The sequence below is a fragment of the Schistosoma haematobium genome, chromosome 4 (genome assembly GCF_000699445.3).
Source record: "Schistosoma haematobium chromosome 4, whole genome shotgun sequence".
Lineage (NCBI taxonomy): Eukaryota > Metazoa > Platyhelminthes > Trematoda > Strigeidida > Schistosomatidae > Schistosoma > Schistosoma haematobium.
Genome location: NC_067199.1, coordinates 5,716,023 through 5,776,970, shown reverse-complemented (window position 1 = coordinate 5,776,970; position 60,948 = coordinate 5,716,023). Strand labels below are relative to the sequence as shown.

The 60,948-nt window shown below is 33.7% G+C and overlaps 2 protein-coding genes across 2 annotated transcripts; one reads left to right on the top strand and one right to left on the bottom strand.

Moving 5' to 3' along the window:
• Positions 1-220: 220 nt before the first annotated feature.
• On the bottom strand, positions 221-7,851 carry MS3_00000378 (uncharacterized protein). Its single transcript, XM_051208164.1, has 2 exons — positions 6,740-7,851; positions 221-485 (listed from the first exon to the last, which is right to left on the bottom strand). The coding sequence occupies exon 1, from the start codon at positions 7,692-7,694 to the stop codon at positions 7,269-7,271; it is 426 nt and encodes a 141-aa protein (XP_051066041.1). The 5' UTR covers positions 7,695-7,851; the 3' UTR covers positions 221-485; positions 6,740-7,268.
• Positions 7,852-29,513: 21,662 nt separating this feature from the next.
• CDH2_6 (Chromodomain-helicase DNA-binding protein) lies at positions 29,514-51,194 on the top strand. The gene is made up of 2 exons (XM_051215519.1): positions 29,514-33,409; positions 50,592-51,194. Exons 1-2 carry the CDS (start codon positions 29,647-29,649, stop codon positions 51,089-51,091), a joined length of 4,263 nt encoding a protein of 1,420 aa, XP_051066040.1. The 5' UTR covers positions 29,514-29,646; the 3' UTR covers positions 51,092-51,194.
• Positions 51,195-60,948: the final 9,754 nt, after the last annotated feature.

The following is a 60,948-nucleotide window of genomic DNA, read 5'->3' as shown; positions in this document are numbered from 1 at the left end:
AGTGTAGTTTATTTGTTCAGCCCATAGATTAAGGTTATAGATTCGAATCTTTTCAGCTTCTATAAGAGAAGAGATTAAAACTTTTTTAGAAAACTAGGTGTAAAAGAAGCTCCGAATTATGAACTATAAGTAGACCACAAAGTCATAATATTTTTGATTCAGTTGATTTCAGTGAATCATAATAATAATAATAATAATAATAATAATAATAATTTATATTCTGAAAACAAAAATTACAGAATTCACGCCAGTTTACAGGCATGACCAGCTTGATATAATTAGTAGCATTAGATGTAGAGAACAAACATATGATAGAAGAAAGTTTTACGTATACTAGTTCAGTATTTGTTTAAATAGTACATGTATTACAGCGATCCAACGTATCAGGCGAGAATTTTTAATAATCCTTAAATGGACAGCCAGTTGATTTATGAACGGAGTAATTAAAGTCATTTCGTATGCCAGATCGAGTTAATGATAATTATCTACAACCAGAGAAAGTAAAACAAAAACAGAGAGCACGGAACAACAAAGCAGTAAGTACCAAAATATATGAATCAGGTCTACCAAAATGCGTGTTTCATGTGACACAGTGATATACTGTTGATGTTATTCAAACTAATTAAATTTTCTGGGGACGGTGTTAACATCAAGTGACAGCAAGTAAGTGTTTTTACTTAAGGAATGCACTAATAAAAAGGCTAAGCATTTAAAGTTCCTATAATATCACTTGTGAAATGAGATACACTTACAGGTGCTAGACCATTCAATGCATTTTCAGAGGAGCAGTATGCATCGATGCAGCGAACAAATAATGAAAGTGATTTTATCGTGCGGATAGATTGTGGTAGGTTATTCCAGAGTCTAGAAAATTTGCAGGTGAAGTAATTCATATAAAGAGATGATTTAGAATGAGTGTTTCACTAGTGCCAAGGAATTACGGATGTCATAATGAGAAGTTTCTGCATATTGAATCGCGTGATTGGATGGAAACGATAGTTTATGAAGTAGTTTGAAGAAAAAGATAAGATTTAGTTTGAGTCTCCTCCTCCATAAAGGGTCTAGCCCAAGTTTATTACATCTAGAACTATAAGCTCCTTTATGCGTGCACTGCTAAGAATAAACGTGCAATATTCTAGAAGAGGTCGAGCACAAACTTTGTACATTAGAATACATGACTCATTGCTGTAAAGGTTTCGATTTATGTAACCTATTAGATGTTGAAACTTAGAGGTCTGTTTTAATATTTATTCTGTAAACGATAAGTCTTGGGAGTATCTAAGTCATCTAGTTCATCTCAAATGATCTTTTTTCCGATTGAAGATATGCAAACATAGATACAAACTGATTGGTTTGAATTAAAGAACCTAATGTATATACTAGTCAGTGTTACTAATAATTATTACAAATATTATTATTACTATTATTACCATTTTTTTCTATAACATTTGTTCATTTGCTTTTCTTTAACACCAAATTATTCAAATACTTCTCTCTATATAGTTTCAATTGATTCCTAACGATGACGTAGATGGGGATGGAATTACAAATTGATAATAAAAAGAAAACAAACATTTATTCCTTGAATATAATACGATCTATTGAATATAATCCCTTTTTTTAGTATTATAATATTGTAAAGCTCTATGACATAAAATCCTTATAAACATCACTAATATAGTTTATTTCTAAAAAGTATTGATTCATTAAATGCGTGTTTTATAATATCGCGTTGGCAACTAAAGTTTTGAATATTTTTGAAAATAAAAAAAAAGAAAAATATTTTCACTTAGAAACAAAAATTATGATCAGAATAAAATAATTCACATTCGAAGGTTAAAAAGAAAATGTTTTTTTTTTGTTTTTGAAAAAAATTGGTCGGCAAATATGATTAGTTTACTATTTGAAATACAAATAATACTGAGGTTTATACAAAATTAATAGAATGGTGATGTTGATTAGGAAAGATTAAAAACTGAATAGATTTTATTAGATTAAAATACGATTACATTACTGATATCATCCCTTGGGTATGACATTATGATAATTAAGTTTAGAGGTTGCAGATGTGAAGGCGCGGATCGGCAAAGCAAGAGCAGCATATTTACAACTGAGGAACATCTGGAACTCAAAGCAACTGTCAACCAACACCAAGGTCAGGATTTTCAATACAAATGTCAACACAGTTCTACTGTATGGGGCAGAAACCTGGAGAACTACGAAAGCCATCATCCAGAAAATACAGGTGTTTATTAACGATTGTCTACGCAAAATACTTCAGATCCATTGGCCGGACACTATTAGCAACAACGTACTGTGGGATAGAACAAACCAGATCCCAGTGGAGGAAGAAATCAGGAAGGAGTGCTGGAAGTGGATTGGACACACATTGAGGAAAGCACCCAACTGCGTCACAAGACAAGCTCTCACATGGAATCCTGAAGGCCAAAGGAGAAGAGGAAGACCAAAGAACACATTACGCCGGGAAATGGAGATAGATATGAGAAAAATGAACAAGAATTGGATGGAACTAGAAAAGAAGGCCCAGTACAGAGTGGGTTGGAGAACGCTAGTCAGCGGCCTATGCTCCATTGGGAATAACAGGCGTAGGTAAGTAAGTAAGTTTAGAGGTATTGAAAATATACTGGACCGGTTTATCAAGGCTACAGTCCTATTCTTGACTTGTTTGTAGTATGTTAAACTGTGTCAGTGATTAAAAGTAATATAATAAAACATAGCGGTTGTACAAACTTGAGAACGTTTCTGATTGTTTTTGTTTACATTTTGAAATCAAGTAAAGAAAAAGTTTCCCAACTTTATGTTTGAAATAAGTTCAAATTTTATCAGTTTCGATGATAAAACAGTAGTAGCCACATTGCAAAATGGTCGATAGCATTCGATCTGCACTAAGAAGGACTTGATCAATCAATTGTGATTACATCTCAGTCCTACAGGAGGTCGGTCGCGGTCAGGATAGCTCAGTAGTAACATCTCTGACTGTGAAGATGTGTGACACGTGATGGAATCCGTCAGGGAGCACCAGTTCCCTCAAGATTACATGTACACCTTGCTGAAGAGTTCCAAGTAGTACGAAACCCGGGTTCAGGGTTTCCTGTTGACTACCTCCAACCACCATCTTAGATACATACTTTAAATAAAATTTAAAATATCTGAATTATTACTCAAATGTTACTGATTTTCACCGGTCTGTCAACTTAATTGTGGTTAAACTTGTAGAATGATTGGGGTATGCTAAATAATCAAATCCACTAGCATGTTTCGTCCAATTTGAACTGGTCAACTGAATATAACTACATCCTAGCACCGTTATTCAAATATATTATAAAAAATACGTTCGGTATTTCGTTGCCAGGTATAATCCATTTATCGTATTTAAATCTTATGAGAAAATGGAAGTATCGAATCATTCTACTTGTTAATCAGTTAACATCATTAAGACAAATGTTTACTACTTGAAAACATCACCTCTTTTTTTGTAATAAATAACCGAATATATTCAGAAACACTATAAAAAATAATCATATTATCGTCTAAAATTATTGTTTCACTGTATAGGTATAGGTATACAGTAAAACAACACTACCCTTCTTTTTAAAAAAAAACCGATTATAAACTGTTTTCTCTACATTTAAAATGGATACTTTTTTTCTCAGTTTTGTAGTAGGGCATAATCTAAATACAGTTTGTAGCCAAGATAATTCTACGAACACATTGTTTGTTTCGTTTTTTTTATTCTTATTCTGTATTACATATAAACAATTGGCTTGTTTGTTTTGGTTCCAATATAATTCATTATTGAAGTATAATTTGTATGAATATTCAGGCAAACATTTAAATTGGTTTCTTGTTTTTGTCAGATATCATCCTATAAATCATCATATAACAAGCTTTTAATATTAACCTAACGTACTGAGTAATTCTTTAAAAAAATAAATAAACAGATAAACGTGTTTAACAACTGCTGACTAATGTTCTCTGTTATGACTTCTTTCTTTTTTTAGATTTTGTATTCAGTGAATTAGCTACGAAATTTAGGTGGGACCCAAATTGGTAAACTGAATAAGCAAACCAAATTTTTATTTCAACAGTTGAGATCATGAGTCAATTGAAGCTAGACCACTATGGAAAACCTGGAACCACTGAACGGCCGTTTCGTCCTATTGCGGGACTCCTAAACAGTGCGCATCCACGACCCCGTCTCGTGGGATCCGAACCCAGGACCTATCAGTCTCGCGTGAGCGCTTAACCACTAAACCACTGAGCCGACCGGAATCCAGTGGTATTATTGTCTAACTTCAACTAATCCACGAAATTGAGTGACACATCCACCATTATCATCAGTGAGTTACTTTCTCACAACTGACCCGATTGAACTCTACTAGTCATTGCTTCTCACTAGGACTCCAGGATATACATCTTGAAGCCAGTCACTAGTGAACATATGTTGATTAGTATCAGAATTTTTATTGCTTGAGCTAAACCCTTGTAAAGATAAATCGAAAGAAACTAATAGATAGATTGGAACAGTTTCGTTGGCAATAGATCACCTAGATTGTTTCATTCCTATTAAATATTTATTTCATCTGAGTAATTAAAAACACTATATAACAGAATGTATAAACCTATTACAATAATGAAAATATGGACAAAAGTTATACAAAACAGCTGCTTGGATCAGTTGAAAACAAGTGATGTAACAATCGTTGAACAGAATTAAATATAGTTTGCTAAGTAAACAATTTGATATTTATAATCAGAGAAGGTTTTTTATGAACATTATGGTAATTTAATTATTGAATTCATGGGAAACCCTGACCAGTGGAGTACAACCGGATCTGCTGTGAGATAGTAACTCAATGATGACAATGATGGGCAGTGGTGCAACTTCGTGGATTAGTTGAAGTTAGACACCAACACCGTCGGATGCCGGCTTAGTGACTTAGAGCTTAATCGCTCGCGTGCGAAACTCATAGGTCTTGAGTTCGAATCTCGTAAGGTAGGACCGTAGATGCGCACTGCTAGGGAGTCCCATACTAGGAAGAAACGGCCGTCCAGTGGTTCCAGGTTTTCCATGTTGGTCTAGCTTCAATTGACTCACGAATTGAACTATTAAATTTGATATTTCTTTCTGTAAACCATAGATTGATCGTTTGTTCAAATATGGCTGAATGGTTTTGTTGAGAAACTACTGGAATATAAGTTTGGAAACTATTAACACCTTACATTTATCATATATAAGATTCTCACTAGGAAAATGACAACTTTATTCACGGTTTCGAAGAAAATATAGTTCAGTGTCGTTGTTAGATTGAAACCATTCCACTTAGTTGAAAAGTAGCATCTGTTAGTTTGGACAGTCAATATGAAAAATTACTATGAAATTCATGTATTATTTTCAAATAGTGCGACTAATACAAACAACATTAAGGTGATATCATAAATGAGTTTATAAAGAAACTTGATGGTGATTGACGAAAGGCTGACTAATAAAAAGTGTTAATTAAAATATAACCGCGTCGACTGTTATTACATCGAATTGTACCGATTTCCTAGTTAGGATTTAAGTGATTACTAAGGATCATTTGGTTTTTACCAACTTGAGTTATCTTTAAATGTTTGAGATGCCTGGTTACTTGTCAAAGGACAGATGTATTGCTCAGTATTACTCTGTGTTCTATTTTATGGTTGTGAAAAGTGGCCACTAAACAAGGGAGTGTATTCGTATATTACAAGTATTTCGCCTCGGATGCCTTAGAATCATTGTTTGCAAATGTTGTTACCATCAGTTGAACAGTACAAAAGTTAGACTTATGATAGTCGATAAATATAGTGTATTGGTTGACGATGTAGTGAATCTTTATCGACTGACGTATATCTCAATGGATATAGTTTGTTACGTGAATAGGTCGTAGAAAAGTTAGGGATGACCAAAGTATAACGTGGTATCTTTCCACAAAGTTATTGATAGTTAAACTAAGCCATGAACCATTAGGCTTGTGTCCGTGTTACTATTGTAACTAGTGGTTAGAGACGTTGGCTAAAGCCGCTCGGAATTAACCACAATACCTCATATGCATTAAATTTTTGTTCAGGTCTTGAATTTCAAGATCACCTTTTTTTTCTATTGCGCGAGTAAATTCTTCTGGAATCCTATTGTTTAAATATGTTATTTCCCACCATCACTGATACTAGTAGTGATTCCATTACTTTAAATTTTGTTTGAATAATTTCATATCACTGTTGTGTATCAACTTGTATCAAAGGATGTATACGCCATCTAAACTGAAGTCTTCTTGTTCAAAGTACATAGTTCAATTCATCAAATCTAATTAACCCATAACAATAAGTCTATCCCATTTTGGTACGAATTTAAATTCAAATTTAATTTGCTCTTCAATGCTAAACATTACTTGTTATGAACTCCGACTGGAGCCCCTATGAGTTAACTGCCGATCACAAACTTGGATAAAGCAAAAGGATTGAGCATAGGATTAACGGCCCCATCCCGTAGAAAACTAACTCGCCAAAAAATAAAAACGCTAACCAGGAAAAAATATCATACACTTTCAGAAAATAGAAAAAAATAAATCGTATAATTTACATATTTCTTTATCGCATGGATTGATACATAAAACTTAACTAAATTATGTTTATCTCTAATGCAATAGATGATGTTTATTCTAAAAAGATGATTGACATATAAGTATGAATAACTTACAAATGTATAAATGTATAGTTGATCATTTATTCACAGCAAGGTTTCTAAAGTAGCTCATTGGAAAATACTATTCCAGAGTAAATTACATGTTATGATATAATAATGATTGAATATTGTACATGTAAATATATCTGATAAATTTATTTTTGTAATGATATACGTAAGCGGATATGTATTAGTTGTAGTAGAACAAAAAATAAGGAAACAAGTTTCATACTTGTAAATTAAATCTTGTAAGAACGTGTTACCTGTTTTGAATGTTATGAAAGATTGTTTTGTTCGAAAATATAAAGTCTATTTTACTATTTATTCTATCAAATACAAACGATCTTACTAAACGCAAATTACAATCATTACCTACATACTGATGCCTGTTACTCCTAATGGAGCATTGGAAGTCGAACAGCATTCTCCAACACACTCTGTACTGGGTCTCCTTTTCTATTTCTATCCAATGGTTGGTCAAACTTTTCATGTCTGTCTCCATTTTTCAGCGTAATTTGTTCATTGGTTTCCTCTTCTCTTATGGTCATGATGATTCCAAGGAAGGGCTTGTCTTGTGACGCAATTCGGGGCTTTCCTCAATGTGTGTCCTATCCACTTCCATCGCTTCTTCCTCGTTTCTTCCTCCGCTGACATCTGATTTGTTCTCTTGCATAGTACGTTGTTGTTGATAGTGTCTGGCCAATGGATCCGAAGTATTTTTCGTAGACAACTGTTGATAAACACTTGTATCATCTGGATGATGGTTTTCGCAGTTGTCCAAGTTTTCGCCCCATACACTGGAACTGTATTGAAAATTGTGACTTTGTTGTTGATTATCAGTTGTTTTAAGTCGCAGATGTTCTTCAATTGTAGATATGCTGCTCTTGCTTTGCCAATCATCCTCATCACCTGGGGCCCCTTTGATGCTACTGCCGGTCCCATGCCCGGATAAAGTAAGAGGGTTGGACATGAGGTTAGCGACCCCATCCCATAGAAAACTAACTCGCTAAAAAACGCCAACCAGAAGAAATAATTGATCAGATTCAAATTAGTATAAATATTTTAGTTATTAATTTAGGCAATTCACTTGATCACTTTCTGAATCATACAGTAACGTATTATCGGAATCAGACAAAAAGTGTTGTACATCATAAATCAATTAAATCTGATCAAACAAACTATTAGATATTAAACACAAATGTACTTACTTCGATAATACTAAAAGGTATGAAACTATTTTAAGTTGATTTTCAATTAATTTCTGTCCTAACATTTATCGAGTCACGGTTCGGTATGTTCTACTGATGTCGACAGATATAAGTAGTATGTATCATCAGTCGAAAGTAAAATGCCTGGAGGCAGAAGTTTAAGAAGATCAAAGAAAACAGAATGAGAACAAAGAATGACTGGTGCGAAAACAAAGGAACTATCAAGTTCGAGATGATTGATTGACATTTTATAAAATGAAATATCTACTATATGGATCTCAGATTTTACTAATGGATTCTGTAATTTTATATTCAAATATATTTAGTTGTCCCCGCTTGTGTTCTTGTTCACTACAACGGTATTACAATAAATTGTGTTTTTATCATCATACATGGTTCAAATGTTTGTGTTGCTAAGATAATACGTATGCTTTTTGAATAAATAAATCATTTTATTGAATAATTAGTTAATGAGTTTTTTGGCGAGACTAAATTATTTATGGACGACCTTTGAGAGACGCTAAAATGACCTTGAGAGTGTCTACCTACTTACTAGGGCTAAATTAGGGTTATAAAGCAGTTTGAAGGATAAGAATTATGATTTACAGTTAATGGTTAAAGTTCGGAATTAGATTTAGGGTTTCCATCACGAATTGACATCAGCTATAATGTCAAAACTCTATTTAACCAAATGGATGAATGAATTTCGCGCCAAAATTCAAGACCTGTTATCGTAAACCTGATTGGTTCATCCACAAATTATAGCCTTGCCAGTTTTTCTAATTTATATAATTTATTAGTTATTTATTCAATTAACTTTCAGTGAAATAATATATTGTCAAGGTAACCAATATATTACGTTTCTATGCAAGGATAATTGAACAATAATATAATAAAGAATATAATGTGAAACATTTACTGCTATTGAAATTCCCCGAAGTACAACAATTCACTAAAGTGTGATACATGTGGAATTGGTGGTAAGACTATAATTTATGGATGAACCAATCATATTTAAGATAGCAGGTCTTGAATTAGGCGCGAAATTCATTCACTTATTTGGTTAAATATTCTTTTTGACACTATAGTTGACGTCGGTTCCTAACCCCAAACGTTCAACTTTAAATCCTAATCCTAATCCCTCACACTAATCTATAACCTTCATTTAACTCTAACAAGTAGGTGGATATTCCAACGTCATTTTAGCGTTGTTCAATGGTAGCCCGTAAAAATTATAGACTCACCTAACTGGTTTATTCTAAATATGGTTAATTCATCTTGATTAGATTTTTGTAGCTCTTTAATTTGAATCCAATTATATCGGACGATGATTTTATCGAAATATACACGTCACCAACTCTCGTATATTTCCATCAACTTAAATTGTGTTAGTGAATAATGAAGTTAAGTAAGTCAAATACGAGAATGAAGTTTGAATACGTAAATTTCATACAATCGTTGATCTGAATGGACGATCAGACAGGCAAAGTGAAGGAAGCAAAATGAAACGAAACGGAATGACGCCCAGTGGAGGAGGATAGTCAGTCAACTCATTTTCATCAAGCATTACTTAATATTTATAGTCGAAGAAAAATGAATTACAGACACGTAGTGAATGGAGTAAGCAATACACGCACATACGATCATATAAAAACAGTCATGGTTAATAAGCTAATAAGTGACAAGGTCAAAGTGTGACATTGAGAAAATGAATAGGTCGGTCTATCCGGAAGCTAGTATAACCCATGCAAGCTTGGCATTGTACTAGACAATACAACATTATGTAATTGTTATGCTAATAAACTATTAAAATCTTTTGATTCAGTTTCACTGATAAATTCAACTGGTGAGACTATAATTTATAGACGACATTTGAGTGATGCTAGTGTTCTTGAGAGTGTTCACCTAATAACTAGGACTAAATGAGGGTTGTAAATTAGTGATTAACAGTTGATGATTAAGGTTAGGAATCAGATATAGAGTTTTCATCACGAACCAACATCAGCTATAATGTCAAAACTCTATTTATCCAATTGGATAAATGAATTTCGCGCCAAAATCCGATACCTGTTATTTTATACCTGATTGGTTCATCCATAATTTATAATCTGACCATTCAATGAATATATGATATTCATATGATTCTAATTACCACAACTCCATCCAATAACCATAGTTATTATATAATGAAACTTTGTACAATCAACAACAAACTTCTTTAGTATAAATTCAACTTAAATCATTGTCTGTTCTATTTATAAAGAAGAGATGAATGTTATGAATACATAAGTATTAACTGATTATAAAATTTCAGCCATTTATGGTTATATTATAAAGTGTATTCTTTCTTTAACAAACGGTTTTCTTAGATAAATCAATTAATACTGATTAGAGATAAATAGATGATCAAACAAATTGATTTCAACTATATGAATTGTTAACATGATACTTATCTCTAATTGGTATAGTACATTATCATTTACTAAATACGCATGGAGATTAAACTTGATAAAATCTTCAAGAATTGAAATACCTGTTCATATTATCTAAATATCAATGAAATACAAAAGGGTGTGATTTCCGCTGACATTTTATGATTGGATACATGTTTATATATATTTTTTCCGTTTATTTATTTATTCATTAATTATTCTTTATGAGCAATCAAAATAAATCGTGTCGTATGTGAGACAGTTATTCATCTCAGACAATGAATAAAGGGTTATGCAAGATTATAGATCATCGACTGATGTTAGACATTAACACTGTTGCAAACCGGCCGGTTCAGTGGTTTAGAGGTTAAGCGTTTGTGTGCAAGAACAAAGATCCTGGATTCAAGGGCCTGCATGTGAGATTGTAGATACGCAATGCTGACGAATCTCATACTAGGACGAAACGGCCATTCAGTGATTCTGAGTTTTCATTGGTGGTCTAGCTTAAATTGACTCATCAAATCAACTATTGAAATTACCACAATCTCCACAAAACCCCCGTTCTGATAATGTTTATTTATTTACTAATTAACTTGACCTGTTAGATACGTACACAATATAAATTAAAAATACAGTCGCAATTTGATTTTTGATTTGGGAAGAGAAGGAACACAGAGCATGAAAATAAAAGAGTGTATAAAACGAAATTAAGAAAAGCAATTTTATTGAGACAAATATTGATAAATGTAATCAATAATAAGGTGCTTAATTTTAAGATCAGGGTTGAAGTTAGTCAAAAAGAAACCTTGGACCCAGGTTTCGTGGTTTTTGGCACTCGTCAGCAAGGTATAAACGTAATCTCGAGAGGACTGATGTTCCCTAATGGATTACATCACGTGTCATCCAGCTTCACAGTCAAATATGTTACCACTGAGCTACCCTGACCATCACTGACCTCTTGTAGGACTGAGATGTATACATAATTGACTGATCATCGGGTGATGACCAATATCATGTGTGTCAGGTCCGTCATGACCGTCTATATACTGATATGCTCTGTCAAACTTTATTTACGAATATACTATCGTTTACTTACATACCTTTGAGATTTTCACTGGAAAGTTGATATTTGCCTTTAAGAATACTACAATACTAAGTAATTAAATCACTTGAATAGTGAATAATGAACATTATCCATAGAAACTTGGTGACACATCAAAATTACCTTGCTGATATGTAAAATCCTTAGATTTAATTGAAAACAAGTATAATAAAATTATTTTGATATTTAATGAACCACACCTACTCGTAGCCATGATGATTAACACGTTAAATCCAACATAAATGGAATTACATATATAGAAGGGAAAACGTAATTTGGTCAAATGTATACATAATGGAAACGGAAATACCTTTTTTTTTCTTGGTATCCAACAAACAATGCCTCAAGCACAAAAGTCAACCATAGTTTTTTTTTACAAGACCATTGTGTTTACTAACTTCAAGTTACATTTAGGGAATAGATATCCTTCATTTAACCGGATGAATGACGTACAATAATAATAATGTCTGGTAACAGATCTACAAACTGTTGACACAGCAAGTGTATAAAGTTATATTTGTTCAAGAATTTAATGACCCCCCCCAGAAAATAGTATACACTTAACATTAATGAAAGGGTTTTGGATATAGTTTAATATTTTCTATGTTGTAATTTGGAACTAATCTATGTCCATAGTGAAAGTTTCCAAATTTGGCTTTTCTTGAATCCATAATATTATGCTTTCAATTATTTCTACTGACAAAACTGAAAAAAAACAATAAATTACAGAATTCGAAGTGAAAGTATTCCGTGGTAACCGGATTGGAGTACCAACATACAAAGAATAAAATTTTAAAGTGGACAAGATTGTCAAAACAATATTTCCAGAGAGATTTATCAATTGGTGCTTCATGGTGAATCATCAATTGATTTTGTTGGTTCGACAAAAGGCTTGGTAGAAGTAATGGGAGCTAATGTACATCGAAATTCATTCATGGGATAAAAGACAAAGGAAATTTCTCATTTAGATTATTTTTCATAGAGAAAACACTAATATATTATTTATCTAAGCTTGTAGTAACCCCATTCAACTACTGTATTATTTATCTGCTCACTGTAATTTAGACACTTAATCCACTATGTAAATTTCTGTGTAAGTATGACTGAGCACATTTCTGCACATCAGTTTTAAATCTATTCTCCTATAGTAAAAAAATAATTTATACGAATATTCGTCAAGATTAGAACGAATAGTTTGACAGTAATTGAGCGCCGAGTATAGAGAAGTCATTATATGTGAAAATTATATTTGAAATATTCTCAGCGATTGAAATTTAACTAATTCCAACGTTTCGTCCAGCTAACTTGTCTGGACTTCTTCAGGTAATAATCAAAATCAAAATTATCAAAGAAATATATATATTTCTTTGATAATTTTGATTTTGATTATTACCCTGAAGAAGTCCAGACAAGTTAGCTGGACGAAACGTTGGAATTAGTTAAATTTCAATCGCTGAGAATATTTCAAATATAATTTTCACATATAATGTATTCTCCTATCGGTTGTAATACACAGATAATCAATAATTTATCCATACTTGATTAACACTCAAAAATATATATCGATTTCTGACACACACAGACACTTGGTTTCCCCGTGTGCTTGTTTCCTGTTCGCTTACGGATTTTACCAATCTTTAACAATAAACTATCTCGATAACTGGTGTTCAGGCTTTTGAATAATCTCGAGTAAATCTATAATTCTACTAGGAGATTTAGCCTGCATTAAATACCCAGTTAATGGGTTACTATTTCTTGGAGTCAGATATAGAGGAAATTAGCCTCTACAAGCTACAAACCATTTCCATTATTTCAAGGATAAATATACATATATCACTTTATCCCTAAACTTTGTATGACTGTTTCCATGTTAATAATTTTAATCCCTTGATTAATAAGTTATATATTAGTTTTAATAGTATCAGTGTATATATTACATAAACATGAACTGACATGTGTATCTGATAGCTTTTCTACCTCACAAGACAAATGTTTCATGATGTATACATGGTTAACTGAAGCGTGTTATATTTCTGTGTCCAATAACTAGCTACTTTCAGGAAATAGATTAGTTGAATGTATTACAAGTCTTAATCAGTAGATATTGTTATTTACCTTATTAGTACATTTTTGTTTGTAGAGTGATTGGCTGTATTGAGATTACTAACTAGAATTTAATGTTTTAGGAAAATGTGAAAAAAACAACATTTTCAATGCAGGGATTCGATTCGACAATAAGCTGAAACATGAAGTGAATAATTTAGTGGTACATGAATTCGGAGACTTATTTCGGCTTAGATCAGTATGAAAACAAGGCTAACCAGAATGCTTCTAGATATAAACCTTTTTATAGTTTCGTTCATTTAAATCTATAACAGGTCTGTCCCCTGAGATAAACGATAAGAATACATGATATAGAATAATAATAATTATTATTACTGACAGTAGTGGTAGTAACAGTAATAGTAATGGTGGTATTTCTGCAGCAATTCGGAAGACTCTCCCGGTCTCCCACATTGTACCTAAATTAATGGTTATTCTGGTCTTCAGAAAGGGCATCAGCCTCGTGAATTCCGAAGGAACTTGGCTTTCACTATGAGGTTTCATAACTCTTCTAGATGAAGATCTTCTAACTCCCAGGACAGAGTTTAAATAGTTTAAATTATTTTTTCTGGTTGGAGTTTTTTAGCGAGTTATTTTCTTATGAGATGGGGTCGCTAATCTCATGCTTAACCCTCCTATTTTATCCGGGCTTGGGACCGGCAGCAGCACAACAGAGGCCCCTGGCGAAGTTAGTGGTGTTATTACCAGTAGTATTTTTAGTTCTGATAACCAACTGAATCCTGAATATATTGAAATATATTTATAAGTGATATGACTCATATTACATTAGAAACGACCACTGGAAAATAATGAAACAACAACCTGATGAGAAGTTTCAAACTATCACTTAACATTTATGATACAATAAATTTGTTTAACTATATTTCTGTTAAAAATTGTCTCATTGAGCCTCTATCAATATATATAACGTAATGATATCACCAATAAAAGTGATTTGTCGACCACAAAAACGACAGATAAAACACGTACGAGCAGTCTAAAGTCATTATCGGTCCTTCGTCCTGCCTAGCCCTGATTCTTAGTGTCCAGAACACCAATATCAGCCTCCTCGATATTAATCATTTATTTCAAACATACTGGGTTTATATACAAACCAGAAAGATCACATCGTACCATAAAATAGAAAATAACATTTGTAGAAGATCTAGCCAAGAAAGGCTGTGAATGTGGAAGATAGTAATTGATAGACAGGGCCTAATTCAAGAATGGTAAATCGTATAATAATAGTTCATACGTCAAAATAAGGCTCATAATAAGAGGAACATGAATATGCAGATAGTTTAGTCTACTTAATAATTATACAATAAAAACCTATGTATCGTATTGGTCCGTAAATACTTCCGAAAAGTTACCATTCATAATTCTCGTTGGTATTTCTTTAAAATCTTCATTGTAAAGGTTTTGAAATGAATCTTAATTGGGTTTTTTCACTTAGATTTAGTATTGTCAAGACTATGAAATGTGCATTTCAATTAAAATAATAAAAACTGACATATCTGAATTACATCTGTATACATATCTTTCCTATGAAATCATAATTATATTGTTTAGTGTCAGTGATGACAGATTAATCAGATAATAAATAGACACTTAGAATAAATATCAGGTGGTTTATTCAATGAATCTGTAGATTTGAATATCCAAAAGCCAGTTTAGTTAAATATGCTTCTTCATAAGTATAATAATGACCTATGAGTGTATTAAACACTACAGAAAGATTATGAAGATTACTCAGATCACTTAGGTACTTACTTACGCCTGCGACTCCTCGTGGAGGAGCATAGGCCACTCAGTAGCATTCCTCATCCAACCCTGAGATCATGAAACTATCTAAATTAGACAATTATTGAAACCAAGAATCATTGAATGAATGTTTTGCCCTAGTGTAAGACTCTTTAGAAAAACATATTGATTAAACCGAGGAACAAATATAAAAAGCACCGTTATCAATCTTGGTTTTTTCTTGCTGACTTTATTTTTATGAGATTATTAATTAGGGTTTCCCATTACTATAGTTGTAATACCTATCTTAATTCGTACATCTAAATGTTATGCATGTAGTCTATATTTTGAAGTCAACATGACATAATCTGAAACTTAGAGAACTAATACAACCATCAAATACAAGTATTTATAAACAATTGTCTACACAAAATATTCAATGTCCGTTGGTCGGATACCATCAACAACAGCCTACTGTAAGAGAGAACAAACCAACTTCCAATTGAAGAGGAAATTAGGACAAGATGATGGAGGTGAGAAAATCACTAAACCGCAACAAGAATCAAGCACTAACATGGAATCCTAAAGGAAAAATGAAAAGAGGAAAACCAAAGAATACACTGCGTTGAGAATTGGAAGCAGACATGAAAAGTATGAATAACAACTGGGAAAGACTGAAAAGGATTACTGAGGATAGAGTTGGATAGAGGATCCTGGTGGCTGGTCTATGCTCCTCCATGAGCGATAGGAGATGTAAGTAAGTAAGTACAAAATTTTGTTTACCTGTTTTTTTTATTCCGTAAATATGCAGACGTTTGAACAATTTCGATTCTTCTGTATTATGATCTCGTATTATTATTTCATATCCACATTTTAATTCAGTTTATTGTAGATGTTAAATAAAAAGGATTAGTTCAGCATAAAGTTCTCTTTTCGGTGAATTCATTTTCAAAGCTGTGCAATCGCACACGTATATATACTTATTTTTACAGGATGATAATAATATTGATAATAAACTTCTGTTAGACATGGTGACAGTGAGGTTAAATAAACAAAGGTACTAAAAACGTTTTTTTATAAAACAAGGAAAGTTTAATAATAGTTTGACTCTGCGTTCAAAGTCATCTACAAGGTTAGTAGAAGTCTTCCACAGACAATTAAACTTCATCTTTGCATTGTCGAAGCATTAGTCATACGTCTGGAAAAACCGGAATTGTGTGTGCAAAAGAGACTGGTACAACCTCTACTTTTACCATGGTCTTAATGTCTTATAATTTTTTTTTCACTTCATACTCTTCTTCCTTTAAAACCATTTGCTTTCCCTTCCATCTTCCCCTTAAATCTGCTACCCCCAAATGGTTTATTTCTGTTTCTACGATCATCCTGATTACATTTAATCTCGATTTCAACATTTTATCTTATCATGATGAGCCATCCATTCCCAATGATAATTTCTCTATCTGTCTTTTGATGAATACTCAAGCCATTAACAATCAAACGATTATTAAACTTTCCTTGTTTTATAAAAAAACGTTTTTAGTACCTTTGTTTATTTAACCTCACTGTCACCATGTCTAACAGAAGTTTATTATCAGTATTCTTATCATTCTGTAAAAATAAGTATATGTATTTGCAATTGTACAGCTCTGAAGATGAATTCACCGAAAAGAGACCTCTTCGCTGAACTAATCTTTCTTATTTAATGTCCTAATTGGTGTATTCCGTTTATTCTGGATGTTTCTAATAAAAATTATGTGGACTTTCTTCCTTTTTAATGATTCAACATGAAACAAGCTATTTTGCTACGATATTTGTTTATTCTTTATTAATGTTCATCAATAGGAAAGGTTGTATGAGATCATTGTTGTTTCATTAATGAAGTAAACTTCAGTAAAAAAATCAATATTAGACGACTATAATGAATTTCTATAACATAAAGTTTATATAAAGCCGTCTACGTTATTTATTATGATGTTTTGTTAAGAAAAAACAGAAAACATTAACTATCATTCAAAGACCTTACAGTCATATTCAGATCAAGATTAACATAAGTGTTATTAAGCTAGAATGAATAGAAATTACTATTCTCACAGATTGAAATCATGAGTCAATTGAAGCTAGACCACCATGGAAAACCTGAAAGCATTGGACGGCCGTTTCGTCCTAGTGAGAAGCCGTTACCAGTGGAGTTCAACCAGGTCTGTTTTGAGATATCAACTCATTGAAGACAATGGTATAAGGTGGCGCAACTTCGTGGATTGGTTGAAGTTAGACGTTAACAGCGTTGGATGCCGGGTTAGTGGTCTAGTTGGTTAAGCGCCTGACGCGAGACTGATAGTCCCTGGGTTCGAATCTCGCGTGATGCGAGATCGTGGATGTGCACCGCTGAGAAGTCCCATACTAGGACGAGACGGCCGTCCAGTGACTTCACTTTTTCCATGGTGGTCTAGCTTCAATTGACTCATGATTTCAATCTGTGAAATTTCTAAAATCTCCACAAACCCCTTCTGATAATTATTATTCTACTAGTATTTACGATGAAGTAATCATTATCAAAAAGCGCTTAGTCATTATTTGTAACGGATAAAATGAATTGTGTATGTTTAAGTCTTGAATAAATGTTTAGTCAAATAGGGGTTAGTTTTTTATTGAAGCTTAATGTATTAAGTTACTTTTGTATAACTCAAAGATATTTCACACCTTTAGTGACTAAAAACGTCAATACAACAATTACTTCTAATGACAACTAACTTTATTTCTCAGCCTCTTTTATCATCTAACTCAGTAATTTATTTATTTATACATGATATCAATAATCGTGTGCTTAAATTGAGAATATACTTTTTAGTAGCTCTATCACTGACTCCGATTAGATCGTATGAATGATAGCTGTTGAAATAATGTATGTCACCTATCCTCGTATATAACTCACTTTAGTTTATAATGGAATTAAATAACCCAAATACAATCGTTGATCGGAATAGAGAGACGTAGCGAAGTGGGCGAAGAGAAGAGAGCGGAACAAGACGGTGTACAGTGGACAAGTCGTGCGAGTCAACTCTATTTAATCAAGCATAAATCGATATTCATAATCACACAAAAATCAGCTACAGATATGTGATGAATGAGATAAGAAGTGTACACATACCTATACTTACATAAAAACAGTCAAGATTGATAAACGAATAAATAACAAGGTCAGAGTGTGACTCAATTAGAATGAATAGATTGGCCTGACCGAAAGCTACAATAAGATATATGGGTTTAACATAACAATCGACACTACAATTTCTTTCAATTAACTATCCCACTTAACATATCTTAAGTTGGTTCATCATGACATCAGATCAACTCATTGAAATAATTTCTTTTATTAGATACCTTTTGATTAATATCCTATTCTAATGAAGCTTTACTTCTAATCTCGGTTAAGAATGTAATTAGTTTTCTGCAAAAAAATAAAAAGAAACAATCCTTGACCATGATTTTCAATTCGATGTTATATAACATTATAAGGTACTTGTATAATGTATATTTATTTTACATATAAAATATTTCACAGGTTGAAATCATGAGTCAGTTGAAGCTAGACCACCATTGAAAACCTGGAAGCACTGGACGGCCGTTTCGTCCTAGTATGGGACTCCTCAACTGACTCATGATTTCATCCTGTGAAATTTCCTAAAAATCTCCACAAAACTCATTCTGATAATAATCAACTGCTCACTAGTGACTGACTTCAGGAGAACCTCCTGGAGTTCTAGTGAGAAGCCGTCACCAGTGGAGTTCACCCACGTCTGTTGTGAGATATCAGCTCACTGAAGACAATGGTGTTCGGTGGCGCAACTTCGTGGATAGGTTGAAGTTAGACATTAACACCGTTGGATGCCGGCTGGGTGGTCTAATTGTTAAGTGCTCGCGCACGAAGCCAGTAGGTCCTGGGTTCGAATCCCGCGGAGTGGGTTCGTGGATGCGCACTGCTGAGGAGTCCCATGCTAGGACGAAACGGCCGTCCAGTGCTTGCAGGTTTTCCATGGTGGTCTAGCTTCAAATGACTCATGATTTCAACCTGTGAAATTTCCTAAAATTTTCCACAAAACTCATTCTGATATAAAATATTGATTTATTATATACATTTTTAGTGGCCCAGTATCTGACTCTAGTGTGATTGTTTCTGATTGCTAAGGAGATACACATATTTTCATTCATCTTATATATTTATCAACTTAAATCGAGTTAGTCAATAACGGAATTAAATAAGTGAAATAAGAGAATGAATTTCGAATACGTATATTACATATAATAGTTGATCCAGACAAAATATCCGAGAAGCGAAGAAAACGTAGTGAAATGATGCACAGTGAAAAAAGGCATGTGATGAATAGGATATGAAGTGTACACACACATACCCTCATATAACAACAGTCAAGATTGATAAGTGAATAATTAACAAGGTCAAAATATGACTCAATTAGAATGAATAAATTGACCTGTCCGAAAGTTAGAATAAGGTTAGAATAAGGCTTAACATAATAACCAACACTACACATTACATAGATTTAATTAATTTTGTCACTATATAAAGTTCAATATAAAAAAAACTATTTACAGGAAATAAAATACAATTTTATATAAAGTTGTAAACAATCCTCTCAGTTACAATGATGTTAATTTTTTTCTTTTTATTGTTATGGTTGTTATTGCTGGCTGTTGTTGTTGCTGGCTGTGTATCCCATTTTTTTTTATTTGTTTGAATTTGAATAATGAACAATTCAAAGTACGATTAATTTCCGTTAGTTAGTTCATTCAAAGTTAAAAAATTTTTTTGTATTTCAGAAAAAAAACTTCATGAGTTTTACATTGATCTTTTTAATAAAAAAAATTTTTTTTTAATTTTTAAAAGAAAATAATCTTAATCATAATAGACTATTGTTTTTGTTTCAGCGGCAACAAGGAAATATGAAGCCGCCATTTGTGTAATTCTTTGTTGTTGTTGTTGCTTTTTGCTTTTATGAGACAATTAATTTATGTACTTTTGTTAGGTTGTTGTTATTGATGATGTTAATTAAATTTATAATAATCATCATAATAATAATAGAGATACTCAATTTGTAAAACCGAAACTATACGGAATGTATATATCCTGAAAGTGATTAATAGTTGTGTATACAAATGTTCGAATAATTTTCTCTGGTTAGCGTTTTTTTAGCGGGTTAGTTTCCTACGGGATGGGGTCGCTAACCTCATGCCCAATCCTCCTCTTTTATCCGGGCTTGGGATCGGCGGTAGCCTCCGGACGGACTGTAGGCGGAGGCATTGATGAACATGGTGGGTCTGATGCAGATGTGAATGCGTGGATCGGTAAAGCAAGAGCAGCATATTTACAACTGAGGAACATCTGGAACTCAAAGCAACTGTCAACCAACACCAAGGTCAGGATTTTCAATACAAATGTCAACACAGTTCTACTGTATGGGGCAGAAACCTGGAGAACTACGAAAGCCATCATTCAAATAATACAAGACTTTATTAACAGCTGTCTACGCAAAATACTTCGGATCCGTTGGCCAGACACTATCAGCAACAACGTACTGTGGGATAGAACAAACCAGATCCCAGCGGAGGAAGATATCAGGAAGAAGTGCTGGAAGTGGATAGGACACACATTGAGGAAAGAACCCAACTGTGTCACAAGGCGTGCCCTCACATGGAATCCTCAATGCCAAAGGAGAAGAGGAAGACCAAAGAACACATTACGCCGGGAAATGGAGATAGATATGAGAAAAATGAACAAGAATTGGATGGAACTAGAAAAGAAGGCCCAGTACAGAGTGGGTTGGAAAATGCTGGTCTGCGACCTATGTTCCATTAGGAGTAACCGGCGTAAGTAAAAGTAAATAACAAATGTTTACTCTAAAATGCCCTGGTACAGCTAAGGGTGGGGGAGAGTCAATTCTCCATCTTCATACGCTCTCACATGATCACGCGTATACAGCCACTGCCAGGGGACTCCTACTCACTAACTTCTCTCTACAGGGGTGTTGTTTACGAAATTGAGAAGACGGAAACCGAATATGGAGGATCCATCAAGAGGAGTTTGAAAACCCTGATTCCAAACTAATGGTAAACATGGGCTCCAGGATCCTGAGGGAACAAATGGTGTATCAACCACTTATTGGTCACTGGCTAACACGGGACTGCATCTCCTGATGTTGCTTCACTGCCTTGTGGACCAGACCTATAGGTCGAAGGCTCAGGAGGCGGTCGCCTAAGAAAACCAACTGCTTCAATTTGGGCACCCGGATAGTATCACAGCCCACACACAAATCAAGTGACTTGTGTGGCGCATATCTATTTGGTGCCTCTTTCTACCAATATTTATGTGTCCGACCAAGTGTACATACCATGAATGTTCAATTGCAGTTATTATAACTGTTGTCGTTCCGTAAACTCTGTTTATGTTCTCTTCTGTCAAATTGTAGATGATTATAAGTACCTTGTTACAACATTGAAAACTGTATTTGCTACACGATTCATTCTGAAATATGATGTTCCTATTACTTTAAAAACAGAATACCAGATCTTAATTGTTAAGTTCGTAAACAAACTTAACGTGATAACTATGTCACTTTCTTAAAGTATTTACGTTTCTTTTACACTACTCACTGAAAATTATTCTGTTTTTGTAAAATTGATAACTGTATTGTACATTTAAATTCAGTCTCTAACAAGTACAAAAGCCATGACACTGAAACATTTTACAAAACTTCTCTTTTCAGTCATGAGTTTTCATAATTTGATGTAATGTCACTTATAAAACACTTCATGTTAAAGGCTTAGTTATGTAGTTTGTTTTCATCTTTGAACAAGAGGTTAGATTACTTGTTAGATAGTCAGAAACTATTATTTTGATTTTGAACATTATAATAGTCAATAAAACCCTATGCAGATTTTTTGATATGATTGAGATTATAAACCAGTTTAGTAGACAGTCATTGAAAACCTGGAAGCAGTGGACGACCGTTTTGTTTATTATCTAATGAATATCGGCTCAACAGTGTAGAGTTTAAGAGTTCTCACATGAGACCAAATGTCCTGGGTTCGACTCCAGCTTACGGGGTTGATGATACTTACTGCTAAGGAGTATTACACTACAACGGAACAGAGTTCCAATGCTTTCAGATTTTTACTGATGATCTAACTTAGATCGGTTTATTATTTCAAAGAAACTTTATAATAGTTCTCTGTTTACGAAATACTACGAAATAATATAGCACGTTAAAGATTGCTATTGTGAAAATTAGGACAACACATCTAAGCGAACAATACTGTTTTTAATTAGATCTTCATCAGGATTTACTCTAAGATACATGAATGTTGATGTGAAAATATCAAGTCAATTAAGGAAATTTATGGGTTAATGATCACAATGAGACAGACTGTGTAACCCATAATAAGTAAAATGTATGAATCGATAGTAAGAAGACCAGTGTATTAGTAATGGTCATAAGGACAATAAAATAAGAAAAGTTCTGGTCAATAGTTGAACATTAGAAGTAGGTTAAACTTGGATAAAGGAGCATTAAAATAATAATAACAAATAGTTACAAAAATTACGTGATGGATTATGTGAATAATTAGATAGTGAAAAATATAAGCGGGAAGAAGTGGAAAATTTCAAACGAATTCGGGATGGGGAGAATTAGCGAGACTGTATGTTAGGACATATCCGATTAAGGAAAGAACAGGAGTACCACGATTTTTTTTCGAACATATAAAGTAGAGTTATACGTTCAGATCCCTATAACTTCTGTCATATAACGTAGACAGGATCAAGCCATATTTGTGAAATGATGAACATTTACAAGTGAACATTTGAAATAATTCAGCCTTTTTCTACTATATGACTACTATTAACCAGGAGTGCCATGGCAGAGCTGTGTATTGTCATTATCCAGCTATCATTGACTCATAAATTTCATTGATTGGTTTAATATTTTCATATAAATACATATGTATATTCGAGTGAATTCCGATAAAGATCTATTCGAGACATGCTGAGACATGTGTTATTCTAAGAATAGATCAGTCTACACATTTGACACACAAAAAAACAAGTTTGGGATAATCGAGGTTGATTAGCTTGATAATTAGAAAGTTTACGTTACATGACTTATGTTGAGAAGTTGAACTTGACAATAAAGTGTAAACAGTTTGAAAGCCTTTTAAAATTATCTAGAAAATAAATCACAGCGCATCATGATGTAAAAATCTAATATTAAAACCATTACCCTGCAACGATCGATAACAACCAACATTTATACTGCTTTTGGGTTACCGTATTTTAATTCTTCATTGCTTTTTAACGATTCAGCTTGTTACACGCAATGATTTTCAGCATTATTGTTTTCTAAGCAAATATGGATTGTGGCTAGCAGTGGAATCCAGGACGCGCGTTTTGTCCTATGTAGTATTCATCAACTGGGTGTACCTGCATCCCAGAGTTGATGTTCACTCTGGCACTCAAACCCAGTACCATTCGCTTCAAACGCCACTGCGTTATCCACTTAGCTGCTGAGTCCTGTTAGTCACCTCCTTGTGGAACGGGATGAAGTTTAAATTCATTGATCAATTATAGTCCTAAATAACAATAGGAAGATACAAGTAAAACAACACCAAGTGAATTATTGTTTTCTTTTTACAATAAAATAACTACAAAGTATGATAAATAATTATAACGTTTTTTTCATTTGTGTGATATAAATGAATGTTTTATATATCAGTTTGTGGTTCAAAAACAGTAATTTAGAAACTGACATCATGTTTCTGACTCTGTTAAAAAATCCTCATAATAGGAACACTTTGAACGATTTGTTATCATATCAGTTATCTAGCAATCGATCAGTCAATCAGTCAGCTACAACTTAGGTCCAGACATATATATCCATTGGTTCAAGTTACCATACTTTAATAACACCGAATTCATAGAAGTAGTTACTTTAATGGTAGTGTAGTGAACGAGAACACAAGTGGGGACAATCTAATGTATTTGAAAACAAACTTACAGAATCCCTTAATAAAATTGAAGAACAATGTATTAAATACTTCATTTGTAAGAATGTTAATCAATCATCTCAGACTTCATTGTTCTTTCCACTCTACACCAATCATTCTTTGTATTCATTCTCTTTTCTTTGATTTTCTTAATTATCTGCCTCGAGGCATTTCACTTTCGATTGATGATACATATTACTTATATCTATCGACATTAGTAGCACGCACCACAGTAGTAATATATAAAAGAAAGATTGTGTATAATTATATAGTACAGGAAGAAAGAATTAATTCGCAGAAAGAAAAATATAAAGCTAATTTAATCTTACCATTTAAGGGAAGACAAAGAATGTATACACCGACGCCACTATGATCGATTCTGAGCCATGTCACCAAGAGTCTCTAACCATTGGTTACGATAACTACTTTTCTATGTGTAACATTAACTGCAAAATGAAATGTATTCGGCTTAATATCATCGCGTTAAAAAAAGACTTTAACAGGATTCAACATGTGATTGGAGTAAATATTTTAAACAAACTCCTAAATATTCCCTAAATGACTAGGAAGCTTTAAAAAAACAGATCTGTGATAGCATCACTCTTAGAAGAAACATCACAAAAAAGTAATATTTTTAAAAGAATATTAAAGATTGCCAGAAAGATTTTTGCATCGAACGAAGATTGACAGCCAAAGTTTACATAAACAAATTTAAATAAATTAATATATAAAAGACAATATAGGTAGTTTCATTGTTGCTTGTTAGTAGAAAGAGAAATTTTTATCATCTATTCATTTAGATAAAGCAATGGGAAGAAGGAATTGATCTGAAAAATGTAATTTATTTGTGGTTTGGTTGAGATTAGACATTAACACCATTGGATGCTGGCTCAGTGGTCTAGAGGTTAAACGTACCCATGCGAGACTGAAGATTTTGAGTTCGAGTCCTTAGTGTGAGATCGTGGGTGCACACTGTTCAGGAGTATCGTACTAGGACGAAGTGGCCGTCCAGTATTTTCAGGTTTTCGCTGGTGCTCCAACATTAATACATTTATCGTATCAATCCAGGCTTACAGATTATCATAGCGAATTCAAGGTCACATCAAATCGTCTTAATACGTATAAGGAAGAGTTCAAATTCATGAATGGCCAAGGCTTCAACAAACCTGAGAATTCGTCCTTGACAATTTCAACACAACGTTTTAAAAGCTGTATTGTTGTCACTTCTGCCCCCCCCTACTTTAAGCACGTTTTTTGCTTCCGATGAACATGGTTTTCTACTTCCCGGATTCATCGAAACATTCAACGTTACCTAGTTTTGAAGCCGTCCAGGCACATGTTCCATTACCCTTGATTGCATTGTTCAATTACTCCTCCATATGTATGTGTGTTGTGCATTGTCTATGATTAATCAAAAGGACCTCGGTCAGTTTGAATACAAGATTAGAATTCTGATAGAAACATAGTATTGATAAGTTATGGTAAGAAGCTTCGTTGAATAAGCCAGTAATATAGTTTTAAAAAGAACATCGGGATACTTTTAAGTTTGACAGCCGCTCGAGTATTTTTGAGTAATAACATTGAAATTATCGTAAAACGTTTACGTTTTAAATATAGTCGCATATGATTCGGTGAAAGCACACTATTAAGGTGGTATAAACTTGAAAGGGAGATTCAGAATCACTGGTCTACAGTTCGTTAAAAATTGTTTTCAAAGAATAAGCTAACTGTATAAGGAAAATATAAAACGTAAATCATATGGTATTTGATGTTGAAGCACTAATAATTCATCTTTGCTTTTTCATCTTTTAGTAGTTGTAGAAACATGGTCTTGTATGTATTAAATTCTTCCATTTGTTTCTACGGCATAAATGTTTGAAGGTTAATTAACTGATCAGACTCAATGATCGTTTAACTGTAGTTCTACTATATGTTACAAATACTATAGCTTTCTGTAGAGGTTTCTAAATCAAGTAAAAGAGTTTGACCTCATCAAGATTTATGTAAGTTCTGGTTTACCATTTTTTCTTAATGTCTTATTGTAAGACAAAACTTTTTTGCTCATCCTAGTGAAATCACTATTCACACTTGAAAAAATATACCTTTAAATCTTCCAAAAAAAACTACAAGATTTTGTGTTAGTTTCATTTCGAAACACACAACTATTAATTACGGATTTATGTATGGAAGCACGTACATAGGGAGGAGTAATCGTGATCTCCAATTAAAGGTGGGTGAGCACATACCAAAATGGCTGCAGAGACAAATGAATTCCAATGGTCAAATAAGATCACGATAGACAAACATCATCCTCCATTGCGAAACATTTGATTGAGACTGGTCATAATGTTAATATCAAATCAGCATTTGTAGTGTCATACAAAAGCCTTCAAGGATGTACACTAAGCTTTATTGGAGTTGCAGTATGGCGTTGAGTGGCGGTTGACTATGATCACCATTACAGGAAGACTACGTGCTAGTTAACCGATAAGATCCTCCATAGGCCAAATATCAAAAGGTAGTTGATGGCTGTAGTCGAGATGTATTTGTTGGTGATTCCGTGGTATCGAAAGAATACCGAAGTCATGTTAAAGGAGTACACGTGAATTAACTGAGCGAACGTAAGTTCGTGCAAGGTCACAATCAACGGAAGAATGTATGTATTTTTGTACAGTTAAACAAACAAGTACAGTAAAACAATCCCTGGTATAATTGGTTATAATAATAATTGTTTCCATTACACCAATCGCGTTCTCTTGATAAAAGTAGTTCACTACAAAGTCATGACTAAACAGAAACTGATATCCCCTTTATGCGTTCGAAAACGATTTGTCCTTACCCTTAATCTACCCTGGTAATACTGATTTACTATCCACGGTGATTATCACATTCTCGACATACTTACGCCTATTACCCTACAATGGAGCATAGGCCGCCAACCAGCATTCTCCACCACACTCTGTCCTGGGCCTTCCTTTCTAGTTCAATTCCATTGTTGTTCATTCTTCTCATGTGTGACTACGTTTCTCGGTGTAATGCGTTCTTTGGTCTTCCTCTCCTCCTTTGGCCTTCAGGATTCCATGTGATTCTCAACATACACAAAGGGAAAAGCAAGATTTTCCGACACAATACAACATGCAGCAATCGAATCACACTTGACGGAGAAGCTTTGGACGATATGAAAACCTTTATATATCTGGTCAGCATCACTGATGAACACAATGGATCTGATGCACATGTGAATGCGCGGATCGGCAAAGCAAGAGCAGCATATCTGCAATTGAAAAACGTCTGCAACTCGAAACAACAGTCAGCCAACACGAAAGTCACAATTTTTAGTACAAATGTCAATACAGTTCTACTGTATGGGTCGGAAATCTGGAGAACAACGAAAGCCGTCATTCAGAAGATACAAGTGTTTATTAACAGTTGCATAAGCAAAGTACTTCGGATCCATTGGAGAGACACTATCAACAACAACCTACTATGGTAAAGAACAAACCAAATTCCAGTGGAGGAAGAAGCTTTGGAAGTGGATAGGACACACACATTGAGGAAAGTACCCAACTGTGTCACAAGACAAGCTCTCACATGGAATCCTCAAGGCCATAGGAGAAGTGAAAGACTAAAGAACACATTACGCTGAGAAATGGAGACAGACATGAGAAGAATGAACAAAAGTTGGATAGAACTGGAAAGGAAGGCCCAGTACAGAGTGAGTTGAAGAATACTGGTCGGCGGCCTATATTCGATTGGGTGTAACAAGCGTAAGTTAGTTAGTTTGTGGTATCGGTTATTATGTTATACCGATATACCTTATTCCAGCTTTCGGACATCCCATTCTATTCATTCTACTTGAGTTGCATTCTGACCTTGTTATTTATTTGCTTATCAATCTTGACTGTTTTTATATGAGCGCGTAGGTGTGTGTATATTTCTTATCCCATTACCCATCACATGTCTGTAACTTACTTTTGTGTAACTATAAATATTGATTAACGCTAGGTTAAATGGGAGTTGGCCCGCCAGCCATCTCCACTCTGAGTCGTTTCTCTTCTCTCTATTCCATTCGCTTTATGTACAAAATATATTTATTCACAAGTCCATTCTCGTTAGTTGACTTATTTAATTCCGTTATTGACTAACGCGATTTGAGTCGATGATTATATACGAGGATAGGCGATAACAAACATCTATACAATCTAATTGGAGTCAGATCCAGGCGGCACTAAAGTGGAGAGCCCTTCCGACAACATAGTTCGATCTAAACAACGACAAAATAACGGGCTCCACTAAAAGTTTATCACATTGTTTTTGTGCACTTTATTTTTCTTTGTTACGACATACCTTTAACGTGTCTAGTTGTCCTTTTAATTTTTATATAAAGCATATCTTATCAACTACATTATGTGTGATCAAATTATTCGGAATGTATTACGCAAATCTATCATTACATAATTTAAATAAACTTCATCTTGAGATTAGATTGTGGTTGGAGGTAATCAACAGGAAACCCTGGACCTGGGATTCGTGCTACCTGGCACTCGTCAGCAAGGTGTACCTGTAATCCCGAGGGAACTGGTGCTCCCTGACGGATTCCATCACGTGTCATCCAGCTTCACAGTCAGAGATGTTACCATTGAGCTATCTGGGCCGCGACTGACCTCCTGTAGGACTGAGATGTAATCACAATTGATTGATCACTGGGTGGTGATCAAGGACTTGACACACATGACATTGATCACTACTCAGTGATCAATCAATTGTGAAATTTCATCTTCTCATTGTATTATCAGAGTATATCAATGTAACTAATTATTTTAAATTACAAAAAAAGTATAATTTAATTAAATAATGAATATTAATTATTTAATTATTCAATAATAATATTCAATGACAAATGTTTTATTTTACAAATATTCATATCCAAATTTATAGGAAATCTACTCTACCAATCAACAAATCAAATGTTCACAAAATTATTTAACTTTCCATTGAACCAATCAATGATAAGATATAACTGATGAATATTCCCCCCCCAAAAAAAAAAATAGTTTATCCAATCAAATTATTATTATTATTATCCTCATTATTATCATGATAACAACTGCTGACTATATTAAGAGAATATATATTAGTATAATAATGACTGTAATTAGTCCTGTTCTTGACAATATGACTTATTATTCCATAATACAGGATGGAAATAATAATTCACTATTACATAATATACAATAATAATAATGATAATTTAATTCAAATAATCGATATGTGACAAATATGGAATTATGGAGGCAAAATGCCAAAAATTACATGATCTTTCTTATATTGATTATTATATTCATTAATCAATTGATTAAAATTAAAGGAATATGTATGAAATCATCAACTGAATCTATAGCAATTACATATGAAATTATTGAAGAATCTATAACACCAATGATTGTAGGTAATTTAAAAAAAGATTTATGTATAGATCAATATTACAATCAAAATACAAATGATGAATTACTATTACATAATAATAATGATAATGATAATAAACAAGCCATTACCCATGAATTTGTATTATTTCCTACATCACAACCATTTTATCAATATTTTAAAATAAAAACTGACATAGTAACAAATTATAATGAACAATATTTAATATTAAATCAATCAATTGATCGTGAACAATTATGTAGTATAACAAATGGATTACATTCAAGTCATACTAAATTATTACAATCCAATTACATAAAACACCAACAACAACAACAATCACAATATTATAATGATGATATGAATACATTATGTAATTGTAATCATTTATTAGGTTGGTGTACTATTTATTTACATTTAGCTCTTATACCATTCTATAATAATCAATCAAATCATCAAATTGATTTATTGAATATATCATTATTGATTAATCATACACAACAAATTAAAAAAAATATTGATTATTGGTTAAATTCAATTAGTATTATGGAATTTTTTATTATAGAATTAAAAATTATTGATATTAATGATAATCAACCAATATTTAATCCATCTCATTATAAAATTATAATTAGTGAATCAGATAAACCAGGTATGATATATCGTTTACCAATAGCATTTGATCAAGATATAGGTATGAATTCAATGTTATTCTATAATATTGTATCTATAAATGGAACAAATAATCAAGGGAATATAATACAATTATATTCAATCAATAATAATAATAGTGATTATAATGAGCAATTATTTATTCTTATCCAAGAAACAAATCCTAAATTACCATTTATTGCATCACATTCATTAGAACAAATTGAAATTCATAAATTATATATTAAATTAATTCAACCATTAGATAGGGAATTATATCATCATTATGATATAATAATTATAGCAATGGATAAACCATTAAATAACCATCATCATCATCATCATCATCAAAAAACTGGTACTTTAGATTTAATTATTGAAATAGCTGATATTAATGATGAACTACCAAAATTTCAACATAAACAATATGAATTTCATATACGAGAAAATTTACCATCTGGTAGTATTATAGGTCAAGTTAATGCAATTGATCTAGATGATGGTTTAAATTCAATGATTAATTATACCATTAAAGAAATGAAACCATTTATCAATCATAATCATAATCATAATAATCATGATTATTATGATTATTATAATGAATTAATTTATATTGATTCAATAACTGGTGAAATTAAATTATATACAATGATTGATCGTGAAAAATTATTGAAAATTCATTTAATTATTGAAGCTAAAGATAATGGACAACCATCAAGATCATCATTAACTAATGTAATCATTCATATAGATGATATCAATGATAATAGTCCAATGATTGATTTATGGGGTTATAAAGAGATATTAAATTCAACAGGATTATTGATTCATAATAATAATAATAATAATAATAATAATAATGATAATAATAATATACATCATAGTAATTTAATGCCATTTTATTTAATTTCCTCACAAGGTCCATTAATCCCTGTACATATATGGGTTAGTGAATATTTAAATCCTAGATCAATAATATCAATTGTTAAAGTGAATGATCTTGATCAAGGGATTAATGGTACAGTTCAATGTATATTAAATGATTCATATTTTATATTACAACCAGCAACTCCAAATACTAATACCAATAATGATCAACAATTAAGAAGTTATTATGTCATATTATCTAAATCATTAGATTATGAATTACAAATTATTCATCATATACCAATTATATGTTATGATTTAGGTATCCCATTATCTAAAACATCAACAATTTTATTAAATATACATATAAAAGATGAAAATGATAATGAACCGAAATTTTTACTACCAGAAATATATCAACCAGCTCAATGGATCAATAAAGAACAATTTCTATCGAATAATCAACAAATGAATAATAATCTTAATTCTATATTTGATTTTCATAAAACATTATTCAATCTTAAAATGATACCTTTAGAGATCATCATACCAGAAACATGTTCTATGAATAGTATCATATTAAAATTTCCTGTACTTGATATAGATAATGGTATAAATAGTATAATAAATTATCAATTACAATTAATCAATCAATATCCTATTAATCAATATAATAATAATAATCAATCAATAGAAATCGATAATATGATTGATTTTATACAAATTAATAATCAAACAGGTCAAATTATAATCATTAAATCATTAAAATTAATACCAGAATATATCAAATATATATATGAACTCATTGTTACCGATCAAGGTATACCATCTAAATTATCAAAACTATATTTTTCATTACAAATCATAATAGTCAATTCTTATCCACCTGATATAGAATTAATTCAATTAAGTAATATAACCATTATAGAATTATATAAAAATAATTTTAATAAAAAATATGAAATTGAATTGTATGAAAATCAACCAATAAATATACAATTAGCTAAATTAATTGGTTATGATCCAGATCGTGGTGATGCTGGTCGTATCACTTATAAATTAATACAAAATTTAATGAAAACTTGTAAAGGATCATATCAACAATTAAATAATACCATTGAAATTGATCCAAATAATGGTATTATAACAATTATGAAATCATTAGATCGTGAATTAGATGGTAATTTAATTCTATTAACAATACATATACATGATTATGGTATACCAATGTATACAACTACTACATATATTGATATTAAAATATTAGATAGAAATGATAATCCACCATTATTTATATTACCATTACGTTCATGTCATAAATTGGATCTAATAAGTGATACAACTAATCTATATGATATAATACCATGTAATAATCTATTACATAATAATCCATTGTCATATAATACTTCTATTAATCAAACCTATAATATGACAATGTTATTACCAAAACAATCGAAACAAAATATTCTTTATCCATTTGCTCAATTTAAAGCAATTGATTATGATCTTGGTTTGAATGCATTAATTACATATTATATCAATGAAAATTGTTCAAAATTCAATGTATTCAATGAAACTACTATTCATCATTCATTATTTATTATTGATAAACATAGTGGTTGTTTAAGTATTATATTAAAATTTACTACTAAAACATTAGATACTACTTATTATTTTTGTATTATTGCAAAAGATCATGGTGAATTGATACAACATTATAGTATGATGAAAGTTTATATTGAAATGAAATCTTATATCAATCAATCAATTATTTTAATGAATTATTCAATTAAATCAATAGAACATATAATGAAAACAAAATTATCATTAAATAATGATGATAATATACCACAATTAAAATTATATCAAGAACAACAACAAGAAGAAGAACAACAAGAACAGCAACAACGAGAACAACAACATGAACATACATTGACACCAATTATTAGAATTTTATTATGTATTACAACTACAATAGGTGGATTAATGATTATAATTGTTGGTATATTAAGTATAAAACAACCTAAATGGTTAATATGTAATCTATGTAGAAGAAATTCTAAAGAAACAGCTAAAGCTGAATTGTTAAGATTTCATGAGGGTAAGTATTCCATTCATGTGTATATATATGTTATATCCTAGGAAAGATTAAATTACGAGTAACTTCTGAGACATATTAATGGAATAATATTACCTATATATTCTTATGGTATAACTGTTCAGTAATTAGATTATGTTTATCTATATTCCTTTTATTATAAGCTTTATTTTCACCTATAATTTATTATTGTATGATTCACTGTCCCTAAGATATGTTCAGTTTATTAATTACAGTCTCCCACGTTCACAGCTACTTTTTGGCTTATTTGTGTATGAACATTATTTCCTATTTTATGGTGCGTGGCGGTATGTTTGATTGGTATATAAACCCATTATGTCTGAAATAAGTGGTTTGCGTAGTGGAGGATGTTATTGGCATTCTGGACTCAGCTCGATAGGTTAGGCGAGCAACGGACCAATAAGACGCTAGGCTTATCAGACCGGTCGGACGTCACTAGTTAATATAACTCGTATTTTGATTGACGAATAAATTCCGTGATAACTAGTGGGCCACAAAGTCACAACAATATATATATATATATATATATATATATATATATATATATATGTATTGCATGTTTCATGTAGTTACTAATTTATTCTTAGTGAAAAGAGGATTGAGTGAAGTTAGACATTAACACCGTTGGATGCCGGCCGGCCAAGTGATCTAAATATAAGGCGTCCGCACGCGAGACTGATAGGTCCTGGGTTTGAATATCGTGGGGCGGGATCGTGGATGCGCACTGCCAAGGGGTCCCATACCAGAATGAAAAGGTTGTTCAGTACTTCCAGGTTTCTCATGGTGGTCTAGTTTCAGTTGACTCATGAATTCAATTAATAAAAGATTGTTATACTTTATTGCTCACATTACTAACTGATTTTGGTTAGATAACGACTGAAAACCAGGAAACACTGGACAGTTGTCTCATTCTAACACTAGTATCCATCACTACAACAATGATTGAACTCAGGATCTTCAGTTTGTAACGAAGACTTTTAACATTCATAATACTAAGCTGGCGTTCTATAGTTTGTATAGATAACTTTGATTGTAAACAAATGCGCTTTGATATGATACATCAACTTTAGATAATATTTGAATCACATGGTTAGTGTTTTAAAATATTAGGTAACGACGCTAAATAATGTAGATTGTCTTTGAATAGACAAGTTAAAATGAAGATTATGACTTTTCAGTAACTACCAACTATGGATAATGATAATACAAATTAAGTTACTAAACATGTTTTCGTCTAGTATTCACTCTTGTAATTAAGAGTCGTAGATTTCAAAGTGAATATGACACATTATTTTCAAGGAAAAACCTAACGCCTTAAAACATTATTTGAAAAATATAAGTACTTCAGTGAAATCCTGTCGTAATCAAAGATATTGAAGTGAAACCTTTAGTATACATACGTAAAATAATCTCACTGCTATAACCTTTCTGTTCTCTTATAATGTACATGTTATGATTCACAAGTGGGTGGAGTTTAGAGTACTTAATATAAGGTAAATGTTGGTGATCTATTTCAAGTGTTTTAAACAGAAAACTTCCGATACTTTAGTCTAAAGAGAAGATGTATTTTTCACACTTTGTAATCTCTTTTTTTAACAGATTATATAGAAATATGTCTGTAGATATTAGTTAGTATGATCCAATCTATACATAGTGGTTTAAAAGGGCCATAAAAACTGACATTTCCATTACTTTTTCTTAAGTTCACACTATGAACATTCTATAATTTTCCACTGTTTTAAACTGCTTTTTAATTTATGTAATTACTCATGGATTAATAGTATATTGACCCTGTAATTTTAAGCACGATAAATTTGATCAAATAAAATAGTATTTTTCAAAAATGTGAACACACTACATACAAAGATGGATTGTGGCTAGCAGTAGAATTCAATGCGCACGTTTCCACTGTTAACCACCATCCATCTTTGCTTATAATGTTTGTAACATAAGGCAATATCGAGGCAATCTGCACAGTATGCATCTACGCCAATAAGATACTGATCAATTACAATTTATTGATTTATTTATTTAAACACATAAACATTGGTACAAAGGGGCAGCGAATTCATATGCACCACACAAGTTACTTGATTTGTATGTGGGCTGTGGTTCAGTCCGGATACCCAAACTGAAGCGAGTGGTTTTGTTGGGGGGTGGGCACACCCCGAGCCTTCGATCTAAAGGTCTGACCCACAAGGCAGAGGAGCAACTTCAGGAGATGCAGTCTAATGATAGCCGGTGACCAACAATTGGTTCACACGTCATTTGTTCTCTCAGCATCCTGTAGCCCATGTTTAGCCTTGGTTTGGAATCAGGGTTCTCCAACTTCCCTAGGCGAATTCTTTATATCCACCAACCGGAGTAAAGCACCGGATATTTGCTTTTCGTTCTCTCAATCTCGTAAACAACACCCATGTAGCGAGAAGTTAGTGAGTAAGACTTTCATGGGAGTGACTGTATACGCGTGTTCATGTGAGAGCATTTGAAGACGGAGAACTGACTCTCCCCTACTCTCTACCGTACCAAAGCATTTGGAAGTGATTAATTAAAATCCTAAACATCAATGGCAACATTCAAACAAACAATATGAAATTAATCTAAATTTACTAGTTTTTAATGAGTTTACAGCTAACATAATTTATCAATAAGAATTATCATAAGAATAAAGAATCTTTTCTCATTATCAACTATTTACGTGTTCCATGTATTTCTTTTTCTACTGATGATTGATTTGAATGATATAATTACTCATAGAAGTTTTCATTAATTAATCATGAATTCATTATGTAATTATTATCTTCAATTACATTTTGATTAATTGTCATTTAACATAGTAACAATTTATCATTCATTTACTTTAATAAAGATATCAATCAATTTATTTGATAACTATGAATTGATTCTCTTGTTATGAAACATAATAGATCACTTTCTTATTCCTAACTAAAATAAATACTGCTAACAAACTAGACTAGTAATTATAAACAATAATAATGAATGAATGTATAAATTCATTGGCTTTTTTTTGCATTCATCTACGTAACCATAACAGTTATAAATTGAAATAAATAAGGAGTTGGAACGTTGTATATAAGACTGTATATATATATATATATATATATATATATATATATATATATATATATATATATATATATATATATATATATATATATATATATATATATATCTGTCTTAATCTTATTATGTTTTCAATAAGAACTGTATACACGCATCTATTCATTGTTTATAATTGAAACTTCTTTCATAGAATCTATTAAGTTAACAAAAGAAAACATAGTTTTCTACTTATTAGTAATATATACATATTTATAATAATCTATCAAAAAATATTGAAATAATAATAGATTTGACTTATTTGCTTTTCTTTTTCTGCCAAAAATTATTTATTATTTTCTAAATTTTATAAGCCATCAAAACTTTTGTTTCCATTTCTTTTCTTTCTTTATTTTTTTTCTAAAATTTTTTTCTTTGAAAAATGAAAAAAATGAAGGGGGTGGGGGAGAGGAAATAAATAAAAAATTTTTGTTTTGAAAGAAGACAAACAAACAAAGATTATTATAGACAGATCTATATTGCTAATGAAATGTCTACAAAGAGAGAGAGAGGGGGGGAGAAAGAGGAAAAAAATAAAATTATTCAAGGGGATTAAAAAATAAATAGTTATATATATAAATGTATAACAATTGGGAATAATTAATGGTAAGCAGGACAACCTGTCTTCAACTTAGAAAAAAACATAAAGAAGTAGGTTGCAAGAAAAATACAACTACAGACTAGTTAACGATTAAATATTTTAATTTAATATAAAATTTCTATATTCATATAATATGAAATAGTTAAATGTGACCATTTAAAATAGGGACAATGAGAAAAAACAAACAAATAGTTCATTTATGTTTTATTGACCTTTTTTTTAAATTTAAATGGTTAAGATCGGGAGTCAGTTGAAGCTAGACCACGACGGAAAACCTGGAAGCACTGGACAGCCGTTTCGTCCTATTGTGTGACTCCTCAGCAGTGTGCATCCATGACTTAGCTTACTGCGAGATTCGAACCGAGGATCTACTGGTTTCGCTCGCGAGCACTTAACCTCTAGACCACTGAGCTGACCGGAATCCAACGGTGCAAATATCTAACTTCAACTAATCCACGAAATTGAGCGACACATCCACCATTGTCTTCAGTGAGTTACTATCTCACAACAGACCTGTTTGAACTCCACTGGTCACTACTTCTCACTAGAACTCCAGGATATACCTCTTGAAGCCAGTCACTAGTGAGCACATGTTTTTTTAAAGTTTAATTTCATTCCAGATATATTCTTAGAGCGAATATATCGTTTAAATAATATTTCAGTTGTATACTTGTTTTGGGAGATTAATTTATCGTACATGATTCTATTCTATCTTAATTTCATGGTGTTGAACTATCAACTATGTAAGGTGATGTCATTAGTGAATTATAGGTATATTATTAGTGTTACTCATGTTTAGTATAACAATCAGGTGAATAAACCTGATTAACTATAGGGTATTATGTAAAGATTGTATATTGGTTGAATCTTTAATTATTGAAGTATTTGGAGTAAATATTAGTCATCCAGACTCCATGAATTTTTAATTCTGTTTGACGTAATAATAAGTAATTTTAATAGTTGAGATAATGAGTCAATTGAAGCTAGACCACTATAAAAAATCTTGAACCATTGGACGGTCATTTCGTCCTAATACGAAACTCCTAAGCGGAAAGATTCGAATCCAGGATCTTCGGTGGATGTGTCGCTCAACTTCGTGGAACAGAAGGGTACAATCAGAAGAAATCTTTCAGTTAAGGAACACACAACCACTTTTTTTATGAAGAAAGTAAAAGAAGGTTACAGCAGGATCGCCACTGGCTTCTATTCTGAGCCATATCTGATAACGTCTCTAACCAATCTGTCGCACCATCTCTCGGACCCCAGCCAGGGAGTCGTGAAGGACCAGTCCTTTGCAGCTTTCTTTCACCCCACGACACCATGTCATGCACTAACCACCTCTACGCTTCTTCCAACCAGTCCTAGAGTCGGCAAATAATGCACGACAAGGAATTCTCTAGGACGACATTCGTAGAACATGTCCAAGCCACCGAAGTCGGTGTTTCAATATGGTGACACCAATTGAATTATCATCTCTGTGCCCGAACACACGATGCCGAACCTCTGCATTACTGACATGGTGTTGCCACTGGATGTCAGCAATTCTTCGGAGACAGTGATGATCGAACACGGAGAGTCTTCTAACATCCTCAACTCGGAGAGACCAGGTTTCACAAGCATAGAGCAAAACTGCTCTCACCGACGTGTTATAGACCCGACCTTTTACAGCCAGACTTACATCACGGAGGCGCCAAAGGTGGCTCAGATTGGCATAAGCCGCTCTGGCTTTCACTATACGTGCACTGATCTCATCACTCACACCGCCACCAGCACTTATGCAGCTACCTAGATACATGAATTTCTCGACTACTTCTAAGTGCTCACCATCCAGGGTGAGTACAGGATAAGAATCCTGCCAGTCTTGTAGAAGTACTTTGCACTTTGAAGGTGCAAAGCACATACCATACCTATAGACACTGATTGCCAACTGATTAAGTGCAGATTGCATGTCTTGGGCATTATCGCACAGTAAGACAATATCGTCCGCATACTCAGAGGAATGGTGAGATTGGGCAACCCTGTCTAACCCCACTGCTCGAATGGAACAATGGAGAGAGGTGGTTGTATGCCCTCACTCTGCCTGAGGTGTTTTTATATAGGGCTTTTAGGATGTTAATAGACGCCTCAGGCACACCCTTCTTCAACAGACAATCCCAGAGAACAGTCCTATCCAACGAATCGAAGGCAGCCCTGATGTCAAGAAACACTACGATTGTTGGCCTTTGATAAGTATGGCGGTGTTCTAACATTTGGCGGAGGGTGAAGATATGATCAATACATCCTCGACCAGAACGAAACCCAGCCTAATCCTCGCGAGTCAGTCTTTCTCGGGTTTTGAACAACCTACGAAGTATGACGGAAGCCAATAGTTTGGACGCAATCGGAAGTAGACTTATCCCCCGATAATTGTTACAGGAACGACGTGAACCCTTTTTAAAGATAGGGACAACTATCGACCCATTCCATGACGTTGGTACACACTCTAGTTCCCAAACCTTTGTAAACAACGTCGTCAATTCCTTAGTCAAAAAGTCACCACGATCTTTAAAAAGAGCCGGAGGTAAGTCATCTGGGCCAGGTGATTTGTAACGCTTCAAGAGTTGGAGTTCCTTGCGGACTTCCTCCTCGTTTGGTGGATCAGTCGTCACCGGACATGGAGGGCAGGACAGTCTGACCGATGTTGCCGGAGCAGCAGGCCAGTTGAACTGCCCTTCGAAAAATTCTGCCCATCGTCCAAGACGTCGATGGATGTTAGTGATTGGCATCCCATCGTCCTCGCAGATTGTTTCGCTCACACCAGACTTCTTGCTGCCGGTGGCTCGGATGAGCTGGAAGAGCTTCCGGTAATTACCAGATGCAGCTGCTGCTTCCAGCTTATTAGCACGCTCCGACCACCAGTCTTCTCGGTCCTTATGCAAGCTTTGCCCAACTTCACTACGTAACAACCTTCGTTTGTGGTCAAACTCACGGTCACCCGGAGTAGACCGACGGGCTTCAATGAGTTGTAAGGAGCCTGAAGAAACTCAGTGCTTAAAAGCGGTACGTTTCGCAAACCCACAACTGACTGTACCCGCCATTTTCATGGCGTCAAGCAATTGCAACCTACGCTCATCCATACTTTCCGGTGTTATGGTAGCTAGCCTAGAGGCTAGCTCGATTCGATACTTACTTGCAACAGAAGTTGCAACCAGCTTGCTAATATCAATCCGTTGATGGCGGTCACTTCGTTGTCCACTGAAAAGTAAGGCAAGATTGGCGCGGACCAAGGCATGGTCAGAGTCCAGATAGGTACTCCAAAAGGAGCGGCAGTCTTGTACACAACCACGCCAGCGGTAGCTGATCGCGATGTGATCACTCTGAGTCCAGGCTTGGGATGCAGAGGGAAGACGCCAGGTGGCACATCGGCGATGACTGTGCCGAAAGTTAGTGCTAGCCAGAAACAGGTTATGGTCTGTGCAAAGTTGCAGTAGACGGTCCCCGTTATCTGATCTGCATTCAACGAGTCCCCATTGGCCACCTAAACGACTCTCTTTTGTGCCTGGACGCCCGACCTGAGCATTCAAGTCTCCGGCTAGTACTACAATATCTGTCGAACGCACTTTCTGGAGAAGAACAGATAACTGGTGGTAAAACTCATCCTTGATTGCATCCGGGCTGCAATCTGTCGGGGCATAGGCGGAGATGACGAAAAGACATCGTTTCTCATTAAGAGGATCTAAGACAACTAATTGTTGGAATTTATCATTTATGATCTGTTATTTGTAAAGTTAATAGTATAAAATGGTAAAGTATTTTATAATCTTGAAAAACTAGTGTATGGTTTATCCATTGTTTGTGACAGTATTGCAGCTATTTTAAGGACCTGGAACAAGTTATATGCAATAAGTTTATTCATCTAAGCCAAAATGAAAGTCTTGATTGATATCACGAACCGATTGATGTGAGACCATTTTTGAAGACCTGGTAGCACTGGATGGCCGTTTCGTCTCAGTATGGGACTCCTCAGAAGTGCGCAGTCACGATTCCGTTTTCGCGATTCGAATCTAGGACCTTTAGTCTCGCGCATAAGTGCTTAAGCTCTAGACAACCAACCTAACATCCTAACTTCAACCAATCCACAATATTGAGCAACTATCTTCCATTTTCTGATGTGGATTACTGTCTCACACTCGACAGGGATTGGACTTAACTGGTCACGACTTCTTACTAGAACTCTAAGAATTACTTCTCAAACCTAGTTACTAGTGAGATTATGATCATTATCAGTATATGGTTGCCTAGTATTATCCATAATTTTAGTTACAAAATACATCTATCATTATTATGAACCCTTTTCAATATATTTATAGAATAAGTGATTTTTTTTTCTTCAACATAGCAACCACTGTTCACACTATGCAATCACAAAATTGGTTAATAATCAACAAAACATTGATACAAACTAACTGTGTTGTATCTTCATTAAATTCATCAAAAAATAAAATGTATATCATCAATGAATGCATTTTATACATCTATTGTTACCCTTTAGATAACTTTAAGATTGAACATCTTCACCGTCCCCCCCACTCCTTCCATAAAACATAAACTTTATCGACAGTTATTCAAAATGTTTTTCAATATCATGTTAATTATATTTGTATCTTGATAAGATGATTATCATAGTCATTTCATGGTTAACTTCTAAACTATGAATTAACATGAATAAATCTTAATTTGGAAAGAAAGAAAAAACAAATTAATCTTTTAATGAAATGAATTTATATTCGTTATACTTTAGATAATTCCTTTAAAGAGATTAGTTTTTTTTTGTAAAAAAAATAATAAAGTATGGATTAGAAAGAAGAAACTTGTTCTTAGTGATATTTACATAAAAAATCATTTGAGTTTATGATGCGGCGAGACTCTAATTTATGGACGAGCCAATCATAAGCGTTTGAGGGATTTCAAGGTCACAACATTAACTTCAGTACTTAATGCTAATGCATGATCGGTTCACAGGGAATTTATATGCAAAACATAATAATTGAGTGGCTATAGTAAATAAAACGTCGAGACTATAATTCGTGAACGAACCAATCAGGTATAAGATAACAGATCTTGGACTTTGGCGCGAAAGTCTTTCATTCATTTGGCTAAATAGAGTTTTGGCATTATAGTTGATGTCAGTTCTTGATGAAAACCCTATAGGTAATTCCTAACTAAGGCAAATTATGACAGTTATCATGAACTGGATAATAAAAATACCAGTAACATTGGCTGCAGCCAGGTACTACAATATATGCGGATGATTGGAGAGCGTACAGACTCCTACATGAGCTTGGTTATGTTCATTGTGTCATTATCAACAAGTGGTATTTTGCGAAACCAACAACCGGAGTGCAGACAAACAATACTGAAGCAATGTGGTCGAGGGTGAAAAAGTTTTTGAGACTTTATCATGGCTCCAGATTCCGACTATTCTGTAGCCGTATGGATGATGTCCTTTACTGCACACATTACGATTTTAGAACCTCTGAACCTCTTTCTAACCTTGATAAGTTTTTGAACCATGTAAAAGAAATGTATCCACTTTAGTTCTTTAGTTTTGTATAACATATTTTTGTTCCATACTGTTTGTTTGCTGATTGACTAATATTCCTCAAAGTCACTATATTTAGATTGTGTTTAGTAGTAGAGTTTGGGATGTATGTTTCGTTCTACTTTGAACTCATCAAATGGAATTATCTACATGCTTATGTTGATGTTTATAATGAGACTGAAAATTAGCACTTATGTTTAACTCATCATCCACTAAGCTAGCAAATGTATATGAACATGGAATTGCTCAATGAGTGGAAAGGTATTAATAAGAGTTGAAAACTAATAGCCTAGTTAATTAATTTACATCGGTATATGTTCTTCCTATGTAGATTGCTTCAATACAATGTTTTGTCACACGTTTCCTTGCAAAAATGATATGGATGTTATTAATAAATCAATTTGCCATGTAACAGGTGATTGATAGAATTCAGCAGTGAGTTTTAAAATAATCTAGTTTTGATACTAATGAACCTATGGTAATTACTGTAAAACCAGCATATTGCATGACTTGGATAAGCTTCTTTGTTTATTTATATTTGCCAAACGGTTATTTGGTTTGGAATAAGTGATCTGAACTATATTTTAGTAATGCGAATGCATTTTCTGGTTAATGTGTAAGCACCTATACAGATATTTAAGTTGATTTATTGATTAAAAGAGAATTATTCATTAAGCATTATAGTTTCAACAATTTTTTTAGCTTATCTAAACTTTGTTGAAATACCAAGATAAGTTCTGTCGAGGATCAGTGTCATGACTTTTGCCCCTGTTAGTTATTACATGACAAAATTGCCAAGCACTAGCAACCTTGCGTCAACTTTGATCCTACTCGCCCAACCCTTCCTGTTGAGTCCAGAACACGATCTCAGCCTCCACTGTATGAATCGCATATTTCAGACATACGTGGAATATATACAAGTAGATTAGACCGCATCACAACATAAAATGAAAACAATAATTATACTTGATCAACCCAAATGTGGTTGTGAGTATGGGATATAATAACTAATAAATTGGGAATAAATTAAGGATAATAAATCGTTTAGATTATAAACCGATCAGTGTTATACCACCGTTGAAAATCTGGAAACAATGAACGGCCGTTTCGTCCTATTATGTGACCATTGGAGCTAATCCGTGTCGGGTAGAGACAGGTATCTAACTCAGTACGATGGAAGATGGTCGCGCGATTTCGTGGATTGGTTGATGTTAGACACTAACACCATTGGATGCCAGCTCAGTGGTCCAGTAGGTTAAGCGTTCGCGCGCGAGACTGAAGGCCCTGGGTTCGAATCCCGAGAGCGGGATCGTGTATGTGCACTGCTGAGGAGTCCCATAACAAGACGAAACGGTCGTCCTATGCTTCCAGGTTTTTAGTGATTGTCTAACATCAATCGGTTCATGATCTCAATTAAAAACTTATTATTCTCCACAACCCCCATTATGGTATACATATTAGTTTGACTACATTATTGATTTAATAATTACACATTTCCTTATGGGACCTACTAATCAAATCGGTATTATGACAGCTTTGACATAACAATTATGACGATATATTTAAAACATGCTCATGGAATGACATATAATTTTCATGGATTAAATCAAAAACTGATCCTGGTTAAACGACTTTTAAAAGCCTAGAATCATCGAATGACCATTTCTTCCGAGTATGTGACTTCTCAGTTGTGTGCATCTATGACATCAACTGGAGTTGAACCCAAGCTCTTAGGTTTCGTGTATAAACACCTGGCCTCTGGATCACTAAGCCAGAATTTATTGACGTATATGTCTAGCTTTAATCAATTTTACGATATTGCACAACCCTCATCTATTCCTTGGAGTGGATAACTGTTTCACTTTCATCATGGATTCTGGTGAGTTTCATATTATCACAGAATGGACGTCCAGAACTCCTAGGTTTTCAATGATGCTCTAACTAAGATTAATTCGTATTTAAAGCTATTAAAATTCTACAATCCACTTGGTTCGTTTTATAATAATTTGATATTTATCTTCCAAGCAAATGTTAATTTAGTATATATTCATCAATAACTTTCCTATCCTGGTAAATAATAATCAATGTTAACTTTGTTTTAGTAGCTTGTAAGGTTACTGTTAATCTAGTTAGCCTAAATACCATAATCATAGTCTAGATCATAAATTATCTTATGGTTGTTTTTTGTACCAGATGTAAAATAAAACTCAGCAGGGAATGTAATACACTCACTAATCTTAAATTATTATCAGCATAGTTAAACATTAAGTTTGTAAAGTAAATAAACTGTTATATAATAACAGCAACAACGATAACTGTAATCTCAACAACAACAAAAATAACGGAACACTAGGTAACAATTTATTTAGGAAAAAACAACGTGTGTGCAAATAGTCAATGCAATACAAAACATCATAGAATCGAAAGAATTAAGCTAAAGTAACAGTTTGGTTGTATTTGATGGTCATTTGTTATTCAGAACTAAAATAGGTAATCCTAATAGTGATAATAATAATGATAGAACCTTAACAGATAGTTAGCTGATGCCTATGTATTGACTTGTTAAAAGATATTGATTAAAATCATATCATGGTAGAGAAGATTTGTAGCTCAGGTGAATGATCTTGACTGAATTTTGTTCTCTGAGTTGACGTTTATGCTGATGATATAGTTCAGAAGAAGCTTCACGATTAAACTAGTCAGTTCAGAGAACAAAACTCCATTAATATCATGTCATTTAACGTGTAATTTATAACCTGACAAATATATTAGATCTCATTACTTTTCTGAGTAAATTCAAATTAAGTGTTTGAATATACCAGACACTGTTCCTATTTGATTAATAGGCCTCTTGGAAGTACATGTTTTCGACGGCTTTGACATCGAATATCCTCATGAGTTTGAATATAGACAACATATTAATTTAAAGTTTTTGATAACCAATCATCTTGATAAACTTTGTAAATCAAGTTAAAAAAACATTATGGGATAAATAGAGTTTACATTATTTCGTCTGCCATCAGCCTCTTATAAAAACAATGATTTGTATGACTAAAACGTTTTACAAATATAATTTTCTATGTAACATGTATGCGGATAGCCTAGCTCTTCTATCTCATGCATGCCAGCAAACGCAGATGAAGATAAATAGTTTGCCAGCAACCTCTCCGTCAGTAGACCTCAACATACACAAGAGAAAATACAAGATCCTTAATTACAACATAAAGAAAACTAACCCAATCACACTTGATGGAGAAACTCCAGAACAGGTAAAAAGTTGTTTGTACCTGGAAAGCATCATCGACAAACACGGAGGATCTGATGCAGACGTCATATCAAGGATTGGGTAGGCAAGGTCAGCATTCTTACACTTGAGGAACATTTTGAACTCAAAACAACTATCAACCAATATCAAAGTCGCAATCCTCAATACGAACGTACGGAGCTGAGACTTGCAGAATTACTGCAACCATCACCAGAAATGTATATGTATCTATAAACAATTGTCTACACAAGATACTCAAGGTCGGTGGCCGGATACTATCAGCAACAGCTTACTGTGGCAGAAAAAACCCAGCTTCCAGATAAAGAGGAAGTCAGGAAATAACATTAGACATGAATAGGACATCATCATCAAACTACATCACGAGGCAATCCATAACTTGGTATCCTGAAGCGAAACTAAAAAAGGAAAGGCTAAAGAACACGTTGCATCTTGGATCGGAAGCCGACATGAAAAGAATGAATAGCAACTGAAAACAACTGGAAAGGATTGTTCAGAATGGTGTTGTATCGAGAATGGTTGTGTGCGGCTTATACTTCTCCACAAGGGATAACAGGCGTAAGTAAGTAATGCAAAATATCATTTAATTCATTAGTGAAAAAAAGTTACAATTACTTCCCGCATTCAAACAAGTACAATTTGTAGATATAAATACCATAACCATGATTTTTTTTTCATTGCATCTACCGTAGCCATAACATTTTGTACATGTTCCTACCATTCGATTACGTCATAGTCTCTTACTTCTTCCGCTCATTTTAACTCAAAATTATCCGAATACAGTAGATAATTATCATTATGATCAAACTCATTTGTAGTTAAAATAACTTTATTATATAACGATAATAAGCACTTTTTAAAATTTACTAAAATGTTTTATTGATATCACAGTGATGAGAGGTTCATTATCAGAATATTACTCACTTAAGCCTGTTACTCCTCATAGAGGACCATAGGCCTCCCAACAGCATTCTCCATCTAACCCTGTCCTGGGCAATCCTTTCCATTTCTTTCCAGTTCTTATTCATCATTTTCATATCTGCTTTCATTTCCCAACGTAATGTGTTCTTTCGCCTTCCTCTCTTCCGATTCCCCTCAGGATTCCAAGTTAGGGCTGGCTTCATGATGCAGTTTGATGATTTGCGTAATGTATGTCCTATCCATTTCTATCATCTTTTCCTAATTTCATCTTCAGCTGGAAGCTGGTTTGTTCTCTCCCACAGTAGACTGTTGCTGATGGTATCCGGCCATGGATGTTGAGTATGTTGCATAGACAACTATTTATAAATACTTGTTCCTTCTTGATGATGGTTGTAGTCATTTTGCAAGTTTCAGCTCGGTGCAATAGAACTGTGTTGTCGTTCGTATTGAAGATTGTTACTTTGATATTGGCTTGTAGACAGTTGTTTTTAATTCCATATGTTTGTAGTAAGCACATTCAACTACTGTATTATTTATCTGCTCACTGTAATTTAAACACTTAATCCGCTATGTAAATTTCTGTGTGAGTATGACTGAGCACATTTCTGCACATCAGTCATTAATCTATTCTCCCATAAGTTGTAATACACAGATAATCAATAATTTATCCATGCTTGATTAATACTCAAAAATATGTATGGATTTTTAAGACTCATACTCACACATACACACACTCTTGATTCCCCTATGTGCTTGTTTCCTGTACGCTTGCGGATTTTACCAATCTTTAACAATAAACTATCTCTATAAATAATCCCGAGTAAATCCATAATTCTACTAGGAGATTTAGCCTGCATTAAATACTCAGTTAATGGGATACTATTTATTAGAATCAGATATAGGGGAAATTGCCTTTACAAACTTGGTGAGGCCAATTGTAGATTATCAGAATATCGTTTGTCTGATTTGTCATTTTTTTTACTTAAAATCTATTAACACTATATTAGAAGGACTTCATGAAATTCTTATTTAAATGTGATATCAAGTAAGTAGGGATTCACATTAATATGAACATCATTTGAATAACTAAACATCAGTAAACCTCGTTCTTGACAAAACTGAAATCTACCAATCATAGTTTCTGACTAAAATTTAGGGGATTCTTTACCGATGTATTTATTTTCTTTTGTTAACATAAGGGGATTGTTTGTAAATCTCTTTACTTTATATAAGTATCAATGTTTTTTTATAAAGAAACATATATGCTATTGATTTAAAGATGAATACTCTGTAAAAGTCTGTTACCATAAACTAATAACTAGCTTACGGTTGATTGATCACTGAATGGGGAAAATTGTTATAGATGATTTCTAGTCCTTCTTAATGTTGATCGAATTTTATTGGACAAGATACAAAGAGGCTAGTAATCTATGCAACTTGATGCTATGTGTGCACTATAATGATGTAAGGTGATAACTGGAGGTAGTTGACAGGTAACCCCAAAAACTAAGTTCCTCACAATTTTGGACACTTCAACAAAGTATAGCTGTACTTGACAAGTGCCAAATTGCACGAAACTTAAGTCCAGAATACCCTAACAATTAATCCTACCTAATGCCTTATACGATTGACTAATAAACATCAATAAACTAAATACATAAATCATTTAACTATTCACTATATTGAGAAAAAATAAATGGTATGTTTTGAGATGAAATATAAATCCAGTCCCTCACAGATTTCATCGGTTGTCTCACGAAATCTAGCCAGTAATAAGAAGCTTTCGATATAATTTATTTAATTGACTGACCATTCATATTGCTTAGATAAATTACGCTATGTAAATTTATGCTATATCATCTTAGTTATTTAAAACCGAGTAACGATCATCTAGGATTTCCCACCTAGTTACGTTTTTTGGCAGTCAACTTTAAACCCTGCTTGATATAGATTTCAGGCTATTTGGCATAGATCAACAGAATGTGCCTGTGATCTTGAGAGAAATGTTTCTTCAAAAATTTCATGCAAGTTGGAACCCTTTATGAATTTGAATGACGCTAGAACAACAACTGAGACAGAATAATATGAATTCATTAAATATCGTGGCTTCTCGTCAGCTACTTACTATCATAAATGCATTGAAAGTTAGCATTGAGGTAAGATAGAATATGAAACAATTGACACAGATGAACGAGAAGAATTGGAATGACAAATGTTATCAATATGAATCATATATATATATATATATATATATATATATATATATATATATATATATATATATATATATATATTTCACAGATTGAAATCATGAGTCAATTGAAGCTAGACCACCATGGAAAACCTGGAAGCACTGGACGGCCGTTTGGTCCTAGTATGGGACTCCTCAGCAGTGCGCATGCACGACCTCGCATGCCGGATGGGTGATGCAATATTTGAATGAGGTCTTGAGACAGTTAATGTATATTTTGTGATAATTATAGAGATTGTGAAGGCTTTGCATAAGATTACTGAGATTAAAAATTGACAAGATGGGTTACGTAATAATTAGACAGAATTTGAAGAGTTTGCACAATTTAAGAGAATTAAGTGAATGAAAACGTATGAGTGAATGGATGGTTTTGATGTACATGGAAAAAGAATTAGCTAAGGGAAGATCGCGTAATAAATTTAAAACCATTAGTCCCTTTAATAAATGCATATAATCTAGTGTGAAGATAATCATTGTCCTAGTATAGTGAACGAGAACACAAGTAGAGACAATCAAATTCATTTGAACACAAAATTACAGAACGTCTTAGTAAAATCTAAGAGCCATACAGTAAATACTTGATTAGCAAAATTTCAATCAGTTGTCCCAAACTTGACTGTTCCTTATTGCAAATATCAGTCAATCGTCTCAGAATTCTGTTATGCCTCGATAAGCATAATGAATGGTAACTTTTTGGATCCATTTATGGACCAATGCTATACGTATATTTTTATTGTATAAATGTTAAATAACTAAACTATTCATATTCCTCTTATTATGAACTTTATTTTGACCTATGAACTATTATTATACGATTTACCATTCTTGAATTAGGCCCTGTCTATTAGTCACTGCCTCCCACATTCATAGCCACATTTGGCTAAATCTTATACAAATGTTGTTTCATATTTTATGGTACGATGTGGTCTGTCTGGTTGGTATATAAACCCAGTATATTTGAAGTAAATGATTCATATCGCAGAGGCTGATGTTGGTGTTCTGGACTTAACTGGCTGGGCTAGGAAGGAAGCAGAACCGATAAGGACTCTAGACTTCTCGTACATGTTTTAAGCGTCATTGATCTAATCAATAATTCACTGCTCTCTACAAGGCGGTATCGTCACGTTATACATTATCAGGGGGCACAGGCCACAAGTTATAACAAATTCATTACCCCTGCATCTTCATATCAATCACTTTCTGTTCCCATTCTTTCCTTCTCAGTCTTATTGACCTTCTGCTGCTAGATATTCGATTCCTGACTAGCGTTATATACTACTTATATCGATATAAGCAATACACATCACATTAATACTTTATCCATATCTTTATAAATATTAATAGTCTATTTAATGTATTCTGATTATTGAACTTTTATGTTTTATTCTTATTTTGTTATATTCACAGTGCATAATCAAATTGAAGTTAAACGAAATTCAAAATATAAACAAAATGAAATGAAATCGTATGATATGGAATTAGAAAAAAGTCAAAACTATCCATTATTATGTAATAATAGTAATAATAATAATAATGATACATCGACAACTGATATCATTGTAACTCAAACACATACTGACCAACCTGTAAAAATACATTTACCTCAAGATTATTGTATAGAATGTAATAATAATTCTAATATTTCTGATTCATTATTGAATAATTATCCTTATCCTTATACTCAACATCATCAACATCAACATCATCCATATGAACATCATCAACATAATTCAGATTCACCTGTCTTCCTACATATTGTTAGAACATGTGATATTGTAAATGATCCTAAATTAATGAAATCAATTATAGAAACTAAAACAACTGGTCATCTTGTAGAAAGTAATGATATTAAATGTATTTATTGTAATGAAAAACCAACAGAGAATTGGAATCAAAATATTGTTTAATATTTTTAATGAATTAATGAATTATGTTTATTATGAATTGATTTTATTCAGTAATATGTATTGATACAATAAAGAAAAAAGAATCTTAAACAACAACTATTCATTTGATGTTGTTTTATTTGTATCTTCTGAGATGGTGGAGAAGATTTGTAGCTCAGGTGGATGATTTTGGTGGAGTTTTGTTCTCTGAGCTGGATGGTTCGGTCGTGGAGCTTTCATGGTTCTTCTAAACCTTTCACTTCTATCTGAAGTTTATGCTGAAGATGTCGTTCAGAAGAACGATTAAAGTTCCACGACCAAACCATCCAGCTCAGAGAACAAAACTCCACCAAAAAAGTTTTATCTACTCATTGTTATTTAAGATTGTAATTGATCAGTCTCATGTTGGCATATATGTATCCTATGTGGATTGCCTCGATATAACTTGAAGTTACAAGCTTTTTACGCAAAGATGAATAGTGGTTAGAGTAGTGGAACATCAACTCTACGTCAAACTGGATTTCACTACTAGCCACTATCCTTTTTTTTTGCTTAAAAACAACAACTATGTTTTATTTCTATTGAATCATTTTTACTTTTCTGTATAGTATCATGTAACAAGTTGAGGGTAATCAAATGTTAGTATGACGTAACGATAATTAGATGGAGTAGATATGCATAAATGATAGACAATGTAATAAGATTGAATTGATTTCTGACTAAGCAATTACTTATACTTTGCAGTTATATAGGGTAAGTTTTAAAAATGAAACGAGTATTAATAGGATAATTCCATGTTAAATTTCATTACCAGAGAAATAAAATAGTTTCGTCAAATTGAAATTAGGATCTCATCATTATCCTGTTATACAATATTACAAAGTAAATGAGTTTAGAAGTTTCTGGTTGAGATCATGAATCAATTGATGTTAGACCACCGTTGGAAACCTGGAAGCACTGGACGGCCGTTTCGTTCTAGTATGGGACTCCTCAGCAGTGCGCATCCACGACCCCGCACCCCGCGGGATTCGAACCCAGGATCTACTGGCTTCGCGCCTGAGCACTTAACCATTAGACCACTGAGCCGGCATCCAATGGTGTTAGTGTCTAACATCAACCAATCCACGAAATTGCGCGACCAACTTCCATTGTACTGAGGTAGATAACTGTCTCTACCCGACACGGATTAGCTCCACTGGTCACGACTTCTCACTAGAACTCCGAGAATTCCCTCACGAAGCTAGTCACTAGTGAGCACATGTTAATTATCAGTATGGGGTTGTGGAGATTATTAAGTTTCTGGTTGAGATGGTTAAGTGCTCAGGCGCGAAGCCAGTAGATCCTGGGTTCGAATCCCGCGGTGTGCGGGATCGTGGATGCGCGCTGCTGAGGAGTCCCATACTAGAACGAAACGGCCGTCCAGTGCTTCCAGGTTTCCAACGGTGGTCTAACATCAATTGATTCATGATCTCAACCAGAAACTTAATAATCTCCACAACCCCATACTGAGTTTAGAAGCGTTGACCTTCACATTTCAGCTTAAGTTTCAAGGCGTATCAAACTTGTCTCTAGACAAGATGTTATTTTTTTTATCTCACGACCGGTTATGAAATGATATGACTCAGGATATTGGATTACATCGAAAAAGATGTTTGTTAGACTTATTTGGTTTTACAAGTGTTATATCCCGACGAGAATTATGAATGGTAACTTTTTGGAACTATTCATGGATCAATACGATATATAAACTTTTATTGTATAATTAATAAGTAGCTAAACTATCTGTAAGTTCATATTCTTCTTATTGTGAGCCTTATTTTGACATATGAACTATTATTATACGATTTACGATTCTTCAGTTATGTCCTGTCTATCAATTAGTATTTCCCCTATACACAGCCTTTTTTTAGATAGATCTTCTACAAATGTTATTTTCTATTTTATGCTACGATGTGGTCTGTTTATTTGGTATAAAAACCCAGTATGTTTGGAATACATGATTCATATCGCGGAGGTTGATATCGGTGTTCTGAACTTAACAGGTAATGCTAGGCAGGAAGCAGGACCGATAAAATCTCTAGTCTGCTCGTGCGGGGTTTATGCGTCATTTTTCCGGTCGATAAATCACTTTTCTGTTATTGGCGGTATCATTACATTATACATTGGTATGACCATGAGGTCATAAGATTAATAAGAGGGTCATAAAAGAATGACATTTACATCATTCTAACAAATTCATTTCATTCTCCCGATAAATTTAACAGGAATTAACAATTATATCGTCGATTAAATGTAGATATAAAACAAAATTGCTCATTTGAAATATTCAACATATCTTGGTACCTTTTTTTAAAAAAGATCTATATTTCTCAATGTTGTATACTGAATGAAAATCTATTTATACTGTCAAGAAGCGTCCATCTTTCTGAAAACCTTATGAATGAGAACAACTGCAGAATTCAATATTTATGAAAAAAGAGACTTTTTCTATAAAGTATTCAAAAATTATTCATAATTGAAGAAGGGTTTTTATGAATATTATAGTAATTTGATAGTTGAATTCATAAGTCAATTGAAGCTAGACCAACATGGAAAACCTGGAAGCACTACACAATTTCACCTGGCGAGACTCGAACACAGGACCTATAGGTCTCACACAAAAACGATTAACCGTTAGACCACTGAGCCGACATACAACGGTGGTAATGAATAACTTCAACCAATCCACAAAAGTTAGACATTAACACCGATGAATGCCGACTGGATCAGTGGTCTGACGGCTAAGCGCTCGTGCGAGAGTCCTGGGTTTGAATCTTTTGAGGAGGGATCATGGATGCGCACTGCCGAGGAGTTCCACAACAGGATGAAACGGTCGTCCAGTGCTTCTATGTTTTCCATGGTAGTCTAGCTTCAATTGACTCATGAATTCAACCATTAAATTATTTATCTATTTTTCTTAATACCTTATCCAAAGAAAAGGTTATTACAGTCGTAAATTCTCCATATCGATTATTCATTGTTTTTAGCGCTTATTTATAGATTGTAAAGATAATAGTCAAATATACAAAGAAATAATCTAAAGATGAAACGATTATGAATAAAACAAGTGACTTTTAAGCGTGAAAGTATAATTAGAACTTAAATAACTATTAGCTTTACATACGAACTCCGCCTGTAGCTCTTATAGGGTTACTGCCGGTCCCAAGCCCGGGTAAAGGAGGAGGGTTGGGCATGGGGTTAGCGTCCCCATCCCGTAGAAAACTAACTCGCTAAAAAAACGCTTACCTGAAAAAATAATCCAAACCATTTTAACTCTGCGCTGGGAGTTAGAAGGTCTTCATTTAGAAGAATTATGACGCTTCATGGTGAAAGCCGAGTTCCTTCGGAAGCCACGAGGTCGATGCCCCTTCTAACAACCAGAGCAAAAATTTTTGTAGGTACATAGAACGTCCGAACAATGTGGGAGACCGGGAAGATCAGTCAAATAGCAGCGGAAATGAGGAGATACAATTTGACAGTATTGCGAATCAGCGAAACCCACTGGACCCAAGCTGGACAGAAGAGGCTAGCTACGGGAGAGATGCTACTATACTCCGGTCACGAAGAGGACAATGCTCCACACACTCAGGGAGTCGCTCTAATGCTGTCCAAAGTAGCACGAAATGCACTTGTAGGATGGGAATCCCACGGATCCACAATCATCAAAGCATCATTCAAAACAAAGAAGGAGGGGATCACAATGAATATTATCCAATGTTATGTACACATCAATGATAGCAACGACGACATTAAAGATCAATTCTACGAGCGGCTGCAGTCAATCATTGAGAAATGCCCAAGGAAGGACCTCACCATTCTAATGGGAGATCTAAATGCCAAAGTCGGAATAGACAACACTGGATATGAAGATATTATGGGACGACATGGACTGGGAGAGAGGAACGAAAATGGAGAAAGATTTGCAAATTTGTGTGCATTCAACAAATTAGTCATAGGAGGCACAATATTTCCACACAAGCGTATACACAAGGCTACATGGATCTCACCGGACCACACTACAGAGAACCAAATAGATCATATTTGCATCAACAAAAATTTCCGAAGGACAATGGAAGATGTGAGAACCAGGAGAGGAGCTGACGTAGCTTCAGATCACCACCTAGTTGTGGCCAATTTAAAACTGAAGCTAAAAAGGAACTGGACAAGTGGACAAACAGCAATACAAAGGTTCAATACAGCCTTCCTTCGAGATACTGACAAACTCAATGAATTCAAGATAGCTCTCAACAACAGGTTCCAAGCCTTACAAGATCTACTGAAAGAAGAAGAAACTACTATGGAGGACAACTGGAAAGGCATCAAGGAAGCATTAACTTCAACGTGTCAAGAGGTTCTCGGTCTAAAGAAATACCATCATAAGGAATGGATCTCTACAGAAACACTGGACAAGATCAAAGAAAGGAAGAACAAGAAGGCAGCAATAAACAGCAGCCGAACACGAGCAGAGAAAATCCAAGCACAAGCTGAATACATAGAAGCAAACAAACAAGTGAAGAGGAGCATTAGAGCCGACAAGAAGAAATACGTGGAAGAATTAGCAAAGATGGCGGATAAAGCTGCAAGAGAAGGAAATATGAAACAGCTTTACGATACAACGAAGAAACTATCAGGGAAATACAGTAAACCAGAGAGGCCGGTCAAAGACAAAGAAGGCAAGCCAATCACTGAAATTCAACAACAGCGAAACAGATGGGTAGAATACTTCGAGGAACTCCTGAATAGGCCGGCTCCAATGAATCCACCGGACATCGAAGCAGCACACATAGATCTTCCTATAGATGTCAATCCACCAACGACGGAGGAAATTAGAATGGCCGTCAGACAAATCAAGAACGGGAAAGCAGCGGGACCCGACAACATACCAGCAGAAGCACTGAAATCAGACATCGAAGCAACCACAAGCATGCTTTACCTTCTACTCAAAAAGATTTGGGAGGAGGAACAAGTGCCGATGGACTGGAAAGAAGGACACCTCATCAAGATTCCAAAGAAAGGAGATCTGAGCAAATGTGAAAACTACAGAGGCATTACACTACTGTCAATACCAGGGAAAGTCTTCAACAGATTGTTGCTGAACCGGATGAAGGATGCAGTAGACGCCCAACTTCGAGATCAACAAGCTGGATTCCGTAAGGATCGGTCGTGCACAGACCAAATTGCAACACTACGGATCATCGTCGAACAATCAGTTGAGTGGAACTCATCACTATACATCAACTTCATTGATTATGAAAAGGCATTCGACAGTGTAGATAGGAGGACATTATGGAAACTTCTTCGACACTACGGAGTTCCTGAGAAGATTGTCAATATTATCCGGAACTCATACGACGGACTACAGTGCAAAGTAGTGCATGGAGGACAGCTGACAGATGCATTCCAAGTAAGGACCGGAGTCAGACAAGGCTGTTTACTCTCTCCCTTCCTCTTTCTTCTGGTGGTCGACTGGATTATGAAGACCTCAACATCTGAAGGAAAACACGGAATACAATGGACAGCTCAGAATCGGTTAGACGATTTGGACTTCGCAGATGACCTAGCCCTTCTATCACGTACACACGAACTGATGCAGATGAAGACAGCCAGTGTAGCAGCAGTCTCTGCATCAGTAGGCCTCAGCATACACAAAGGGAAAACCAAGGTCCTCAAATTCAAAGCGGAGAACAGCAATCCAATCACACTTGATGGCGAAACTCTGGAAGATGTAGAGTCCTTCACATACCTGAGAAGCATCATCGATGAACAAGGAGGATCCGATGCAGACGCACAGGCGAGGATCGGCAAAGCAAGGGCCGCATTCTCACAATTGAAGAACATATGGAACTCAAAACAACTTTAAACCAATATCAAAGTCAGAATCTTCAATACGAACGTCAAGGCAGTTCTACTGTATGGAGCTGAAACTTGGAGAACTACAACAACCACAATCAAGAAAGTACAAGTATTTATAAATAGTTGTCTACGCAAGATACTCAACATCCATTGACCGGATACCATCAGCAATAGCCTTCTGTGGGAGAGAACAAACCAACTTCCAGCTGAAGAAGAAATTAGGAAAAGACGATGGAAATGGATAGGACATACATTACGCAAATCGTCGAACTGCATCACGAGGCAAGCCCTAACTTGGAATCCTGAAGGGAAGCGGAAAAGAGGAAGGCCAAAGAACACATTACGTCGGATAATAGAAGCAGATATGAAAGCGATGAATTACAACTGGACGGAGCTAGAAAGGATTGCCCAGGACAGGGTTGGATGGAGAATGCTGGTGAGCGGCCTATGCTTCTTCACGAGGAGTAACAGGCGTAAGTAAGTATGTTTACATACGAGCTTATTTATAGAGATGGAATGAGATATAAAGTATACACTATACAAGATAACTGACTTAACAACAACAACGTACATTATTCTTTCCATATATCCTAGTTATTTAATCTGTCGGTTAGAATTAAAATGCTAACTTGTTTTTACTGAAATTCATGTATCCTTCTTTATAATAGGACAACTATATTAAGCATATATATAAAGTTCTGTTATTTGAGTTTTAGTTGAGTGAATTACATAAGTTTCTTGGCTTTTTTTTTCACCTAAATATAAATGACTGTATCGCATTTAATTGATTTTGATCGAAAATGTCAGTAAACCGACGAATTTCAATGCCGCTATTTAGAATATATGTATCTATGTTTTAATTCATTAACCGCAATTAAAAACTGCGTGTACTTAAACTCATCTATAATAAGTTTACATCTCATAAATATAATCCCACTAAGAAACTCACATAAATCAACCTAGTGATTCATATTGTGATCTGTGGTACTGATATCGATAGATGTAAGTAGCGTTGTGAATGAGAACACAACTGAGGACAATTGATTGTATTGGAATACGAAATTACAGAATATATTAGTAAAATCTGAAAACTATACACCAAATACTTCATTTGCAAAATATCTCAAGCTTGATCTTTTTTTGTTGTTGCAAATATCAGTCAATCGTTTCAGACTTCATTGTTCTTTCGTTTTCATGACAATCATTCTTTGTTCTCGTTTTACTTTTTTTCGATCTTGACCTTCTGCTGCCAGACATTTCACTTTCGATTGGTGATATATACTACTTATATCTATCGACATCAGTAGCACACACCACAGTAGTATGTAATGACTAACGGACATTAAGCATAAAATGTCCTTACTTAGATAATATTGTAAGATATGAAACTGTTCTAAGTTTTTATACAATTAATTTCTGTCATAATATTTATTTAGTGACGGTGTGGTGTGTGCTACTGATATCGACAGATATGAGTAATATGTACCATCAATCGAAAGTGAAATGCCTAACGGCAGAAAATTAAGAAGATCAAAGAAAACAGAACGAGAACAGAGAATGATTGGTGTGGAAACGAAAGAACAATCAAGTGTGAGACGATTGAATGATATTGTGCAAATGAAGAAAAAATAATTGTATGGTTCTCAGATTTTCCTAAAACCTTCTGTAATTTTTGTATTCAAATACATTTAATTGTCCCTAATGTTGTTCTCATCCACTACAGTATACTGAAGTCATCATACAGATGAAGAAGTATGTGTTAACGAAACCATAGTAAAAGTTCATTCAAATATTATAAGGAAATTTATGTAAGAAATAATAACTGGATTATGAATGCATATTATAAACTCAATTATTATTAAATTGCGTAAATAGTGAGTTATAATGAATCGTTGGTTCAAACTCCCCCTGTAGTTCACATAAAATACAATGATTTAGCTTAGTAAATAGAATAAGAAAAGTAATTTACATTACTGCGGTTTAATATGTTGCAGTCTATGAAAGATTTATAACTGATGGGTTCGAATCCAATGATGTCCATTAATAAGTGGAAATTTATTAGTTCGAGGAAATGTTCTCAAATAATATACGTATAAAATACTATGAAAACCATTACATCTTATCCTGATAATCATAAATACTTGATCTTTGGAAAAGTAACATATTTCAGGTTCATAGCTTTGCACTACTAGTTTCATATTAGTAACCAAGTGAATTTAAGAAACCCTTTAATTTAAACATTTAATATATTTATAAGCAAAGATGAATAATGGCTAGCAGTGAGATCCAGGATGCGCGTTTCGTCTTATTTGGGACTCGTCAGCTGGATGTGCTTGCATCTCAGAGTTGATGTTCACTCTTGGACGCGAATCCTGTACCATTCGCTTCAAACGCCATCGCTTTATCCACTCAGCAATATCAACTCCGGGATGCAGATACATCCAACTGACGAATGTGTATTTAATTTTGTAGACACATTTCCCTGAACTTATAAAAGAAGAATGAATTAGTAAGCACTTTTTCTTTTATCTTGTTATGTAATCATGTCTATTTTACTGTAATTTAACAGTCTGTACATTCAACCTATAATATCTGTTGTGTGTTTGTGTTTCTCGATAAAAGGTAATTCAATTATTTCATTTTCATGGAAAATAAAGACAACATTCGATCTATGTTCTTTATATCCATCTACATTGAAAATACCGTCAGTAAACAAAAACACCCTACAGCTGTTTAGTCTAATTTTTTAAGCGGCGAAATATAATTGGATTTCATAAATATTTTGCATTTTATTTATGAAAATCAAATATTCCTTAAACATTTACTTCACCCCTGTTTTGTTTTTTTCTGCTTTTGCTCACATGTATTTTACATTACAATACTGTAATTCACATTTTTTTCTTTATTTATAAATATTTCTTCCTTACGCCTGTTACTCTTCGTGGAGGAGAATGGGCCGCCCAACAGCACTCTTCATCCAACCTTGTACTAATCAATCCATTCCAGTTCTTTCCAGTTGTTACTCATCATTTTCATATCTGCTTCTATTTCCCAACGTAATGTGTTTTTTCGCCTTCCACATTTCTGATACTCTTCAGCATTCCGAATTAGCGATTGCCTCATGATACAGTTTGATGATTTGCGTAATGTATGTCCTATCCATTTCCATCGTCTTTTCCTAATTTCATCTTCAAGAAGAAGCTTGTTTATCCACTCTCACAGTAGACTGTTGCTGATGGTATCCAGCCATGGATGTTGAGTATATTGTGTAGACAACTATTTATAAATACTTGTACCATTTTGTTGATGGTTGTAGTAGTTCTCGAAGTTTCAGCTCCGTACAGTAGAACTGTCTTGATGTTCGTATTGAAGATTCTGACTTTGATATTGGTTTAAAGTTGTTTTGAGTTCCATATGTTCTTCAATTGCAAGAATGTGGCTCTTACTTTACCAATCCTCCCGTTTATGTTTGCATCGTATTTTCTTTGTTTATCAATGGTGCTCCCCAAGTACGTGAAAGATTCCAAATCTTCCAGGGCTTCTCTATCAAGTGTGATTAGACTGGTGTTCTCCGTGTTGTATTTTAGGATCTTGCTTTTTCCTTTGTGTGTGCTTAGACCTACTGATATATAGGCTATTCATAAATGAGAATGATTATTGAAATATATAAAAAGCGATTACTTATCGAACTATATAATACCATCACTTTTTTTGGTAACAACGATGTATAGAAGTGTAACGACTGGAAATTTCATTCTATCTTAGGACAGAATTGTATAATAGGAAATAACATGTAGAAATACAATAACACTATTTTACAACTTCCATGAGATTTATGTATACACAGTAATTTTATTTACCAATGAAGATGAAATCAAATGAACATTGTATTATGTACGTAAGAATGTTTTAGTATTCAAATAGTTATTTTATTTATTCATTTATGCGAACACATAAATATTGATACAAAGGGGCACCGAACACAT

Coding starts and splice junctions, on each gene's coding strand:
- MS3_00000378 (XM_051208164.1), bottom strand. CDS start 7,694: ATGTCCAACCCTCTTACTTTATCCGGGCATGGGACCGGCAGTAGCATC.
- CDH2_6 (XM_051215519.1), top strand. CDS start 29,647: ATGGAATTATGGAGGCAAAATGCCAAAAATTACATGATCTTTCTTATA. Junction 33,410..50,591: donor ATTGTTAAGATTTCATGAGG/GTAAGTATTCCA, acceptor TTATATTCACAG/TGCATAATCAAATTGAAGTT.